This window comes from Nicotiana tabacum, chromosome 24 (assembly GCF_000715075.1).
Source record: "Nicotiana tabacum cultivar K326 chromosome 24, ASM71507v2, whole genome shotgun sequence".
Classification (NCBI taxonomy): Eukaryota; Viridiplantae; Streptophyta; class Magnoliopsida; order Solanales; family Solanaceae; genus Nicotiana; species Nicotiana tabacum.
In genome coordinates this window covers 32840168-32912256 of record NC_134103.1, presented here as the reverse complement: position 1 = coordinate 32912256, position 72089 = coordinate 32840168, and the positions used below count along the sequence as shown (strand labels likewise).

Sequence of the window (72089 nt, the reverse complement as noted above, 5' to 3'; positions counted from 1 at the left end):
TATTACGTATCTCAAACGATAACTCGATTCTAAAATAAAACGGGCAGCATTTCTCCTGATTTTACTGCTCCCTCAAGCCTACTATAGGCGAGATACAAACATAATACAATCATCAACTCAAAACCAACCCAATTACAATTCGAGACCTTCAATACAACAAAAATCCCAAATATACCATAATACACCCAAACAACAAGTTATCAATTAGCCTGTAACTACAACGACGAGCGACCAACCTACTACCGTACCACATGTGGTATTTCTCCACACCCTTTTGATCCTTCCAAACTCTATAAATCAGAATCATAATAGATAGCCCAAAAGCAACACGAAACATCCAACAAAATAGTCCACTACAAGTCAAATAACTCGAACTCACGGCTTCCGATCACCGTCTCGTGAGGTCTAACTATTAGAAAATGAATTTATCAACTTTTCTTGATATTTTAAAGCTTAAATACAGAAATTAGGAATTTTTATTAACTATTAAATACATTCCTAAACTCAAACTACAAAGAAAAAGAGAGGCGATATAGCGCTACTTACGTTGTAGGGATCGTTCTGATGTTATCGCTTCTCGATTTCGTACCCGGGATGTTAGTATTATTTGAAGCACTATTAGAGAGCTCAAGGACTATTTTTATGGAGTTCTCTGGTCAGATTCTGTGTAAAACTGAAGAGAGAGAGACGAGTTATAACATATATAACAACTTTTGAAAAATCAAAAGGTGCTAGCTTGGCACCCTCTCATTCGCCCATTTTCCAACACTTATATATTTTTAATTGGATGTCGTATGAATAAACGGTTAAGAGTGTTGGAAACTACATCCCAAGACCTTCAATTTGGTATATAAAATGTCCAACAAAGACCTCATATAGCATCCGAAATTTATTTCTCAAAAAGCTTTGTTACATGGCAAATTCTTAGTTGGTATTTCCGCAACTTTAATTCGATTTTTTCCAAACTTTATATGTTTTATCCAAACATCATATATAGTCATATTATGACTTTAAACTCATTTAAATCATGATTAACAAGTCTCATATTCATTATACGTCACCTTGGGACGTACAGGGTGTAACAATTTTCCCCTCTTAGAAATATTCGTCCTCGAATGTTAAACTCCCAGATATTTATAGAAATTTTGGCAGAGTCTCCTCTGTAATGGTACCATTATCAACCTGTCAGATAGAAAACCCAACAATACAAAGCCACACAGAGCCATAATTATCAATAACACCAATGGTCTCACATGACCAATGACAATAACTAACATAAGAATCAATACCATATACGTACCTAAGGTTGTAATGTCTCAGTCCGATCCTCCTTCGGAAGTGAAAACAAGTGAGGATACCTAGACTTCATGTCTTCTTCAGCTTCCCAAGTCATCTCCTCCACAGTATTATTTCTCCAAAGTACTTTAACCAAAGATACATCTTTAGTTCTCAATCTCCGAACCTGTTTATCTAGTATAGCAATGGGAGCTCCCTCATATGATAGTTGCTCTGTGACCTGAACATCGTCAATTGGAACGACTCTAGAAGGATCTCCAATACACTTGCGGAGCATAGACATGTGAAAACCTGGATGTACTGACTCCAAGTTGGAAGGCAAGTCAAACTCATATGCTACCTGGCCTACTCTACGTATGTTCTTATAAGGTCCAATGTACCGAGGGCTAAGTTTTCCTTTCTTACCGAATCTCATAATGCCTTTCATCGGTGATACCATTAGGAATACCAAGTCATCTACCTGAAACTCCAAGTCTCATCGTCGATTATCTGCATATGACTTCTGACGACTCTGAGCTGCTAATAGCCTTTCCCGTATAAGCTTAATCTTCTCAACTGCCTGTTGTACCAACTCTGGTTCTACTAACTTAGTTTCCCCAACCTCGAACCATCCGATAGGTGACCTACACTTCCTTCTGTAAAGAGCTTCGTTTGGAGCCATCTGAATGCTGGAATGATAACTATTATTATATGCGAACTTAATAAGTGGAATATGATCATCCCAGCTACCCCTGAAGTCCATCACATAAGCGCGTAGCATATCTTCTAGTGTCTGAATAGTACGCTCAGCCTGACCGTCTGTCTGGAGATGAAATGATGTACTAAGACTCAACTGAGTCCCCAATCCTTTTTGGAAGGACCTCCAAAAATTAGCTGTAAACTGAGCACCTCTATCTGAGATAATAGATATAGGGACACCATGAAGTCGTACTATCTCCTTAATGTAAATCCTAGAATAATCCTCTGCTGAATACATAGTCCTGACTGGTAGAAAATGGGCTGATTTTGTAAGTCTATCAATAATAACCCATATAGAATCGAACTTACGCTGGGTACGAGGTAAGCCTATGATGAAATCCATGTTAATCACTTCCCATTTCCAAGTCGGAATCTCTATAGCCTGCAATAATCCACCGGGTTTCTGATGCTCAATCTTAACCTGCTGACAATTAGGGCACTGAGCAACAAACTCTGCTATATCCTTCTTCATTCCATCCCACCAGTATATTCCCCTGATATCATGATACATTTTCGTCACTCCTGGATGAATGGAATAACGAGAATAGTGAGCTTCTCCTATAACCTGCTGGCGCAACCCTGCTATATTAGGAACACATAATCGACCTCGATATCTGAGGACTCCATCTCCTGTAATCTCCAATGGTGTCTTCTCCTTTTGAGGGGTTGAATCTCTGTAGTGAGCTAGCACAGGATCTTCATACTGGCGTTCCTTTACTTCAGTTAATAGAGAGGATGTTGCTGTGTCCTGAATAGTAACTCTGGTACCACCTGAATCTAATAATCGAACTCCAAGATTAGCTAGCTGATGAATCTCACGAGCTATCTCACTCTTCTCTGGCTGTAAATATGATAAGCTACACATAGATCTACGGCTGAGGGTGTAGGCTACTACATTCGCCTTTCTTGGATGGTGTAAAATATCAACATCATAGTCTTTTAGTAGCTCCAACCATCGCCTCTGACGTAAATTCAATTCCTTTTGCTTGAATATATACTGAAGGCTCTTATGGTCCGTATAGATATCAACATGAATGCCATACAAATAGTGCCTCCATATCTTTAGTGCATGAATCACCGCAGCTAACTCTAAATCATGGCTCGGGTAATTCTTCTTGTGGTTTCTTAGTTGTCTAGAAGCATAAGCTACAACCTTACCATGTTGCATCAGTACACAACCCAATCCAACGCCTGAAGCATCACAATAGATAGCATAACCATCGGTCCCTTGTGGAAGTGTCAGAACCGGTGCTGACGTCAGTCTGTCTTTCAATGCCTGGAAACTCAGCTCACAAGCATCAGTCCACTGAAACTTGGTTGCCTTCTGAGTCAACTTTGTCAATGGTGCTGAAAGGGAAGAAAACCCTTCTACAAATCTCCTATAATAACCTGCCAAACCCAGGAAGCTAATTACCTCTATCGGTGTCGTAGGTCTAGGTCAAGTCTTAACTGCCTCAATCTTCTGCATATCGACCCGGATACCCTCACCCGAAATAATATGACCAAGGAAGGCTACAGAATTCAACCAGAATTCACATTTAGAGAATTTTGCATACAACTTCTTTTCTTGTAGATCTCTGAGTACAGTATGCAAATGATCTGCATGCTCAACCTCTGAACGAGAATAAACCAAAATATCATCTATAAATATAATCACGAACAGATCTAGAAAGGGTCTGAACACACGGTTCATCAATTCCATGAATACTGCTGGGCATTGGTCAAACCGAACGACATAACATGAAACTCAAAGTGCCCGTATCTGGTCCTGAATGTTGTCTTCAGAATATCCTTCTCTCTAGCCTTTACCTGATGGTACCCCGACCTCAAGTCTATCTTTGAGAAATACCTGGCACCCTTTAACTGATCAAATAAATCATCAATCCTCGGGAGCGGGTACTTATTCTTGATCGTCGCCTTATTCAATTGTCTGTAATCAATACACATCCGCAAGAAACCATCTTTCTTTCTCACAAATAACACAGGTGCTCCCCACGGTGATGTACTGGGTCTGATAAAGCCTTTTTCAAGTAAATCCCTCAGTTGTTCTTTCAATTCTCTCAGCTCTGCAGGTGCCATTCTATAAGGAGGAATGGCCTTCGGCTGAGTATCTGGCGGAAGGCCTGGAAGCTCATCGGAAAAAGTATCAAGAAACTCATTAACCACCGGGATAGATTGAAGGGTCGGTGACTCTGCTTTCACATCCTTTACCCGAACTAAGTGATAAATATAGCCCTTTCTGATCATCTTCCTTGCCTTGAGATAGGAAATAAACCTACCTCTCGGCGAATTACCTTTCCACTCTAGAACTGGCTCCCCTGGAAACTGGAACTGAACCATCTTTGATCTACAATCAACGTTAGCATAACAAGAAGCCAACCAATCCATACCCATTATAACATCAAATTCCACCATATCTAACTCAATCAGGTCTGCTACTGTATAACGACTATGAACTACTACTATACGGTCTTTATATACCCGTCTAGCTATCACTGGATCCCCAATAGGTGTAGACACCTCAAAAGGTTCAATCAACTCAGGTTCTATCCCAAACTTACTAGCAACCAACGGAGTGACGTACGATAAGGTGGAACCTGGATCAATCAATGCATATACATCATATGAGGAGACTGATAAGATACCTGTAACAACATCAGGTGATGACTCATGATCCTGTCGACCCGCTAAGGCATAGATACGGTTCTGAGGACAGCTCGAGCTAGATGCTCCACTTCTGCCTTTACCATGACCAGCTAGTGCATGTGAACCTTGCCAGGGGGGCGTACTGATGATGACGAACTGGCTACAGATCTCGCTGGCTAAACTATACCTGCACCACCTCTCGTCGGACAATCTCTCATAACGTGGCCTGGATAACCACAAGTATAACAAACACCCAACCCTACAAGGCATTGTCCGACATGCTGCTTACCACACTGAGCACATCGTGGCAAGAGTGGCCTCATCTGACTTGACTCACCCCTATATTGAGAACTAGAGGCCCTGAAACTCTGACTGGGCCCTGAATATGTGGAACGATCAAATCTCCTACCGGCAAACTGAGGGGGTGCACTAGCCGATGGCTGGGCTAAATACCTCGGGTACTGCTATTTCTGACCACCTCAAAACTCACCAGAAGGAACTGAAGATGTCTCTCTCTTACTCTGGACCCTATCATGCTCACGATCGGCCCTCTACTTCTGCTTACGCTCATCTACACCCTGAGCGTATGCCTTAATACGAGAAATATCAATGCCTGGATAAAGTGAGACCGATATACAATCATTGAGCAGGTGCGGCTCCAACCCCATCACGAACCCGTGAAACCGATCCTCCATCTTAGCTACAATAGTGGGAGCAGACCTAGCCAAAGAATCAAACTGAAGGTTGTACTCCCGAACACTCATATTACCCTGTCGAAGGGTCAAGAACCTACCAACTCTAGCTCATCTAAGCTCTGGTGGCAAATAATTACTAAGAAAAACCTCTGTAAACTCCTGCCATACTGCTGGAAGAGCATCCTTACCTCTGGACAACTCCCAAGACTCGTACCAATTAATTGCAACATCCCGAAGTCTATAGGAAGCTAGCTCAACTGACTTAGTCGCAGTGGCCTTCATTACCCTCAAAGTCCTCTACATCCTATCGATAAATACCTGAGGGTCCTCATTTGGATCTGCTCCAGTGAATATCGGAGGGTCCAAATTAATGAAATCACGAACCCTCGCACTAATGGTCCTATCTACATGACCAATACCAACCTCCTGGCGTCGAGCTTGTGCGGCCACTAATCGAGTCAATAGCTGAATAACATCTCTCATCTCCTGACCCGGTGAATCTGGATGAGGAGTTGGGGGTACTGGAGCTGGTGCCCCTCGGATCTCCTCTAGAGAGGGCAGGGTATGTGAAGTCTGAGATGGAGTCACACTATGCGACTCACCCCGAGACCTGGTAACTCGTGGCGCTCTACTTGTAGTCTCATCATCCATGGACTTGCCCTTCTGGGCGACTGTAGCCTTCTTAGGCATCGCTGAAAACATAACATGTCGTTAGGAAAATGAATTCTTATATCGCACGATCTAAGATAAGAAAGAAAAGTAACTATCCTAAATATCTTGTAGCCTCCTGTCTATAAGAGTGGTACACAACACACCCATAAACAAGAATCTACTAGACACGGTCTGTAGACAACCCTAGGACAGAACTACTCTGATACCACTTTTGTCACGACCCAAACCGATGGGCCGTGACGAGTGCCCGAGTTCTATCTATCGAACACCCCTAAGCATTCATCTAAGATATAAACATGAAATAAGTGTAGGTCATGCATAACATCTGAAAATAAACTACTAATTCATATGAACAACCTACGTGAGAAAACATGCCCAAAAGACATATATATATATATGGCTAGATATATATATACGGAATACGGTAGGACGAGCCGACAAGGCCACATACTATACAACTATAGATGACTGTCTACAGACCTCTAATAGAGTGTACAACTGTATAAAGGATGGGACTGGGCCCCGTCATACCCATATATGTATGCAAACACATCGTACCAAAACTCAAAGCAGCTCCGGATCAAATGGAGCACACCAACTCTCGCTGATCATGGATCTTAAGAAGGGGGATCGTCAACCTGTCTAACTGCACCTACGGCATAAAACGCAGTGTCCCCATGCAAAAGGGACGTCAGTACGAATAATATACTGTGTATGTAAGGCATGAAAATCAGTACATAAAAGACATAGATGAAACATGGAGTAAAGAATTCCACATGTGAGGCTAAATAACTTTGTGAATCCTGAAACATTTATAATGTCATGCACGTGCGTGTAAATGTCGTATCATGCATAGGTATAGGTGTACATAACATCATCAAGCCTCTGAGGGCATTCCATCATATCATTTCGGCCATTGTGGGCAACTCATCAACGTATACCAGTTGATCAGGTGGTGGTACGTATATAACATCGTAACCTTTTCCCATATCCTATATACATATAATATACGCGTATATAATGCCTTCTGGTCATGGGTCAATGTACATGTATAAATGCATGAAGTGCATAAGAAATACGTTAATAAGATTTCTCGAATATCATAAAATTAATATGCCTTCCGGACAAACTTTATCAAATACGTATTTTTCTGAGACCCATGAACAGAGGATATAATAATAATTCACATGAGGAATCAAGAATATAGACACCCCTAGTATTTCTATGAATAGAGTCATTTATGAAAGTTGCGTATTTTTGCTCGTTTCGTTTGTATCATTTGGATCATGCCAAAAAGAAAGAAGGGATAGCCTTAACATACCTCAAGTCGTCAATGCAACTCAACAACCAGCTTATGACAACTGGCGCGCCAACCCTATAACAAATAAATATGTGTACAACTTAGATGGCGGTAGTAAATTACGTATCTCAAACGATAACTCGATTCTAAAATAAAACGGACAGCATTTTTCCTGATTTTACTACTCCTCAAGCCTACTATAGGTGAGATACAAACATAATACAATCATCAACTCAAAACCAACCTAATTACAATTCGGGACCTTCAATACAACAAAAACCCCAAATATACCATAATACACCCAATCAACAAGTTATCAATTAGCCTGTAACTATAACGACGAGCAACCAACCTACTACCCTACCATATGTGGAATTTCTCCATGCCATTTTTATCCTTCTAAACTCCATAAATCAGCAGCATAATAGATAGCCCAAAAGCAACACGAAACAACCCACAAAACAGTCCACTACAAGTCAAATAACTCGAACTCACGGCTTCCAATCACCATCCCGTGAGGTCTAACTATTAGGAAACAAATTTATCAACTTTTCTTGATATTTTAAAGCTTAAATACAGAACTTAGGAATTTTTATTAACTATTAAATACATTCCAAAACTTAAACTACAAAGAAAAAGAGAGGAGATATAGCGATACTTACGTCGTAGGGATCGTTCTGATGTTATCGCTTCTCGATTTCGTACCCAGGATGTTAGTATTATTTGAAGCACTATTAGAGAGCTCAAGGACTATTTTTATGGAGTTCTCTGGTCAGATTCTGTGTAAAACTGAAGAGAGAGAGATGAGTTAAAACATATATAACAACTTTTGAAAAGTCAAAAGGTGCTAGCTTGGCACCCTCTCATTCGCCCATCTTCCAATACTTATATCTTTTTATCCGAATGTCGTATGAACGAATGATTAAGAGTGTTGGTTTCAATTTGGTATATAATATGTCCCAAAAAGACCTCATATAACATCCAAAATGTATTTCCCAAAAAGCTCTCTTACAGACAAATCCTTAGTTGGTTTTTCCGCAACTTTAATCCGATTTTTTTCAAACTTTATATGTTTTATCCAAACATCATATATAGTCATATAATGACTTTAAACTAATTTAAATCATGATTAACAAGTCTCATATTTATTATACGTCACCTTGGGACGCACAGGGTGTAACATGTGATGCCTTTCGGGCTAAAGAACGCCGGAGCCACTTATCAGCGGCTCGTAAACAAAGTTTTTGAGAAACAAATAGGGAAAACCATGTACGTATACATAGATAATATGCTAGTTAAGTCTTTGAATGCATGTGATCATCTTAAACACCTATAAGAAACCTTTGACATCCTAAGAAAGCGTAACATGAAGCTCAACTGCGAGAAATGTGCATTTGAAGTCAGCTCCGGTAAGTTCTTGGGATTTATGGTGTCGCAAAGGGGGATCGAGGTTAATCTCGATAAAATTAAAGCCATCGAAGACATCCCGGGCCAGCTATCAAGCGTGAAAAAGGTTCAAAGGTTGACAGGAAGATTGGTCGCTCTGAGTAGATTTATTTCCCGGTCTTCAAACAAATTCCATAATTTCTTTTCACTCTTCAAAAATAAGAACAACATTGAATGGACTCTGAAATGTCAATAGGATTTGAAGGATTTGAAAAGTTATTTGTCAAGCCCTCTATTACTGTCAAAATCGGAGGAAGGCAAATAACTACTGATCTACTTAGCGGTCTCGGAGGTGGCGGTAAGTGTCATTGTAGTTCGTGAGGATGAAGGTACACAATCTCCTATCTATTATGTTAGTAAAATTTTAACGGGAGCAGAAACTCGTTACCCACATTTGGAAAAATAGGCCTTAGCTCTCGTAGTCGCCGCACGAAAGCTTAGGCCTTATTTCCAATGCCATCTGATAGTCGTGGTGACCTATTTTCTCCTACATAATATTCTTCATAAACGTGAACTTTCAGCTAGGCTAACCAAGTGGGTCGTCGAAATGAGTGAATTCGATATAGAGTATAAATCTAGGACTGCAATTAATTCACAAATTTTGGCCGACTTTGTGGCCGATTTCTATCTGGGGCTATTACCTTTGGCTACCAAAGAAGTGGTGTCAGAATCGACATCGGTAGTTTGGACTTTGTTCACGAACGCAGCTTCCAATGTGAGAAGGTCTGGGCTCAGCGTAGTACTAATCACGCCCTCGGGGGAAACTCTAAGACAGACCATAAAAATCATTCCTCTGACTAACAATGAAGCAGGGTATGAAGCTTTGATTGCAGGACTCGAGCTGGCTCGGTGACTGGACTCTGAGGTCATAGAAATCAAATACGACTCCCAATTGGTAGTAAATTAGGTCTACTGGATCTTCGAAGCCAAAGAGGAACGCATGCAACAGTATGTTGTGAAAGTTCAGGCTCTGCTCGCACGGTTCAGGGAATGGTCAATTACCCACATCCCGAGAGAAGAAAGCTAGTCTTTCGTTGTAGTACTTAGGGAAGACCCTCTGACTCTTGTAAGGCTACGAGATTATTACATCGTTTACCCGGCAGAATTTTTGATGTTCTTCCTCGCCTATAATTATCCTTATTTACTTACCTCTACGCTCTTGTGCTCGTAGGGTTGCTTCTGAACTTAAATTTTGACTATCTCCCCAGTAACACTCTCTATTATTTCTGTAACACTTATACGGTACATTTAACTACCCCAACTCCTATCTGAATATTTCTCAAGGATCACGATGTCATATATGCGAGACTGAATTCCCTATGTTGGGGTTCAATACGTTTATCTTGCATGGTCTGTTGATTTATCTGTATCCTCTTATCTAGCCATAACTAGACTCTTCCTGAATCAATTACTAATTACTCGTTGGTCCATTCTCATCTCTATATTCCGCATAATCTTTCTTGGGATATATCCTTTGTCTTAACTTACCTCTTGCACAGGCTCCTGATTATCAAGTATCAATTCGCACTTATTAATCAATAACATCCTGGCCGGGAACTCTTACCACCTCTCCTCGGCGTCGTGCTTGCATAATGTTCTAGAGTCGCCACATATATGTAGGATCTGAATAAATGAAACATCATCCCTTTCGCCTTTTACCACATTCTTCCTTTACCATTCCATAGTTACCTGAACCACTTAACTCTGACTTAATACCACATCACACTATCTTCCCACTCTTTTCATCTTTGGCATCTTTTCACATCTTCACTGACTCATACTCGCCTTGCGGTAACCCTTTTGTAGTAAGGATAAAGAAATTTCTTACTCACAAGGGTGACACCTACTGTAACTGACATACTTAGTCCCTTAAGCTTAACTCTGCTCACAGTGCTTGCTTTAGGGAAGCGTCTTCCTGAATGAACTTTAAAGGTTATTCTTTTGTTGTCCATTCTATTATTGCCGGAACGCTATCTCTGAAATTCTCATGATGCCGACTATTATAAAATCCTTCGGTCTCTAATTCATGTTCAGTTTATGTTGTTCACTAGCCCATACTGATTTCTATTACTCCGGGGGTCTAACGTCTTGAAATTCAACAAAGTTACAAAACCCGAAATCCCATTCAACCACGAGTCAAACCACACAAATTTTAGCAAATTCCGACATCATCTCGACCCTGAAATCTTCAAATTAAACCAAGAGGGTTTTCTAAATTTTCTAACTCAATTCACCAATTAAATGTTAAAAACAACTATGGATTCGGGTAATTTGACCAATATTAAGTTAAGAACACTTACATCGTAGCTTTCCTTGAAAATCTCCCAAAATCGCCTCTTCACGAGCTCCAACTTATCAAAAATGGAAAATGGGAGGAAGTCCCATTTTCAGAACTTAAACATTCTCTCTAGGTTTTTCCTCTTTGCGAATGTGACAGGACCCTCGCGTTCGCGAAGCACATTTTTGTGATGCCCCAGATTTCTTCTTCAAAAACGCGAGGGCAGAGTCGCGAACATGATGTTTTGCCAAGCTTGTCCTTCGCGAATGCGGTCTCCCCTTCGCGAACGCGAAGCCTTATCGCCTGGTTCCCGGCCAGGCCTCACCCTTCTACACGAAGGTGAACACTCCCACGCGTTCGCGATGAACACTGTCCATTACTCTTCGCGAACACGGTCCCCTCTTCACGAACGCAAAGAGTAAATTTTTCCTGCCTCCAGTTCCTCTTTGCGAACGCGAGACCCCTCTTGCGAACGCAATGAAGGAAACCAGATACTGCACCAGAAAATTTCCAGCAAGGTTCCAAATCCAAAATTCATTCCGTTAACCATCCAAAACTCACCCGAGGCCCCCGGTACCGCAACCAAATACACCAACAAGTCCTAAACATCACTCGAACTTAGTCTAAACCTCAAATCACATAAAAGAATGCTAAAACCATGAATCATACCCCAATTCAAACTTAAGAAACTTAAGAATTTTCAACTTCTACATTCGATGCCGAAACCTATCAAATCAAGTCCGATTGACTTCAAATTTTGCACACAAGTCATAAATGATATAACATACCTATTTAAATTTTCAGAATTGGATTCCGACCCCGATATCAAAAGTCAACTCCCCGGTCAAACTTCCAAACTTAAATTTCTATTTTAGCCATTTCAAGCCTAATTTAACTAAATACTTCCAAATAATTTTTCGGATACGCTCCTAAGTCCAAAATTATCATACAGAGCTATTGGAATCATCAGAACACTAATCCGGATCCGTTTGCTCAAAATATTGACCGAAGTCAACTTAATTGAGTTTTAAAGCCCTATTTCACTTACATAAAACCTTTTCGAAAAAATATACGGTCTGCACACACAAGTCGAGGAAATACTGAAAGGTGCTATTCAAGGTCTCAGAATAAAGAAATAAATATTAAATTTAAAAATGACATATTGGGTCATCACATGAACACCATTCCCTTCGGGAACAAACGAGATCGTTGCCTTCGGACCTGGTTGCCTTCTGTCTTCGGCTCCACGTGTTGCTTTATCATGCGAGCATTTAATATGAACTTAATTTTACCCAATACAAATAGTCCCCCTGCTTTATGGTGGCATAAGTCATAACCTTGTGTCACCGGGAAGTTCGTAAGACACCTTTATTAGCGGAAAATTCTCTGACCCCTTCTGAAAAGTTTCTGACGGTTGATTAGATGCACGTCTCTCCGCATTTAATGCCCCGAACACGCATCATCCCACGATTCAGAAACACTTTTCCTGGTTATCGAGGTAATTATAGCCACGATCTTAGCCGCCTATTCCTTTACTTATACGCATCAACCTTCTCCTTTTACACTTTATAACTTTCCAAACTCTCTCAAAACCTCTTTACTCAATTCATACTTGTTTTTTACTTCCTTTAATATTCTTCTTCAGAGAAAAAAAAACCCTTATTCTCTTCTGATAACAATGGCCTCCTCTTCCAGAAATTTCAGTGCTTCGAAAAATAAAGAAAGTGCTTATGATGTTGCTCCTCCCACGGTGAGCACCATCATTCCCAGAAAGCTTATTACAACTAAGGATTTCGAAGAAAAGTACCCTTCTTCTAACTCTCGAATATGGGCTGTTGGTGTGTATCCTTCTTCCATCCATCCTTCTAGAATCCCTGTTGTGAAAGAAGATCGTGGTTGTCAAGATTTGTACATCATTGCTCCTGACCTGGTGGAGCGAGTAACCTTCTACAAGAAGGGTTTTACGTATGTTTATACATATCCCTTTACTCTGGGCCTGTTCTCATTGAGCAGGGGCTTGACTCCGTTATCTTGGAGTTTTGCCTTCATTACCAAGTCTGCTTGGCAAAGGTGAGACCTTCTGTGTAGCGGACTGTTGCTTGTCTTCGACGTCTATGCCAGGAGATGCGAGAAGAGTTATTCCTAACTCGACTGATGAACCTTTATTCCCCCAAAACCTTTCGTGGGGGAATGATAAACTTTAGCAAACATGGTCACCATGCTTTGCTAACTAGCATGGATGATGACAACGACCGTGGATAGATGGAGCGGTTCGTTGTGGTCGCCACCAGGGACATCATCCTGGCCATGACTCCATCCTTTTCTGAATTATGGAACCGCACTCGTAAGTACATCATCTGTCTTTCTTAGTAAAGATTGTCCCAAGCTATTTCTGTTCCTTCTTCTTTCATTATTTCAGCAACTCGATGGACACCACCTAGGGTTGAAGGCTTGGACCAGTGGGTCCAGAGAATTCTGGATGTTACTATGCCTGAGACCCGTAAGTGAAAGGAACTGGACCTTAAATATGGGTAGAAGGACAAAAGTCATGGTATGTTGAACTTATGTTGTCTTCACTTCTCGTATAAGAAAAATTGGTTAACCTTTCTTTCCTGCTGAATTCAGGTCTTCCGCAGGCCTCTGTTATCGTCCATGAGGAGGACATTTTGGCTGATCCGGTTAATGCGGTGAGGTTGCTGCAAGAGGCTTTTACCCGAACGGGTATCACCGGGCCTGCTTCCGGTGCAAGTGCTTCTTCTCGGAGTCCCCGGCCGAAGAACAAACAACAAAAATGGGGACACTCTTGTGCGCTCGAGGGTAAAAATAAAAAGGGCAAAGAACTTCGTGATCGAGCCATCTGCGGACGTTGTGGTGATGAGCGCCGCGCACGAGCCACCCATAGACGTTATGGTGATCGAAGATGATGGAGGAGCAAGTGATGAAGGTACTTTTCTATATAGAAGACGACGACCTTCATTAGCTCAACAGAATGCTCAATTTGTTGAGCTAGTTACGCCAACTGAGGATGATGCCCCAATGCTTTTGAGGGAGTATGACATGGTGAAAGATGCTAATTCTCGCTTCCGAGTCCCAGTCGTTGTGCCTGGTAATGTGAGGCTAAGTACCGGGTCTCTTTCGTCTTCGGTTGATCAGCGACCAATAACTAGCACTGCATTTGTCGCTGCAGCTTCTTAACCTACAACACCATCAGCTCCATCTCCTTCTTCTCCGACCTTGCCTTCACCACCAGTAACTGCTACATCATCTCCACCAGCCGCAGTCATCCGAGAGAAAGATGTCCCTTTTCCCCAGTCCCCAGTTCATGGGAATTCTGGTCATAATTATTCTACCCTCTCCGAAGATCCACGGAGGAGGAGGAGTACCTCCATCTCGGTTTCTACCGGATGCCATCTGCTGTCGCGGCCGATGGAACTTGCTAATTATCTGAAGCCTCTGGCTTCAGAAAAAGATAGGAATAAAATACAATCTCTCTCGGGAGAGTGTTTGTAGAACAATACCATGCACAACGCAGCGGCGATACAATCTTTGTTTCCTCTATTGTGTCTTCTATCGTTGTTATGGCAATGTTTTTAGTTTGTACTTCTACTTTGCAGGCTAACTTCCTTACTTTTGAGGGCCTTCAGAGGTTAATTCCTGATAAGGAGGAATTTACCTCTGAGCGAGATCAATTGTTGGCCGAGTGAGATAAAATTGCTGCTTGTCTCCTGAAACTGGAAGCATGAGCTACTGAGGCCGTTGAGTTAGAGGCTCGGTTGCAGAAAAGCGAGCAATAGGTAGTGACCCTCTGCTAAGAAGCCGCCCTGTTAAGGGTACAATTTGAAGAAGCTAGGGCAAAGTGAGTTGAGGTCCACAATGTCGTTCTTGCTGCATACGATTGCGAGGCTGCCTCTATTGAAAGACTGAATAATTTGGAGGCAGCCTTGAACTCTAAAGCTGAAGAAATTACTGCGGCTGAGGAGAAATATGCTCGGTTGGAAGAGAGGCATAAGAGAGTCATAAAGCATAATAAAGTTTTCAACTTAACTGTTCGTGACCTCGATGTCAGCTTTCGGGCCACTAGATCTGAGTGGGATAAACTTTTGACCGAGCTTGACCATCTTAAAGAAGAACTTCAGCACCAAGCGACTTCCCTCATTATTGAAAAAACATATTCTATGTATATCATGAGGAGAAAAACCTTGGAAGAGGCCAAAGCGAGCATCATTGATTTTGATGCCGAAATCGCTAAGTCCTGCGAGTTGGAGTTAACTGCTCGAATGGGTCTCCCGGTCCAGCCTGATGCTACCGACTCTTCTGGTTCCGATTTTGAGTTCTCGGGAACTGAAGAAGAATCGAAAGGTGATGATGCTGAAGGCTAAGATAGTGAAGGCCAAGAGTGCAGCACATACTTTCAGTATAGGCGAGGCTCATCAGCAATAATATCTTTTGAGGTATGCCACATTCTAGTTTCTCGACAACTTTACTCCGTCTTGATTTTCCAATTAGTATGACCCTTTCCCGGTGACAGCTGAAACCCAGTAAGGGCCTTCCCACGTCTGACCCAGCTTCCCTACATTGAGCTCCCGGGTGTTCTGAGTTACTTTCCTTTAAACTAAGTCTGCTACTTTGAAATAACGGAGGTTGGCTCTTCGATTGTAATATCTTTCCATTCTATGTTTTTGGGTTGCCATCCTTATATACGCCAAGTCCCTGTGTTCATCGAACAGCTCTAATTTGACCAACATTACTTCGTTATTTGTTTCTTTGTCCGCTTGGAAATATCTCAAGGTAGGTTCCCCTACTTCCACCAGGATCAGGGCTTCCGTCTCCCCTATGCTTGAATTGGCCGTTGTTCGATACGCCCATAGTACTCCTGATAGCTCTTCGGGCCATTTACCTTTGGCTGCTTCCAATCTCTTTTTGAGATTTTGAATACTCACCTTGTTTGTCGATTTTGCTTGACCGTTTGCGCTCGGGGTGATATGGTGATGATATGATCCTTTTGATTTTTAAGCCTTCAAGGAATTTTGTGACCTTTGTGCCTATAAATTGTGGCCCGTTGTCATATGCTATCTCTTTTGGTATCCTAAATCTGCAAATTATATTTTCCTATAAGAAATCTACCACTTCGCATTCGCCGATTTTCTGGTAAGGACATGCTTCAACCCACTTAGAAAAATAGTCAGTTAAAATCAAAAGAAATCTTACCTTACTAGGGGGCGGTGACAGCAAACCAACTATATCCATCCCCCACTTCATGAACGGCCACGACGACAGAACCGAGTGTAATAACTTTGCAGGTTGATGTACCAATGGTGCGTGGCGTTGACATTTATCACATTTCTGAACATAAGCCTTGGCGTCTTGTTCCATCCGGGGCCAGTAGTATCGTGCCCTAATTAACTTTAGCACCAAGGAATCTGCGCCTGAGTGAAATCCATAGATCCCTTCAAGGACTTCCCGCATGACATAGTTGGCTTCGAAAGCTCCCAAACATCGGGCTAACGAGCCTTGGAAGGATTTTCTATACAATTGACCTCCCTTGTAGCTGTATCGAGCTGCTTTAGTGCGTAGTGCCCGAGATGCCTTAGGATCTTCGGGCAGTTTTCCATGCTCGAGATAGTCAATGATCTCATTTTGCCAGTCCCAGACCAAATTGGTCGCGTTTACTTTGTAATAGCTGTCTGCGTCCAATACCGAATGCATAAGCTGCATGGCCGTACTGGAGTCTGATCCCTTCATTTCCGTTGACGATCCCAAATTGGATATGAAATTAATTCCTATAATTTGTATTGACTGAATCGAATTAATTGTGACTAGATTCGAGGCGTTCAGACACTAATTCGCGAGACAAAGGTTTATTGGAATCTTGAATTTGGTTGCGAAGCGAGGTAAGTGTCGTGGTTAACCTTGACTTGAGGGAATAGAAACCTTGGATTATTTGTTAAGTGAAATTTCATGTGTAATGTCGTATAGGCGAGGTGACGAGTGCTTATACGTCATCAAATTGATTGTTTGCATATTTATCTAATAATCATAAATTATTTTAAATCATGAATAAATTATTATATTAATTATTTCTCTCATATTCCTTTTCCAATATTATGTCTTGAATTCATGCTATAATTGCTACATGTTTATTTGAATTATGTGTCTTAATTGCTACTTGACATTTAGCACATTAAATATTAAATTGCCTATTCTCCCTCATTTCCACAATTAATTGCTACTTATCATTACTTGTTTCTCAAATAAATCATAATCATTGTATGCCTTGTTGCCTAATAGTTTCTTATTTAATGTGATATTTATTGGAATATGTTTACATTTAAGAATTGTTAAATTATATTGTTGGAGCGGGTTGCATGCTGCAACGGATTTATTTTAGAGTTTATATTGTATGAGCGGGTTGCACGCTGCAACAGATTTATTGAAAGTTTATATTGTTGGAACGGGTTGCACGCTGCAACGAGATTAAAATAAAAATTATATTATTGGATCGGGTTGCACGCCGTAACGGAATTATTCTAAGTTTATATTGTTGGATCGGGTTGCACGCTGAAACGAAAATTAATTGAAGGCTAATGACTGTTGGATTAACTTCAATTATTGATATGATTTACCGATCTTACTTTTATACTTGTTATTATTATTATTATTATTATTGCGTACAAGTTAAAGTAAGCAACCTGCCTTAGCCTTGTCACTACTTCATCGAGTTTAGGCTCGGCACTTACAGAGTACATGGGGTCGGTTGTACTCATACTACACTCTGCACTTCTTGTGCAGATACCGGAGTTGGTCCCAGCGGCGTACTGTAGATTTTGCTCGGATTCAGCTATCAAAGGAGACTTGAGGTATAGCTACACATCGTTCGCAGCTCTGAAGTCCCCTTCTATTTTATCTTGGTTGTGTGCTTTCTTTCAGACAACTTTATTTTATTCAGACCATTGTTTGTATTATTCTAGAAGCTCGTGCACTTATAACTCAAGTTCTGGGATAGTATTTAGACATCGTATTATTTTTGGTTTGCACATTTAAATTCAGATATTATTTCGTTTGTTGGTTCTTTATTATTTAATTAAAATGAATTGTTAAAAATGGTTTAAATTATTCTAACATTGGCTTGCCTAGTAAGTGAAATGTCAGGCACCATCACGATCCTGAAGGTGGGAATTTCGGGTCGTGACAAGTTGGTATCAGAGCACTAGGTTACTTAGGTCTCATGAGTCACGAGCAAGATTAGTAGAGTCTGAAGGATTGGTATGGAGACGTCTGTACTTATCTCTCAGAGGCTATGGAGTTTAGGAACAATATCACTTCTTTCTTATTCTGTCGTGCGATTTTATTCTATCATCAATGATTGAACCATTCTATTCTTATTCTTTCGCAGATGGCGAGAACACGTAATACATCTACCGACGGACAGGGACCAGAGCCCCCCGGTAGCAACTAAGAGGCCGAGGCCGAGGTCGTGCCAGAGGCCGAGGTCGTGCCAGAGGCCGAGGCAGAGGCAGAGCCCGGCCTCGAGCTCGAGCAGTAGCACCTGTTGTGGAGCCTCGGGTGGATTTCAAAGCGGAGGTTCCAGCTCAGACAGTACCTGTTGGACCAGTCTAGGTCCCGGAAGGATTCATAGCCACTCCAATACTTCAGGACTCTCTAGTCCGTTTGGTGAGCCTAATGGAGGGTATGGCCCAGAATGGTACATTTCCAGTGGCACCAGCCATCTCACAGGATGGGGGAGGAGCACAGACTCCCACTACTCCTGCTCCAGAGCAGATGGCTCCCCAGTATCAAGCTTTCACTCCCGCCAATTGGGATAGTTCAGCCAGTTGTTACGGCACGGGCCGGTGATAGGCCCGCCATGTCTTCTAAGGCCTTATTGAGATTGGACAAGTTTACTAAGATCTTTCCAGTTCACTTTAGTGGTATACCTACTGAGGACCCACAGGATTATCTCGACTGCTGCCATGAGGTGCGGCGGAACATGGGAATAGTTGAAAGCAACAGAGTCGATTTTACTATATTTCAGATGACTGGTTCTGCCAAGAGGTGGTGGAGAGATTATGTATTTACTAGACCAGCTGATTCGCCTGCACTTACCTGGGAGTAGTTCTCACAACTCATTCTCCCATGCCATTTTATTGAGCACTTCAGGCAACTCACGATGCTTCAGGGAGTCACAGTCCTATTATGCCTTACTCTGGGCAGCCAGCATTTAGTGCACATTCAGCTCCTATCAGTACACCACCGCTCCAGAGTCACTATAGAGGTTATCCTGCCCGTTCGGGTCAGCTTCAGCTTCAGCAGCCACAACATCAGGATGGGTGTTATGAGTGTGGGAACACTGGTCACATCAGGCGGTATTTCCCTAGGTTGTCGAGCAACAGATCTCAGCAGGATTCTCGTGCCATCATACCGTCACTAGTTGCTCCACTGCCTGCCCGGCCATCTAGGGGAAGGGATCAGACAGCAAGAGGTGGAGGTCAGGTTGTTAGAGGTGGAGGCCAGCCAGTTAGGGGCCGTCCTAGAGATACAACTCCGAGTGGTGGGGCCCAACCCTGATTTTATGCTTTTCCAGCTAGGCCTAAGGTCGAGTCATCAAATGCCGTAATCACAGGTATTGTTCCAGTTTTCCATAGAGATGCTTCAGTTCTATTTGATCTAGGATCTACTTATTCCTATGTGTCCTCCTATTTTGCTTCATATTTGGTTGTGCCTCATGATTCTTGGAGTGCTTCTGTGTGTGTGTCCACGCCAGTGGAAGATTCTATCATCGTAGATCATGTCTATCATTCATGTGTGGTTACTATTGGGAGTCTTGAGACTAGCGTGGATCTTCTACTTCTTGATATGGTAGATTTTAATGTTATCTTGGAAATGGATTGGCTGTCACCATATCATGTTATACTGGACTGTCAAGCCAAAATGGTGACCTTAGCCATGCCGGGGTTACCTCGAATAGAGTGGAAAGGGACTCCTGGCCATTCCACCAGCAAGGTTATCTCTTACGTGAAAGCTCGTCGTATGGTCGAGAAGGGGTGTCTAGCTTATTTGGCTTATATTCGCGATCCTAGTGCAGATGTTCCTTCTATGGATTCAGTCTCAGTTGTCCGTGAGTTTCCAGATGTATTTTCTGCAGATTTGCCGGGGATGCCACCCGACAGAGATATTGACTTCTGTATTGATTTGGCTCCGGGCACCCAGCCTATTTCTATTCCACCATACCGTATGGCCCTGCCGGAACTAAAGGAACTAAAGGAACAGTTACAAGACTTTCTTGACCAGGGATTCATTAGACCTAGAGTCTTGCCCTGGGGTGCATCAGTGTTATTTGTAAAGAAGAAAGATGGTTCAATGCGGATGTGTATAGATTATCAGCAGTTGAACAATGCTACTATCAAGAACAAGTATCTATTGCCAAGAATTGATGACTTATTCGATCAGCTTCAGGGAGCCAAGGTGTTTTCAAAGATCGAAGTCTGGTTACTATTAGTTGAACATTAAGGCATCCGATGTCCCTAAGACAGCTTTTTGGACTCGATATGGGCATTACGAATTCCTAGTGATGTCATTTAGGATAACAAACGCCACAGCAACATTTATGGATTTGATGAACCAGGTATTCAAGATGTATTTGGATTCTTTTGTGGTTGTATTCATTGATGATATCTTGATTTACTCCAACAGTCGAGAGGAGCAAGAGCAACATCTTCGGATTGTGCTTCAGACTTTGAAGAATAATCAGTTATATGCCAAATTTTTAAAATATGAATTTTGGTTAGACGTAGTTGCCTTTTTAGGGCATGTTGTATTGGCAGAAGGCATAAAAGTGGATCCTAAGAAGATTGAGGCAGTTCAGAATTGGCCTAGACCTACTTCAGCTATAGAGATCCGGAGTTTCCTGGGTTTGGCAGGTTATTATCGCCGGTTTGTGGAGGGGTTTTTATCTATTGCATCCCCACTGACCAGATTGACCCAGAAGGGCGCCCTATTCAGATGGTCAGATGAGTGTGAGTTGAGCTTTCATAAGCTCAAGACTGTTTTGACTGCGACACCAGTGTTGGTATTACCCACAGGTTCAGGATCTTATACGGTATATTGTGATACATCTCGCATTGGGCTTGGTGCAGTATTAATGCAAGATAGCAGAGTGATTGCATGTGCATTACAGCAGTTGAAAGTTTATGAGAGGAACTACCCTGTTCATGACTTAGAATTGGCAGCCATTGTTCATGCGCTGAAGATTTGGAGGCATTACCTTTACGGTGTCTCGTGTGGGGTATTCACTGATCAACAAAGTCTACAATATCTATTCAAACAAAAAGATCTCAATTTGAGGCAGAGAAGATGGTTGGGGCTGTTGAAAGACTATGATATCACCATTTTGTATCACCTCAGAAAGGTCAATGTGGTGGCCGATTCTTTGAGTAGAAAGGCTGTGAGTATGGCCAGCCTTGCATATATTCTGGTTGGTTAGAGGCCATTAGCTGCAGATGTTCAGACGTTGACCAATCAGTTTGTGAGGTTAGATGTTTCAGAGTCTAGTCGGATTCTAGCTTGCACAGTCGCTCGGTCTTCCTTGTATGAGCGTATCAGAGAGCGACAGTATGACAATCCGCATTTGCTTATCCTTAAGGACACGGTGCGGTGCGGTGGTGCCAAACAGGTTGCTGTGGGAGATGATGGAGTTTTGCGGATATAGGGTCGTATATGTGTTCCTAATGTGGATGGGCTTTCTAAATTAATTCTTGAAGAGGCCCACAGTTTTCGGTATTCTATTCATCCGGGTGCCGCCAAAATATATCAAGATTTGCGGCAACATTATTGGTGGAGGAGAATGAAGAAGGATATAGTTGCATATGTAGCTCAGTGTTTAAATTGTCATAAAGTCAAGTACGAGCATCAGAGACCTGGTGGTTTGCTTCAGAAGTTAGAAATTCCTGAGTGGAAGTAGAAGCGTATCACTATGGATTTTGTTGTTGGGCTTCCATGGACTCAGAGGAAGTTTGATGCAGTATCGGTCATTATAGACAGGTTGATCAAGTCAGCACATTTCATTCCAATGGCAGTTACCTATTTTTCAGAGCGTTTAGTGGAGATTTACATCCGCGAGATTGTTCGCCTTCATGGTGTACCCGTGTCTCAAGCTCAAGACACACCAACCATAATTACCGCAATCATCCGCTAATCTCGCATTCATTCTCTTAACACTCAAGTCAACTTTCTCAACCAGATTCAAATTCAAGTCTCAACACATACACCCCGCTGGTAGAAAAGAAACTCTCTATTCACATCATAAGGAACACACCTACATAGATTACTCCACAGGAGATAACCCACCTACTTAGTCTCAAATTGGCATCTTGTTATACCTTTTCACAGCCACAATTACTATGAAATCACTTAATCTTTCTGAGTCCAAACTCATTAACTAGACACGAGAATTTAATTTGCCCCAAAAATTTAACAACGTGAAGAATCTTTCAAAACATTCACACTCGAGATTGTACGTCACATCAAATGAAAATAAAGCACCCAATGACCTTCCTTTACATTTCAAGGAAACACTTCTCGTCAGATTCAAATTGTCTTAACACATCCCGCGGTCACATCATACTCATCACAAAGCCATTCCACCACTCATCGAGCCACAAATTCCACTCGTAAGGACATTACCGGACATATGAGCCCAAATGCACAGATTACAACTGAAGCTACCGAGGCTAAGCTGCTGTCTAAACCTGGCCTCAAGTCCTCCAGACTGGCCCATCACCAAAACACAGAATACACATCTTGAACCTCGTTCATAGAATCACAAGCCGGCGATGCACAACTTATACCGAGCGCTCATGTGCGCATACGAATGCGTGGAAGGAATTCAAAGAGTTATATTTCAAGCTGAATCAATTTCGCATGATAGAATATTAGAAAGTGAAATTTTCCTAAGGGTTCGGTAGCCTCTCAAAAATAAGTACAGATGTCTCCGTACCGATCCGCAAGACTCTACTAAACCTGCTCATGACTCGTGAGACCTATGTCACCTAAAGTTCTGATACCAACTTGTCACGACCCAAAATCTCACCTGTCGTGATGGCGCCTATCTCAATACTAGGCAAGCCGAATATCTCAATAAACCACCATATCTTTTAAATTTGAAAACAAAATAATTAAATTCAGAGGAAGAAATCTCACAATTTCAAATCTAACACTCCCAAAACCCGGTGTCACTGAGTACATGAGCATCTAATATGAATACAATGTCTAATTTGATAAAAACCACTGTCTGAAAGTATAGAACAGTACAATAACTGAAGGAAAGAGAGACAAGGTCAGCAGGCGCCAAACAACTACCTTGATAGTCTCCAACTGATAGTTCTCTGAAATCTAACAATCTCCGTATCCGAAAGCACATAAATCTGCACACGAGGTGCAGAGTGTAGTATGAATACAAGTAACTCAATAAGTAACAAGACTAACTTCTGGGCTGAAAGCAATGATGAGCTCTGCAGGTACAATCTAGTATAAATAATGGTGCAAAATGTAGATATGCTTTCAGATTTAACAGTTAAACTCAGTACAAGTGAAATAGATCAACACTGGAAGATATTCTTCGTGCTTGTGTTATAGACTTTGGAGGTTCTTGGGATTAGTTCTTTCAACTTGCGGAGTTTGCTTATAATAACAGTTACCAGTCGAGCATTCAGATGGCTCCGTATAAAGCATTATATGGGAGGCGATGCCGTTCGCCAGTTGGCTGGTTTGAACCGGGAGAGGCTCGGTTGTTGGGTACCGATTTGGTACATGATGCCTAAGGTCAAGGTTATTCAGGATCGACTTCGCACAACTCAGTCTAGGCAAAAGAGTTATGCCGACCGTAAGGTTTGTGACATTGCATTCATGGCAGGAGAAAGAGTATTGCTCCGGGTTTTACCTATGAAAGGTGTAATGAGATTCGGAAAGAAGGGCAAGTTGAGCCCTAGGTATATCGGACCCTTTGAAATTCTTGAAAGGGTGGGTGAAGTAGCCTACAGGCTTGCACTACCACCTAGTTTATCAGCAGTTTATCCGATGTTCCATGTGTCTATGCTCCGAAAATATCATGGTGATCCGTCCCATATGTTAGATTTTAGCTCAGTCCAATTGGACAAAGATTTGACTTACGAGGAGGAGTCGGTAGCTATTCTAGCCCGGCATGTCCGACAATTGAGGTCTAAGAGTTATCCTTCAGTTCGGGTGCAATGGAGAGGTCAGTCGATTGAGGTAGCTACCTTGGGAGTCCGAGTCAGACATGTGGAGTAGATATCCACACATTTTCACTAGATTAGGTAATTTTCTAATTCTATTCGAAGACGAACGTTTATTTTAGAGGTGGAGAATGTGATGACCCAATATGTCATCTTTAAATTTAATATTCATTTCTTTGTTCTAAGACCTCGAATAGCACCTTTCATCATTTCCTCGACTTGCGTGTGCAGTCCGTTTATTTTTTCAGAAAGTTTTTATGTGAAAAATTCATAAAAATGTGAAATAGGGCTTTAAAACTCAGTTATATTGACTTCGGTCAATATTTTGAGCAAACGGACCCGAATCAGTGTTTTAATGATTCCAATAGCTCCATATAGTGATTTTAAACTTAGAAGTGTGTCCAAAAAATTACTTGAAAGTCTGTAGTTAAATTAGGCTTGAAATGGCTAAAATAGAAATTTAAGTTTGGAAGTTTGATCGGGGAGTTGACTTTTGATATCGGGGTCGGAATCCGATTCTGGATTTTTGAATAGGTCCGTTATATCATTTATGACTTGTGTGTAAAATTTGAGGTCAATCGGACTTGATTTGATAGGTTTCAGCATCGAATGTAGAAGTTGAAAATTCTTAAGTTTCTTAAGCTTGAATTGGGGTATAATTCGTGGTTTTAGCGTTGTTTTATGTGATTTGAGATTTCGACTAAATTCGTGTGATATTTTAGGACTTGTTGGTGTATTTGGTTGAGGTTCCGGGGGCCTCGGGTGAGTTTCGGATGGTTAATGGAATGAATTTTGGATTTGGAACCTTGCTGGAAATTTTCTGGTGCAGTATCTGGTTTCCTTCATCGCGTTCGCGAGAGGGGTCTCGCGTTCGTGAAGAGGAACTGGAGGCAGGCGAAATTTACTCTCCGCGTTCATGAAGAGGGGAACGCATTCATGAAGAGGGGACCGCGTTCGATAAGGGTAATGGACAGTGTTGATCGCGAACGCGTGAGAGTGTTCGCGTTCGCGTAGAAGGGCGACGCCTGGCCGGGTACCAGGCGATAAGGTTTCGCGTTCGCGAAGGACAAGCTTGGCAAAGCATCACGTTCGTGAGACTGCCCTCTCGTTCGTGAGACTTCCCTCACATTCGCAAAGAAGAAATATGGGGCAGCACAAAAATGTGCTTCGCGAACGCGAGGGTCCTGTCGCGTTCGCGAAGAGGAAAAACCTCGACAAAATGTTTAGGTTTTAAAAATGGGACTTCGTCCCATTTTCCATTTTTGACAAGTTGGAGCTCGGGAAGAGGCGATTTTTGGGAGATTTTCAAGGAAAGCAACGGGGTAAGTGTTCTTAACTTAATATTGGTCAAATTATCCGAATCCGTAGTTATTTTTAACATTTAATTGGTGAATTGAGTTGGAAAATTTAGAGAACCCTCTTTGTTTAATTTGAAGATTTAAGGGTCGAGATGATGTCGGAATTTGGTAAAATTTATGTTGTTAGACTCGTGGTTGAATGGTCTTTCAGGTTTTATAACTTTTGTCGGGTTCCGAGACGTGGGCCCCACGAACGATTTTTTAGTGTAATTTCGAATTTTGTTAAAAAATTAATATTTTCATATGGAATTAATTCCTATAATTTGTATTGACTGAATCAAATTAATTGTGACTAGATTCGAGGCGTTCAGACACTAATTCGCGAGACAAAGGTTTATTGGAGTCTTGAATTTGGTTGCGAAGCGAGGTAAGTGTCGTGGTTAAACTTGACTTGAGGGAATAGAACCCTTGGATTATTTGTTAAGTGAAACTTAATGTGTAATGACGTATAGGCAAGGTGACGAGTGCCTATATATCGTCAAATTGACTGTTTGCATATTTATCTAATAATCATAAATTATTTTAAATCATGAATTAATTATTATATTAATTATTTCTCTCATATTCCTTGTCCAATATTATGTCTTGAATTCATGCTATAATTGTTACATGTTTATTTGAATTATGTGTCTTAATTTCTACTTGACATTTAGCACATTAAATATTAAATTGCCTATTTTTTCCCTGATTTCTACAATTAATTGTTACTTGTCATTACTTGTTTCCCAAATAAATCATAATCATTGTATGCCTTGTTGCCTAATAATTTTTTATTTAATGTGATATTTATTGGAATATGTTTACATTTAAGAATTGTTAAATTATATTGTTGGAGCGGGTTGCTCGCCGCAACGGATTTATTTTAAAGTTTATATTGTTGGAGCGGGTTGCACGCCGCAACGAATTTATTGAAAGTTTATATTATTGAAATGGGTTGCACGCCGCAACGGGATTAAATTGAAAGATTATATTGTTGGATCGGCTTGCACGCCGCAACGGAATTATTCTAAGTTTATATTGTTAGAGCGGGTTGCACGCTGCAACGAAAATTAATTGGAGGTTTATGACTGTTGGATTGACTTCAATTATTGATATGATTTACCAGTCTTAATTCTATACCTGTTATTATTATTATTATTATTACTATTATTGCATACAGGTTAATGTAAGCAACATGCCTTAGCCTCGTCACTACTTCGTCGAGGTTAGGCTCAGCACCTACAGAGTACATGGGGTCGGTTGTACTCATACTACACTCTGCACTTCTTGTGTAGATACCGGAGTTGGTCCCAGCAGCGTACTGTAGATTTTGCTCGGATTCAGCTATCAGAGGAGACTTGAGGTATAGCTGCACAGCGTTCGCAGCTATGAAGTCCCCTTCTATTTTATCTTGGCTGTGTGCTTTCTTTGAGACAGCTTTATTTTATTCAGACCCTTGTTTGTATTATTCTAGAAGTCCATGCACTTGTGACTCCAGTTCTGGGATGGTATTTAGATATCGTATTATTTTTGGTTTGCACATTTAAATTCAAATATTATTCCATTTGTTGGTTCATTATTATTTAATTAAAATAAATTATTAAAAATGATTTAAATTATTTTAACGTTGGCTTTCCTAGCAAGTGAAATGTTAGACGCCATCACGGTCCCGAAGGTGGGAATTTTGGGTCGTGACAGTTCATGAAGGCGAAATAAATGCCTGCCACCCGGAAGCATTTAATGGAGAATATTCTATAGCATTACGTATATAGTCCGTTACAGAGAATATGGCATTCACTGCCTACCGTTACATATTCTTTAATGACCCTCATAATTGTTATTTAAGAAGAGCTTGATCCTAGGACCTTGTTCCCTAGGTGTAGTTATAAATAGAGGCTCAACAACCATGGTAAAGGACACGAATTTTCTGACAAGCCGATACTATACTTTGTTCAAAAGCTCAATAATATTTCATCTTCTTGCTTATTAATATTGTTACTACTGCCTCCGGAAGTTTTGCTCCCTGAATCAAACTTTTTACTGTATTATCTCGATTTCAACGTTAAGTCTTACATTCTTGTTTAATTTACTTATCATTTTGGGATCAAATTAATTTACTTGTCAACGATGTACAAATTCAAATGTACCTTTTACGGGTAAACATTAATGGTGATATCCGGATCTAACTTGTATAATATCACACAAGTTTTAATTTTTATTTTCGGTTAATTATGTGAAAGAAAATTACATTCTAATCAAGAATTTGCTCAACTTTGTGCGCCTCTTTATTCTACTCTATCTCTCTCTCTCTTTCTCTCTTTTGCAATTAATATCTTTTTTGTACTCGTAACATGTGTATAAAGAAGAAAATTCATCTTTGACTAGTCTAGCTTTTATGGGGAAAAAATGAAATGATTTTTTTTTTATTCTTACAACGAATGTAAGGGGCATGGGTATAGGACATTTCACTCCATAATTGATATTTTTATTTTAAAAGATTTATGCTCAGGGGACGAAAACCGTTACAAATGGTTTAGAAAAAATTAATAAGATTTTTTCAACGTCATGAGAAAATTAAAACTTTTGAGTGCATGAATGTAATGATCCCACTAGTTATCTGAAACCAAATTTTGACTCGGTTCATATCTTACTTAATGAGACGTGGAACACCGAACAAAATTATTTTAAAATGTTTTAAAGTTGGACAAAAATGAAAGAATGTGACACTATACACGTATAATTTTATCTATAATAACATTTCAAAGTATAATTTTCTTTTATCGATAATAACATTTCAAAGTATAATTTTCTATGACAAGTAGAATCACTGCTGGGAATAATTTTAGTGCCAAATATATAGTCCAAATCAATAAGGGTTGTGATGAGATGAATACTATTGAGGTCCAAGTTCGAGCCCTAAAATAAAAAATGTCATAGGAGCGATTCCTTTTTAACGAGTTATGCAATACAAATCCAGATTAATCCGAACCCGATGCAAATAATGAAAATCAGGTTGGAAACATAAAAAAAAATTGTCCAAGAATAAAAAGGTCAATTGTTTGGGAATGTAACCAAAGGAGTTTAGGTAGTCCAAAGGAAATAGGGGTAAGTAGTAGTAGAAGCTAGATGGGGCGACAATAGAATCTCAGATACACGCCTTGATTTGTTTTTCTCAATTATTTTTCATTGATATCTAGGCATTGACCCATAAATATCATTATTATTCATGTTACTATCTATTTATTTATTTGTTTTTAATTTTTGGTTGATGATGGAAAATTTGTCCCTTCTTAAAAGAAATTCAAATCTTGACCCCGTCGACACCGCCGAGCATGGCCGTCCAAGATCCCGGCCCCTCGCCGTTGAACCACGTGGCAACCTTACCTGTATTCTAGGACTCTGCCGGCAGCTACTGTTGATGACGTCAATTTGATTCGTTTTCTTAATCTTACCATTGGAGTATTATTTATTTTTTCCTTTGAGGTTTAATATAATGTAATTTGAGTTTCTATAATTCATAAAAAGATTACCTAGCAAAAGTTTCACATGGATTACGAGGATTTCGAAGAGGTATAAAATACCCGTGCTTAAAATTAATGTGACACGTAAATAAAAGAAAGTATAGTAATTATATTTGGCACAGATAATGTAAAGAAACGATTGAGTTACTTAAAAATTAACTCTGCTCATATGAATATAAAGCAGAAATGATTATGAAACTCATAAAGGAGGATGGTTATGTAGGTTGACCACCAATGTAAAAATAATCTGATGAATCTTCAAAATACAAAGAGGAATAATATAACTAGTCCTAACTCGTTTAAAATTAAGGCACAATTAATTGATAAATGAAGGTTACTTTTTTCTTTTTAGTTTAACAATTCAGTTTCTAAAACCTACTGTCCCAACTAATCAGATTCGCCTTCCGTATGGCTAATTAAATAGGAGGTCTCTATTTTCATGACTCGAACCCGAAATCTCTAGCGGGAAGGAATCACGTACGTCTCAAACACTTGTTAGTGGTAATTAAGATCACTTAAAAGCAATAACAATTAATAGCTTATAGCAATCATGATTTAGTAACATGAAAAAGACCATTTGCTTCGTCACTATCCATGCATATAACTTAAAACTTTTTAAAATTATCTTTTTAGATGGCATATTGTGAGTTCGAGTCATCCCAAAATCAAGGTGGAAAGTTCTTGGAGGGAGGGAGCCGAGGGTCTATCGGAAACAGCATCTCTACTCATGGTAGGGGTAAGGTCTGCATACATACTACTCTTCCTAGACCCCACTAGTGGAATATATTGGGTTGTTGTTGTTGTTTGATGTATATATAACTATATAAATTAGTTAGGAATAGATGGAGAGAGGAGGGGACTGCTGTGCTAGCTTGAGTGAGACCTATTTTACCATACACAAAGAGGGGGTTGGGTACTAGAGTACTACTGCTTGGAAAGAGGCTCTTGTCTATTTCATGTCCTTCTTTCCTTCCTCCTTCCCTTCTTATCCCTTCTTCTTTTCTCTCATCTTCTTCTTCTTCTTCTTCTGTGGAGGAGGAGTCAAAGAAAGATCATTGTATTAGAAAAAAAAAGAAAACAAAAATGGGGAATTGTCAGGCTGTAGATGCAGCTGCACTAGTAATACAACATCCTAATGGAAAAATAGATAGGATGTATTGGCCTATGACTGCTAGTGAGGTTATGAAAATGAACCCTGGTCATTATGTTTCTCTCATTATTCCTCTTCCTATCTCCTCCTCTGATGACAATTCCGACGATAAAACTGTTCGTTTCACCCGTGTTAAGCTTCTCCGGCCAACGGATACTTTAGTTCTTGGTAGAGCTTATAGACTTGTCACAACTCAAGGTATGTATGTATCTACTTCTTTATTCAAGTTCACAACTTTTACTCTTTTGTTAATTAGATCTTTTCTTGATGTTAATAAAAGCTTGTGGCGTTTCATGGTTTTACAGAGGTGATGAAGGTATTGAGAGCAAAGAAACATGCAAAGATGAAGAAGAACCAACCAGAGTTGCAAGAAAATCAGAGGTCAAGTTGTGAACTTGAAGCTGGGAAATCTGAATCAGATAAGAACAAGGTAGGAGTAATTATTTTGAACCAATCACATGTAGATTTTATTTTTGTCTTGTTCTTTCTTAAAATTTACTACTATCCACCTAGAAACAGAACAAGTCACAGAAAGGAAAAGGGTACTACAACAACTATGCCTTTATCCCTAATAACATGGTTGAAACCGACTATATGAATCCTCTATATCTGTTGTGTTCTATTTAAGCTAGTCTCATCAACTAGTTAGAAAAAGGTAGACAGGAAAAGAGGAAGTTCTTAAATGCATGGCCAATTAAACACCTATACAAACTTTATATGCCTTTTGCTCAAGATAATGCTCTATAAGGATGGGATCAAAAACTAAACGAAAAAGAAATATTCCAAGAATCAATAACCAATAGCAGAGTTGCAAACATGAAAGAGACTAATATATAATGATATTCAGGTTAACTAATTACATAAAATTGATCATTTGCAGGCTATGAGACATGAAGGACAAAGGCAAAGGCCTGGAATGACAAACTTAGCTGCTGCTGCAAGGTCCAAATCATGGCGTCCGACTTTACAAAGTATTTCTGAGTCCAGTAGCAATCCGATCACCGGCAATGGGACTTGTAAAAGATAGGCAATAAGGAACTCACAGAAGTTGTCATTGTCATTCACAACTCTAGTTCATGAGGGATGTTGAGCAATAATGTTTTTGTATAGAATAGAATGGAAACTAACTCCACTTGATAGAAAGAACATCCTATAATGGAAATACCTATTCTCCAGAATTCTAGCATTGTTCTTTTCTTTGAGCAGAAGCTAGATTCAAGATTAGCCATGACTATTTTCCCTCTTCTTTTTTTCTTTTTTTTAATTTTATATCGATGGTGTTCGGTTCAACTTTCGTACACCTCGACTATTCCACCAGATACTAGATACCTACTACTCCAATCTTTTACTAGCACAGCAACTCTAAAGATTAGCCATGATTATTGACCGACGTATGCAGGAAAAATGACCGTTTTCATTGTCTTAGTTGTTTTGAGTTCCAAGGTCTTCCAATCCTGATCAACATAATTTTGAGCCCACAATAATGATGCTCGCGCAGCCAATGCCGCTCCTGGAAGTTTCCTCTCCTTGAGAGCTACCATCATATCAGTAAAAGGCTCCACCAGTAGTGTCCCGGGTCCTCCATATTCTTTGTGCAAGAATTCATTAAAAATCTGATTAATACAAAAGAAGGTACTTTAAAGCTAAAGAATAGCAAACCAACTGTATAATCTTTTAATACTCATGAAAGTAAAAAGCATCATATAATAAATGTTTATTCTAGAAAATGCCAGTGTTGGTGGCACAAAAGGTCAAGTACAGCTTGATATAAACTGTCCAGCCAGGGCTGCTGTATTACTATAGTAACAAGTACCAGATATTTCTTTCAAATATCAATCATTGTACTATTTCCAGGTCAGAAACAAGTCAGATTGTCAGTAGAAATGAACATGATTTTAAATTGAACATACTCCAATCTGTAGTACACTAAATGACCTTTGGATCAACAATTGTGTGCTAGCTAAGTATGTCAGTTAGTACAATTATTTCACTAGAAAAGACCATAATGGGTGTGGTAGTGTTTTGTGTGGTTATTCATTCCAGGTTGTTAAACTGAAGTTGGAAGATAATAACAACCCAGTATAATCTTCCTAGTGGGGTCTGAGGAGGGTAGTGTGTACGCAGACCTTACCCTTACCCTGGGGTAGAGAGGCTGTTTCCAATAGACCCTCGGCATCCTTCCCTCCAAGAACTCTCCACCTTGATCTTGGGGTGACTCGAACTCACAACCTCTTGGTTGGAAGTGGAGGGTGTTTACCATCAGAGCAACCCACCTTGAAGTTGGAAGATAAAAGAAAATAAAAGGGTAGCCCGATGAACTAAACTCCCCCTATGCGGGGTCCGGAGAAGGGTCGGACCACAAGGGTCTATTGTACACAACCTTACCCTATATTTCTACAAGAGGCTGTTTCCACGGCTAGAACCCGTGACCTCATAGTCACACGGCAGCAACTTTACAAGTTACGCCAAGGCTCCCTTTTTTAAGTTGGAAGATGACAAGCAAATATTTATGATAGTCTGAAATTTTCTGGAAATTTCAGACAAAGGAATGGATTCACTCAATCTAACTAAAAGCCGTTAACACCCCCAAATATTATTTGCTCAAGAGGACTATAGCTTCAACTATAGAAAGTAAAATCAACCAGCTTTCAAATTTACACAATTTTCACAGATCAAGGGCAGAATATTAAAATGAAAAAGGGCAGGCTATTTCAAGAAACTCTTCTCCAGATCCAATCAAAGTCAGCACATTTAAGTAGAACATTCAATACTGAGACAGATTCTCAGCATGTCAATTTATTGCTACCAAAGACAAACTATTAGAAAAAAAAGCTCAAATTATGTTGAGAATATTGAATTTTCTTTCCTTCTAATGTCAATTACCCAATTGGCACTATTTCTTTTATAAGTCTCATCTTCATTAATTGAAACATCTTAATCTTGAAATTCTATGGGTTCAAACTTCAAACAAAGAAAAGTAAGAGGCAAAAGAAAATCCAAACTAAGTCAGTTACACCTAATCATATCTGGTGGAGTAAAGTCATCTCATCCTTAAAAACTAACAAGTGAAAACCAGATAAAAGTAAGTATTCTTAACGTAGTTAGAGGCAGCAAAAGAGTTTACAAATTCCTGAGATTAATATTTGGGAAAGGAAAATGCTACAACTGCTTACTCCGTATGTTCTTGTAACGTATCCTCGAGGTTTTTAAGTTAGATGGAATGATTTATACTGCCAGAGAATTGTTTCAATGTTGATTAAAATCTATCCTTATGGACCACTAGAGAAGTTTTCAGAATCAGCCAGCTAATACTATGTCTGTGGTAATTACTCTTAAGCTCTCCACATAGGCCATAGCATCAATGGAACCCAAACTTTTATGAAACGAGGACTATATGCTGGACTGGAGGTACACAAATTCTGGTTTTTAATCTTCAAAAGATCCACGAAAACCGCTATGAACCTCACTGTTGCAGGATCAATTGGAAGAGAGCTTCATGATCCTCTAAAGACTATAACTGCAAAAGACGAACTCTCAACGCTAAATCCCATTCAATTCCGAGCAGAACTTTTTAAACTACAGTTATTTTCTAATATGTGAACCAAAACTAATAAAATTGTTCCTTCCTATGCTATAAGCTCCGATATCTGTCAACAATTATAGTAAAACTACGGATAGATCTTCCAAGCAATCACTTCCAGTTTATTGCATTTTATTTTAATGACTTTTAAGTTTAGGCAATTTTTAATGCAATTAGACGATTTCATGTTCCTTGTTCATCAGTTTCTTATGCTCTTTTCTTCATCCTGTACTAAGGGAAGAAACATGAAACTATGAACAACTAGAGGAACGAAGCAGATATCTTGGAACATAAGCAACCATGATTCAGTAGAAAGCCTAAAACCAGAATTAAATGAAAATCCACTAGAGCAACACTATGAAATTCAGTTGTGACATTTAATAAACTAAGAATTTACACATTAGTGAATAGAACAGTTCTATGCTGCAACATTGCGATCTCTTCATCAATTAGTATGGTAATCCAAATGTTGGAACATAAAGCAAGGACAGGAATCCATCTTTACATATTCAAGAAAGGTTCAGCATACATGCCTTCTCATTTACCAAGCACAAGAATATAATCTTTTACCATTATACGCGCATTAAAAAGCGAACCAGAAAACATTTTCATAAAAAAAAAATTACAGAAATGAGGAGATCAATCAAAAAGAGATGTTAATTAATCAAACGTCCGACCGAACACTACACATGTATTATAAGTATTCAATTAGAAATAGTCCAGCCAAAGTAACATGAATTAGACCTAACATACGAGAAGTATCAAAAATAAACCAAGCTACATATCACGAGATGTCCAATTCCTAAACTTTAACCAAATCTCATTCTATTACCACCATATAGAAAAAGAAATTCTTCCTAACACTGAGAAGTGCCACTAGAAAGCCTTACCTCAGCACAAACACTAACAACATCATCAAGCTCGTCCCCAAATGTCTCCTTTTCTTTGGACAGTTTCTTCAATAGCTCAGCCTTGAACTTCTGTGTCTCCTACATTTCGCAGCTAAATAAATCAATCAACATTAAATAGTGACAAATTAAAACTCAATTCCAAACTAGTTAGGTGCGTTAATGAATATGCTATTGTTTAAAGGCACATAGGGGATCCCAATTAAAGATGTCAATCAATATTAACAAATAAAAACTATATATAATTAAGTTCTGTGCACGTAAAAATTTATTCCATCAAGTCATTTAGTAAAAGGTAACTGGAAGTAATTCTCTATACAATATTGGTAACCTTAAGAAAATGGAAAGCAATCTTCTGTAATAGGTGAAACTATACTGATGCATAACTTAAACCCATCAAAAAAACTACTAAGTATTAAATTTCAAACTAATTACTACTCTATTGGGGCTCATATCTTTCAAACAAATTTTCCTTCAATAAACTATCCCACAAACAAACCACGAATTGTATTACAGTAATGAGTAGTATTATTTTTCTAGTTAAAGGGTTAAATTTTAAGTTACATAAATAGTGAATGATGCAAGAATAAGTTAATTACAGCAACAGCAAATTCAGGGATTGGGTCAGGATAGACATATTTCTGAGGCTGTGTTGAACTGACAAGTGCATGCCTCGTTGAGAAGTGAAACTGGAGAGGGATTTTGGGTTGGATTGAATGATTAAATATTTTGGAGGGAAATGGAACTGCTGCGGCGGTGAATGTTAGAATGTGAAGCGCCATTGTTAGAGATTTTTGGAGGGAGGAGAGTGGTAGTAAATTTGTAACAACAACAGTGCCGGTGAAACAAGTAATTAAGGCACTTGCTTTTATTGAGTATTTTTAGTAGAAAAGTAATGTTATTCACACAAAAGAAAAGATAGTTTTGTATGAATTGTTGTAAATTTTTACACTCTCTTCATTATTTATTCAAGTCACAATCTTTCTCTCATAAGATTATATACTTATCTCTTTCTTACTTTCTTTCTCCAACAATTTAAAAGTTCAACTGTTCAAAAGTTTAGTGGTAAAAATTTGATATCAAAAATTACTGCATTAACTTTGAATATTCCTTAAGATATAATAGTAACTTCAATATTGATGGTTTAGACTTATTTTTTAAATTAAAAAATATTAGGAAAAATAGTACAAGTAAAAAATAATACTTTAATCGACATATTCAATCAAATAAAAAGATTTAATTTTTTTTCAAATGCTTATATTTTTTATAAAATAATATTACCAGTTTCTATAATATTACCTCAACAAAAAGAAGTTTTTTAATTGACATATTAAAACAAATAAAAAGACTTGATTTTTTTTCAAATGCTTATATTACTACTATATATAAATGAACAAGGGTGTACGAATTGAACATTGCATTATATAGTTGTACAAATAGTAATGTGGATTGTACCATTAACGTGGGCCTCTCTCTTTGGTCATTAAACCACGTGTATTGCTTCTGAGAACACGTGTTCTTCAAAAGTTAATGGCAGAATACATCGGCAGACCATTAAACTTGTCCTGTGTCACTTAGATACAAAAAACACACGGGCCACATTGCGTGGGAATCACAGATGTTTAGCGCGTGAGGGCTATAAAAAAAGCTGACATGGACTATTCAAACGGTAATAAATCAAACCTCACGTTATTTTCCTTATTTTAACCCCTTTCTCCATTGTTATCTTCTCTCAAGCCCTAATTTCTCTCCATTTCAACTGAGCTAAATTCTTCATCAAGAAGTGAAAATCGGAGCTTTTGTTTTTCAATTTGAAAGAGCTCCATCCTCCTTAGTCGAATTTTTGACGTAACCTTTCCTGCTACTTCTCTTAATTTCTATTCGAATAATGTCCCAAAATACTGAAAGTGTTGATTGGTGTCGATGTTGTCGTCCGTGTGAACTGAAAATTTCATGGAGTGCTACTAACCCAGGAAGAAGGTACTTTGTACGCAAAATTGGCAAAGTAAGTGTATTCCACAAAAAATTCTTTATACGATTTTATTTGTCATTAATTTATATCAGTTGATTTTTTTATTTTTTGAAGGACAATAGGGGATGTAAATATTTTAGATGGTTTGAGGACGAGTTTCCTGAGCAAGCGAATAGAGTTATAGGGGGTTTGTTGAATAGAGTGAAGGCATTTGATCAAGAAAGAGATCGAGCAAAAAAATGGAGGAACATAGTAATGGACTGAGCCAAGTTTCTGGGAAAATCATTTGTAATTTAGGCTAGTTAATGTAGTTAGTGTTGGGAACTATTGCTTTACTTTTGTTCATTGCTGACTTGCTGCTGTACTTGGGATGGTAGGGATCCTAATTTGTGTAATTGATATTGCGTTATAGTAGAGCCAAGTTTCCTCATGTTTGCAACTTCATTGTTGTACTTAAACAGATAGATGGCTTTTGCAACCCTCCAGAATTGTTTCCTCATTTCTTCTCCCTTCCATTTCTTAGACCAGTTAACCATATGTGCCTTGCACACATTCTTTGTTATGCCATAGGTAATAACTCCTTAACTGATACCAAAAGCCCCTGCAAAATAATATATACAACATTAGAAATTAAACTAGAATATAGAATACTAACAACTAACAAAGAGAAATAAATTATTTACTTTTTGCATATCTGACATTACTGTTAAGCCATGACCTTCACCTAGTTGCAAATATTCTATCAAGTGACCGAGGAACCAACTCCATGACTGTTTAGTTTCATGGTGTACAATAACCCAAGCAATAGGAAACATCTGTTGGTTCCTATTTCTTCCCACAACCACCAGTAATTCACCCTTGCAACTTCCCTTTAGGAAACAACCATCTAAACCAATGATGTTTACATCCTTCTAACCAACCTTTCTTCAGTGCATCAAAACAGACATAGAAGTACTGAAATAGGTTCTTACCAGGCTCAGATTCTCTGTCAATTTTCACAAAACAGGAGCTGGCAGGATTGGTTTCCTTAATATTATCAGCATAATCACACAATCTGTCATACTCCAACTTCCAATCCCCCATAAACTTTTCCAAAACAATCTGTTTGGATCTATATGCTATTGTTTTGCCAATATACAATTCCAACATCTCTCTAACTAGTTCTTGAATTTTCTAGATTCTCATAAGAGCAGCAGTAAGTTCTTGCTTGAATTTATTGGCAATGTATTTTGAATTACACATCTTGTTGGTGTTCATTGGTTGACATTTATGAACAAGATGATATTTTTTTATCATAAAGTCACCAGAATCTCTATCAATTGAAGCAGACAACTCCCACTTGCATTTTTTTGATTTACACTTCACCCTTACCCTATCCTTCTCATTTGGGTTAAGCTTTAACTGAACTTTATACTCTATTGCATAATCAACCACTGCCTTCCTAAATTCTCCAATATTTTTAAATATCACGCCGAACTCAAAAATTGCCACTTTACAGTTAGTGTCATATCTAACCTTTATGCTCTTTTTTCTATTGGGAAGGTCAAGACCAGGCTGAAAATCCACCTCTACCTCTTCATTAGTATCATCACTGCCAGCATCAGAACTGTCAATGAACTCCTCATCACCTCCTAATCTGCCAACATATTTTCCTTTTTTGTTAAATTCGGTATCTTCAAAACCTCTATCAATTCCAACTTCTCCTACAGGCACACTAGCAGTTTCAGGTTGTTTCTTCCTTCTGGTAGCATTCTTTTTGGTTCTCCTCTCATTTCTTAAGGTCCTAGCCTTTTTATCAACTTCACTATCATCCTCGTCAGGAATTTCATCAAGATATGACTCATTACTAGCTACCTCTGAAATAATTTCTTCTTCATCAGCTCCTTCTCCATCATTCAGATTCTCTACACTAGCAACTTCCTCTTCTACATTACCAGAAAAATCTTTCTCACCAGCAGTAACCCCTTCCCCACCAATAACAGTCTCAAATTCTTCAAGTGGAGGCTCTTCAACAGGTTGTGGTCTATTTATACTGTCTGGACCATCTTCTACTGTTGCCCTAAATGAATTATTTATTGTATTGCTACTTTCTTCAACAATCTCTGGCCCACATAAATATCCAATTGGGACCACACTATCAGGAATTATCTCAACAACATGTGAAATGTACAAGTCTAAAATACCCTCCTTACAGTAACAAGCAATATTATATAGTTGTTCATCATTTTCCACCAAGATAAATTCTTTTGAATTAGGGTTAAAGACATAAAAAAAAACCAACAGTTACATAACCCAACCCCCTTGTGTAATATTGAAGTTCAAACAGGGAGAAATGGTCTTTGTCAATAGAAAATTGATTTATCTCTATATTAGTGACATATTTGGCACCTGAAGATTCGGTAAATATTTTACTATGGTGAAAGCGGACAACAATGTATTCGTCCACTGACATGATTTTAACCTAAAGTGAACAAAGAAAATCAACACCTGAGTGTAGTCAGCGAGATTCGAAGAAAAGAAATGAAAAAACCTATTTTTATATCTACAATTCCAAAACACCTATTTTTATATCTACAATGCTGAAGGCCACCCAAAATAATCGACTTCACAATTTCTTCAGATAAAAAATTGCAGATGATAAACGAAGACGAGAGTGAAATTTGGACGAATTTCAGGTTGTTAGCTTCAATCTTTTATGACAATTAGTAGATGATTCCATAATCTCTCTAATGGAGCAATCGATTTTGGAAGGGGAAGAGGATAGACGGAGACGGGCGTGAGGTTAGTTTTTTTTTACTGAGGGCTGTAAAGATTAAAAGTAATTATATGGGTTGTGCAGTTTAATCTTGAACCTGATATGTTTGACTTGGATTTACCCGGTACACATGAATCTTACGTGGACAATTATTTCACATGGAAGAAACTAATTAGTCGGCTATTACACGTTAGCAGCGCTCATATACACGCGCTTGACTTATAAAAGCCCGTTTGTTTTTTGTGTCTAAGTGACATCTTGTCACAGGGTTCAAATGGAAACTCAAGTTCATCTCTGGGTCTACGCCTGCTTCCTCATTCAACTCCTACGCTTTTTTCCCATCTCCAAGACCGTTTTTTTTGTTCTCAGATCTTGACAATGATATTCATCTCGACGGTATTACACTGATATTGTGGATTTAAGATGAATCAGTCCGGGTAATTTTTTCTTCAGTTTCCTTTTTTTAATCGCTGAGTTATTGCTAATTGGCTACTTCTCTGTTCATTGGAAAGTTATTGTTGCATTTTTAACATGCATATAATAATTTTATTGATTTACACATACACTAGTCTCTAAGTTTTTGTATGTTTTCGTACATACCTCTTTCAAAATCCTCTTGTAAGATTAGTGATGCCCATAAAGTGCTCGATAAAATCTCCATTGGGAAAACCTTGCCTATATTTTTGAATTTGCATTATTCTCATGATATCTTTGTTGATGAGTTTGTAACTTTAACAGTTAGTAGTTCGTATGGATTTTTGCTTTCATATACTGGAATTAAGTTTTTTAGTTTAGATTTTGAAACTCACGTTTTTTGGAATTTAGGTTCAAGCTTATGGCTATATTTTTCTTTATGCGCAATATATTGAAATGCCAAAAAACAAAAATATCTATCTCTGAAACAAACAGGTTACAGGTTATTGATTGATATATTCGCTGCAAGAGTGCAACACTCTATTGTCATCAATTGGTAACCTAATGGCATAGAACTGCAAAGTTGGAATACATCTCTTCTTTTTTACATGTTCCGTTCTATTCTTGGTTGATTCTGTACATGATGCGACTCTTTGTTCAAATAGTTTTACATAAATTTTCTGCATACATTCACATACAACTACAACACTGGTCATGCTAAGGTACTATCCTGAATAAATAGAACAAAGAACTTTAATGCAGACAAGATGTTTGAAGAATTTACTGGACAACAACATATATATTATGTGATATATAATTCTGAAGGATGTTTCATGTCATCTTTTGTTGATCTTTTGGTGCATATTGCAAGACTACAATCATTGTTCATCAAATTAAATTTAGAGAAGTAAAGGCTAAACTTTTTGTTTAATTGCAAGAAAAACACAACTTAAATGGTATCGTTGCGTTTTCAAATGGGAAGGTTAAACAAACCAACATATGGAATACTTTCCACAACTTACCTTTGTCTTTCTATTCATGAAACAATAGCAGTTTGTAAAGCTAACTAGAATCACCAATTCATTACCTACCTTTGTCTTTCTATTCATGGAAAAAGGTTGTATAATGGATTCTAATGAACTTCATGATAGCAAAAAGAGTTTCTGTCATCATAGTCCTTGCACGCTGTCCCTGAAGTTGTATTCATCTTTATATCTTGTGTTTTCATTTTTCCTTTATCTTTTTTTTTGCCGAACTTTTGTTCCCATTTTAAGTTTTTCTTTTCTCATAGAAGGGTTGATTAAGATTGTTACCGTTCAAATCCTCCACATGGAATGAAGAAAACATATGTTTTGATCACAGTCTTTGTCTTGCTCTTGTAGGTCGCAGCTAGGTCCATACGGCTTTGGCCCCGCAGTCGGTTATTTACAGGTAAATTACATTTAATGTCAACAACTCAATATCTTTGAATGAGTCTTAGAATTTTACTCATTTTAGGGGAAATTACTCACCACAACAAAGTCTCAACATTCTAATTCTTTTTAATTATATGGTGATTCATCAGCTCTATTCTTTTGTTTTGTTGATATGATCTCAGTGCGTTGAGTATGTGGATATTAGTTAGGAAATCTTAGATTCCATTTGATGGCAGCTGATTATATGTATGTGATAAAAAGTTCTGAAGGAGGAGACTTTCACAATGCTAGCTTAATTGTCTTGGGAATATCCTGTTGAGCCCCTCTGTTCGTGTCTTGAACTATGTAAAGGTAATTTCTTTTTTAAAATTGCACCAAAATCTAACACATACCCAAATAATGCAAAAAATTTCGTTCAAGCAGAGTTTGTGCTGAAAGGATGTGCATGTGAAGGAGAAAGGACTATCACATTCACTGTATCTGATTCAGTAAATAAAGAAATATATGAAAAATGTCTCTGATATGATATATTCCTTATCAAGGGAAGTGTACATTCAACTCCTATAGCCAGAGGAACCATTACTAGCAATCCATGCTTAACAATCTTTGAAGTGGTAGAAGATTCATTGAATGCGATTCTTTACTTATAAGAGTATAAGATATTTCATATCTGATGTTTACATGCAGAGATGGTGATTGTTTGTAACTTTTTGTTGACAGCTTTAATTTTCTTTCAATTTGATGTAGCAAGTGTTATAATTTATAATGCTTCAGTGAATAGAATAAATACATGAGATCATATTATTTTACGTTAGTGCTTATGCAGGCAAAGTCTAAGAAGAGAAATAACACTGAGAAAAGAAAAAAAAAAGTTGTTGTTGTCTCTTATGTTGGGCCCGTGCTTCTAGTTGGTAAGATACAATTCTCAAGAAAGATTAAATGAGTACGCTATATACCATTCAAAAAAGAATTATTAGAAAAAAATTGATAATAACAAAATTATTTACTTTGCATCTCAAAAAATTAAAAGAATAGATTTTTTGAAAAAAAAAAGATTTTTTTATTTTTTAAATTTAAGGCCTCCAAATAAAATTTGACTTTAGGCCTCTTAGGTGTTTGAACCGCCCTGAACAAGAAGTTGAAGCAAATATAGGCCCACCCCATATACTGGAGTAAATTTTATTGGTAGTCATTCAACTTTGTGTTCATTATGTAAAAGTCATTTTTCTTCTTTTTGTTACGTAAAAATCATTCAACTTTGTGTTCATTACCCAAAAGTCACCGTTCTTTCTTTTGTTAAGCAAACATTATTATACTTTGCTCTATTTATCACAAAAGTCACCTTGGCCAGATTTTATAATACTTTTACTTGAAAAGTCTATTATGTCCCTGACATTATAAATCCTCTCATTTATATAATACCATCTATATTATATACTATATAATATATTTTTACCTAGGTAATTTACTTATAACTAAAATAACTTTAAAATATTTTATTTATTATTTTTATAATATATCCATATATTTAATTTTTTCATGGCACTCAATTTGTTTAATCAAATTCAAACATGAACACATTTTAAATATAAAAATAAAAAAATATTTTATTTTTAAATATTTATTTAAAATAATAAAAACAAATTTGTTTAACAAATGATAGTTTTTTATAGTCAATACAAATTTTAAAAAAAGTTTCAAAGATATTTGTGTTTAATATTTAGTTTTTTAAAGCTTTATCTGTTAATAATATGTATTTAAAAGTATTAATATGATGTGTCATTTTGCTAAATGTGGGTATTTTATTTATTAATTTAATGGGTATGGCTTGGCTGATAAATCAATGAGCTTTGATTTTTTAGTTTTCATTAAACATATTTCATTAAGCATGATTAAGAACGTGGACTTGAGATGTGTTAACGGCAATGTTACTGGCAAATTTAATAATGCTACTTATATATCTTGAAAATATTAAGAAAAAATTAAATGTACTAATACAACAACAGCCCAGTGAAATCCCACAAGTGGAAAAAAATTAAATGTACGAATATATAATAAAAATAATATTAAGTTATTTCATTTATAAGTAAAATACTTGGGTAAAAGTATATTATATAGCATATAATATATAAAGTATTATATAAATGGGATGATTTATAATGTCAAGGGCATAATAGACTTTTCAGATGAAAGGTTTGTAAAATCTGGTCAAAGTATAATTTATGATAACTAGAGCATAGTAAAATAACTTTTGTGTAACAAAAGAAAGAAAGAAAGGTGACTTTTGAGTAATAAACACAAAATTGAATAACCTTTACGTAACAAAAGAAAGAAAAATGACTTTTGTGTAACGAACACAAAGTTGAATGATCACCATGAAATTTACTGCATATACTAAGATGAGCTTATCATTTGTGCTGCATCTCTTACTATGGACTTAAAAATGTTATCTGGTCCAATGACTTAAACTTGGCACTTGCTCACTTGGGATTTTTTTTTTAGAAGTAGAAATGACACCACATAGCCGCTTTGAGTGCCTTTTTTAAAAACTATTTAATGTTTAACCAATTTTGGCAAACTTCACCACCCTTCATGATGTTGCTGCCGCTTCTTTAAATCTTTAGATTTCTAGTTAGGCTCTGGCGGGGGAGATTGAATTCTTTTTTCTTGTTTTTCAACCTTTGCTCTTGCCTCGGCTGAGCCTAAAGTTTGAATTTGAACTACATTCAAACTCAGAGCTTCGAGTCTATAGTTAGACTCTAAAATCAAGCTTTAACAGCGCCTATTTGAAGTTGATTCTGAAACGGTTTAACTTTAAGATTTTGTAAATTTTGGCTAATCTTTAAATATGGATCCTAAAAACAGCTATTTGTGCACTTTCCCCGTTATAAAAGTATTTATATAGGAGTCTACTCAAAAGGTTGTAATTTCACCTACAGTATTATGGACTTGAAGCACAATGACTATGAAGTATTAACAAGAAATTACACCCTATGACCTTGAAAATGGATGGTCTTAATTTTTTGACCCCTGCTTGCCCCATGAGCAAATCTTTAAAGTAAAAAGTCAAAAGTATTATCCATGGCCAAGTGAGGGCCAACAATTGTTAATCTTGAAGTTTGTCCATATGGCAAGCAGGGTCAAAAAATCAATAATGGCACCGAAGTGTCTTATTTTTGTAAATCACCCAAGTATAAACTGCCAGTTGGGCTTTGGCCCAATTACTTTAGCTCTGTTCTAGCCTAATTGCTCACTTGGCAAGTAAAAGTATCATGTCTTTAGCCCTGAGCTACAGTCCAATGCTCGAGACTCAAGAGGTCACAATTTGAAGTGTAATATGCTACAACAACAACAACCCATTAAAATCTCACAAGTGGGGTATGGAGAGGATAGAGTGTACGCAGACCTTACCTCTACCTCAGAGGGATAGAAATATTATTTCCAAAAGATCCTCGGCTCAAGAAGAAGAAAATAAACTATAGACAATTGAAGTGTACTATGACGAGTACAAATATGTATAGTGACTACGAAGTATGAGCAACTCTGTTGAAATTTCCGTACTCTACTGATGTTGTGAACGATTTACGTTGCTGATACAATAGAACAGTCAAATCCAACCATCTATTACTAATAACTTAGGGAGTAGTTAGTGTAATTCAGATTGTTAAAACTTTTCATTTCAATGACCGAAACTCCATGAGATTTTCTTGTTAAGCTTACATGTACATAATGGTACCAAAAGAAAGGGAAATTTAACTTTCTTCCCGTAACTTTCGGAATAAATTGGTTGCTAGAAGAACTTAACGGACAAGAGTTATATCTTTTCAAGATAAAGAAAGTGCACAAATATGCAACCTCGCTAGAGATGCTTATGCTTCAATTATAAGCAGCTACACTACCAAACAATCAAAGAAAAAAAAACTGTGTGGACCAATCCAAACAAGCAAACACACATCAGTCCTTGGGTCATCCCATATATTAGAAGGGTTTCTTGTTATAAGTTTCCAGTGAACAACTTAACTGTATATCAAACTAATTTAGTTCATCTGAGGATTCCAAAAGGTGTTATCTGCTATCCAGATAAACTATTGTGTAGCTTGTTTATAGTTTTCTACCTTCCATGACCACCATCAACAATAAAATGTTCGTCGCCTATACAAATAAAACTGTTATGACGAACAATGTACATGATGATCCTTGATCAGCCTGGAACTTATGAGGTAACTTTTGATGGCAATGAGCCCTTGAGAAAACATAAAAGGTAAAGTCAACCAACTAATCTTTAGTCTTCAAGTGCTGCAATCTCATACCTAACTTCTTCCAAATGTTCATTTATTGTTGTTACTGCATCTTGAACACCTTGAATAGCCTCCTTGAGAGCATTATCAAATTCTGCATCAGCTTCTGCTTCTTCAGTGCCTGAAGCTTCCGTTATCTTCTGGATGTGCACACATTCATGTACGGTTGGCTTACTGTATCTACAATTTTCATGACTCACCAGACGCTCTGAGGGGCGGCCAGCTTTTTTCAGGACTTGTATTGTGGCGGTCTGCCAGACAAATTGTGAGAAAACATCAAGCAAAATCATATGAAAGCAATGGAATTTTGTCCGGAATCTCAAATACTCGGACAAAATCCATGTCAGCAATCCGACGAAAATTGAAAATTTGGAATAATTATAGAAACTAGGATAAATAGGAAAATAAAAGTTAATCATGGGAAGATATTTTGAGCAAGGATACTGGAAGAGGTTAAATTATTACTCACTTTGTTCCATTTTATACAGCATTAATCCCTTTTTGGTTCGTTCCTAAGAGATTGACACCTTTCTACATTTAGAAGACACTTATTTTTACATTTCCATCTTTCTCCCTAATGGCATGGTCTTACCAGAAGGGACAAGTCTAAGACCATTAGATAGTAATGCTACTTTCTGTATGTCTTGTACATTTAGTTTACAAGTCGGTATTTCTTTCTTAAGTCATATCCCGTCAAACACCGCATATAAATGAAACAAAGTAGTTCATAGTTACCATCATTAAATCCTTCATAACACATCAAATTATCATCGTTATTATGTGTATTAGTTGAAGCTACCGTTAGTTTTGGCTACATATTTCCAACTTCCTTTTCTGGAAAACTTGGTGAAATATTTTTCGGTTTGGTCAGAGCTAGGCTACTATAAACTGATAAACAAATCTGATCCCTGCAACTGCTACATCAGCATAGTGCGTATCATCTAGCATTTTAAATTTTGGGTATTAAGGCCACCATGTTCTCAAAATGCAATCTTAAGTATTAAGTAATTTCTTTCCTTTATTGGTGATTTGGAAGTCATACCTAATGCATAACCTCAATGGTCAAACAAAACTAGAAGCGTAAATTATGAAGACGTTGCCAACAAAATACCAGTGAAATCCTGAATATATTTTATGGAAATTTGTTGATGCAGAGCACCTATAAGAAGATAAAGCTCTCATTCAAGTTTGTGGCATAATTCCACAGCTATGATTACAGATATAGCACTTTTTGTTTGATTCATTATTTGATTACAATTACAGCACTTAAACAGTGTGAAATTATTTCGAAGATCAAAGAAACTAGCACATCTAATGTTTTATGTTATTTTCCAAACTCCAACTTATATGGAGAATGTAACTTAAGATATACACAGCTAAGCAACTAAATCACAGTTACTTTCTCTCAAGCTCATCTTTAGTAGATAATCCACAAAGATTCACTTCCAAACTTTCTCGTTGAGGGCAAAATTCTGATGTGAGTTTAAGTATGAAGAACATTAGAAATGTCCATACAAGTTTTGGGATAGAGGGAATTGTAGAGTAATGTCTCAGGATCATGATAGGCAGCTACGTAAGAAAGGTAAACGATATAAGGCCAATAAATGAAGTTGATAAAATTAAGTCGAAGTTGCAGCATAGAAGCTTCGCCTGGACAACATTTACAGATTGGGAGTCATGTCACGAATGAGATTTGAATGGAATGGGGTACTCTGATATTTTTTATAAAAATATAAATGAAGTCATCAAGCAAAATCATACAAGAAAAGGATCTTAAAAGAAATCCTTCACACTATTATGGAACCTTTTCAGATGACCTAAATACTGAAGTGCACACATTACACAAAGGATAAAAACAGAACAATGAAGTTTCACCTTTACTCTTTTGTCAGCATGAGTTTATTGAAACCTGTATGCATAACGAGTGTAGAAAACCCCAAGAATATTCAAATATTCTGTCCATTAACGAGAAGAGCCAGAACCTGTTCAATAAATAACCCCTTATTGTAATATTTATTCCATTTATCACTATCTCCCTGCCAACTTTAGTCTATTTTAATCATTAAGGCCTTTGCCTTACCAGCATCCAATTGCAAAGGTAAGCTCTCTTACTGCAATTTGTTTCACACAGATCCTCGAACAACAATTTAAAAATGTACTCAACAGCTGCTCTCAATAATCAAATTCCAATGTTTGTAGGTGCTCATAAGCTCCTGATATTCATTACCTTTTTACATGAATAGATTATTAACAAGTCCAATAATGTTATGACTAACAAAACTCAGATGGGCAAGTCTTTCTCATAAGACCTAAACAAGCTAGTCTATCCAAATAGAGGCAACAAATTGAACAACAAAAACATAAAGAAAATTGAGGGTTAAGCCAAGCACGGTCGGAACAATTCAAGATTAGGACATGTAACCCCTTTGAGCATTAAGCAGGTAAAACAGAAAAGTTGTATGTTTCGACTACATTAAGAAGAGCCACTGATGCACAGAAACAAAAAATCCACAGAACACAAACTAATGCACAGCTAATATATACATATATATATAAAAGTAACTAACTGCAAATTTAGGGACAGAATTACCAGTTGCAGCTTGATCTTTTCTTGATTTTGAATAGATCTCAGAAGGTGAGCCAGATCCTCCCGGAAGCAATGGGGAGTTAGAAACTGAGACTCCATTTCAAGGACCTGGAGTGGTGAAGATACTTAGAAATTGCAATTGTTTAGAGCTACAAGCCAAACCACAGTTGCGAACAGCAGAATGTAGGATTAAAACGCCACTGGTAGAGTTGGGGTATAGTGAGTGATGATAGTGAAGGGATCATAATAGTGTATTAAGGGGCTTGTGGATGGGATGGATAAACTTTATCTCATGTTTGGCTATGCATCATGTGTAGGATGGTAGCTGAGATTGCTTACTTCTGAACACTTGTAATTTCACTGTGTAATTATTATACTCCCTCCGTTCACTTTTACTTGTCCACTTTGAACTTTTCACGCCCCTTAAGAAATAATAATTGTAGTATGCATTTTACCATATAACCCCCAATAATGATAGCATTTCAAAAGTCATGGGAAATAATTTTGAAAATGAGTATTTAATGATCGGGGTAAAACAGAAAAAAAAGATTGTCTTTCTCTTGATTTAGTATAGTGGACAAGTAAAAGTGACAAATATATTTTTAGTATAGTGGACAAGTAAAAGTGAACGGAGGGCTTGGTGCGGGTCAATGGGAGGGAAAGGGTCAAAGATGGACTCTTCATCCCTATCTGGAAGGAGATAAGCAGGTAAAAATTAAGGAGGGTTTTCTCATAGGCAGGATTACGGTGCGAGTGAATTGCTATTCCATAGATAAAGTTGGGATAACAATTCTATCTCTTAATCCTCTCTCCCGCTCCCTCAAAACAAACCAGAAGCTAGACTAATATCTGCATGATGCATCAGCATACTAACCTGTTTTGAACAATCATTAAATTCAACAGTGATCTCACTGCATAGCTGTTGGTAAGTTGATTCTACTCCCGAAACCATAAAATCTTCGAAACCTCTGTATGTTGAAGGGCATGAATAGACCATTTAGAACTGCAACTCATCCATATTAAAAGATAAAAGAAAGATGATACCTCTTTATGCTCTAAAAGCAAAACACCAACCTCAAGCCACGGCAATCAAATTTGACATGAAAAAAGCTATTGCTACGATAATCAGATCAGATTGGTTTTCTGCCCATAGATGGGGCAAAATAGGAATGAGAAACAGACATACTTATATATAGCTAAAACATCAAAATTCAGTAATGAATATCATAAAGCTTGAATGCCAAACAACTACCCATCTCCCTCATCTTCCATGCTACTTCTCTTATCTCCTCTTTTTCTTTTTAGTTTTTTCAGGGTGAGGATGCATAAAAATTATTCATATATTTTTATAGCTAATAATATATTTTTTCATAAAATAAATAAATATTATTTATTTATTTTAGGACGAACAAGATGCCCGATGAGTGGAGGCGGAGTATGATGATCCCGTTATACAAGAACAAGGGGATGTCAAAAACTGCAACAACTATAGGGGTATCAAGTTGTTAAGCCATACGATGAAAGTGTGGGAGAGGGTGATTGAAGGGAAGTTGAGGAGGTGTGTGTCCATTTCCGAGAACCAGTTTGGTTTCATGCCGTGACGGTCGACTAAGGCTGGCAAGTGGGCCGGTCCAGGCCCGGGACCGCGGACCAAACGGGCGAAACGGGCCAGGACCGTTAGGCCCAGGTTTAGTAGGCCTGGGCCTGTCTCGTGGGCCGGTCCTATGCTTTGGGCCCGCCAGGGACCGGGACCGGTCCCTTAGCGGACCAAACGGTCCCAACAGCTATATTTAAAAATAATATATATATATATATATATATATATATATATATATATATATATATAAAATAACCATTTAACCCCCCAAACCCCAAACTTTTTATAATTATATTTTTTCCCTATTTTCAACTATAAATACCCCTTCATTCTTTCATTTTTCTTACAAAATCATCAATCTATCACAATCTCTCTCTAATTTTTTTCTATAATTGCTACTATTGCTTACTTTATTATTACTAAGTGTATAATATATAAGCTATATTCGATATATATATAGCTTATATATTTAGTATATATACTATACTATATATGCATCTTATATAGCTTATATACTATACACTTAGTGTATATATACTTTTTAGTAGTAACATGAAATGACCAAAGTATGGTACTTTTTAGCTAGTATAAATATGGAATGATAGAAGATCAAGTTTTAGCTCAACTCAGTTTTAGTTGAAACTGTAATCTGAGTTGAGCTAAAACTTGATCTTCTATCATTCCATATTTATCTCAACTCAGATTACAGTTTCAACTAAAACTGAGTTGAGCTAAAACTTGATATTCTATCATTCCATATTTATACTAGCTAAAAAGTACCATACTTTGGTCATTTCATGTTACTACTAAAAAGTATATATATACTAAGTGTATAGTATATAAGCTATATAAGATGTACATATAGTATATATATATATATACATCTTATATCGATATACTATATATACATCTTATATACTATATATATTCGATATTAAATATTGAATATTAAAATTTAGGATGTTAAATAAAATTTAGGTCACAATTCTATAATAAAATTTACAAAGCATTGCCTTAGATATTTTTTTTAACATCCTTTTGTCTCTAATATCTATTTAATTTTTTTTTTTTTAAAAACATCCGTTGGGCCCATTTAGCCCGCGGGCTGGGACCGTTCCCGGGCCGGTCCCTACAAAAGGACTGTTTAGCCCCGGACCGTTTGGCCCGTTTAATTTGGGACCGGCCCGTGACCGGGACCGTTTGGACCGGCCCACTTGCCACCCTTACGGTCGACTACTGAGGCCATTCACATTGGGAGGAGATTGATAGAGCAGTATAGGGCGGTGAAGAAGGATTTGCATATGGTGTTCATTGACTTGGAAAAAGCCTACGACAAAGTATGGAGATGTTTCGAGGCTAGAGGAGTGCTTGTAGTGTAAATTAGAGTGATTCAGGACATGTATGATGGGGCTAAGACACGGGTTAGGACAGCAGGAGGAGGCTCTGACTACTTTCCGGTTGAGATGGGGTTGCATCAGGGATCAGCACTTAGCCCATTTTTGTTTTCCCTGGCGATGAATTCTTTGACGCGTCACATTCAAGGGGAGGTGTCTTGGTGCTTGTTATTTGCGGATGACATAGTCCTGATTGATGAGACGCGAGGTGGCGTTAACGAGAGGCTGGAGGTCTGGAGACATACTCTAGAGTCTAAGGGTTTCAAGTTGAGCGGGACCAAGACAGAATACTTGGAGTGCAAGTTCAGCGGTATTACCCAGGAGGCGGACAGGGATGTGAGACTCGATACGCAAGTCATTCCAAGGAGAAAGAGTTTCAAGTATTTGGGATCCATAATTCAGAAGAATGGGAAAATAGATGATGATGTCACACACCGTATCGGAACAGGGTGGATGAAGTGGAGGCTCGCTTCCGGTGTCTTGTGTGATAAAAATGTGCCGTTGAGACTTAAGGGTAAGTTCTACAAGGTAGTGGTTAGACCGACTATGTTGTATGGGACAGAGTGTTGGCCAGTCAAAAAGTCCCATGTCCAGCAGATGAAAGTAGCGGAAATGAGGATGTTGAGATGGATGTGTGGGCATACTAGGTTGGATAGAATTAGGAATGAAGTTATTCGGGACAAGGTAGGAGTGGCCCCTGTAGAGGCAAAGATGCGTGAGACAAGGTTGAGATGGTTCGGGCATGTTAAGAGGAGAAGCACAGATGCCCCAGTCAGGCGATGTGAGAGGTTGGCCTTGGGAGGTGAGAGGAGGGGTAGAGGTAGGCCAAAGAAGTCTTGGGGAGAGGTGATCAGGCGGGACATGGAGCAGCTTGAGCTGACCGAGGACATGACCCTAGATAGAAGGGTGTGGAGGTTGAAGATTAGGGTAGAAGGTTAGTAGGTAGTCGTGCACTTCCCTTTGTCTTCTCTAGTTCAATAGTATTAGTGCTAGTATGGTACCCTGTTTTTCCTTAGTTTGCTATATTCGCATGTTTTGTTCCGTTACTACTTGCCATCGGTAATTCCGTAGTTTGTTAGCAGTACTTCGTTCATATTCTCGTGTGCTGCCTTGGATTTATTTCTCTAATTATACTGTCTTGCTATTAATTGTTATCGGTACCCCTTTCATATTCTCTGTTGCTATCTTCGATTTAGTTTTCTAATTATTGGTCTTGCTATTACTTGATATCAGGGCTTCTTTTACCGTCTTTAGCTGAGGGTCTATCGGAAACAGTCTCCCTGTCCTTCCAGGGTAGGGGTAAGGCTGCGTACATCCTACCCTCCCCATACCCCACTTGTGGGATTATACTGGGTGGTTGTTGTTGTTGCTGCTTAAAACTCATATTTACTAACAAGTATTGCAGGAAGAAGAATTACCATAGACGAAGACAAAATATGGAACTCTAGAGAAAAAAATAATGGAAGGAAGAAAAGGCCCGATGAATCTGTGGGACATGACAAAGAATCAAAAAAGAGAAGAAATGAAGCCATGGATTCATCTAGGCCTTAACTCAAGATCCATCTACACTTACAATCTTATATATAGGCTAGCATGGCTTAAGAGAAAACATCAAGTATTAAGGAGTAGGCATTGTTATCTTGGTCTTTCACTCTCTTTCACTTAAGTTTTCTTCTAGTCTTTTATTTTGCAAGTAAAAATAATACTCTTTCAAGAGTTCTTCTTTCTTGTCTTTGTTAAAATTAAATACTTCTTTACGGAGTAATTTCTTTTTGTTGGGATAATTGATGAAACTTGATATATTATTATAATTTCAATTTCAATTTCATACGTGCTTGTCATGAAAATTTCTATTTCATATCTATTATGTACTAGAATGATAGATTCTAGTTATTATTGTCACATTCATCTATTTTATTTCTTAATTATTCTTGTATAAATTTTGAAACTCTCACAAAGCAAAATTGATACATTATATAGTTATTTAATAAAATAGAGTGATAGTAATTTGTAACTATTTATTATTCCGAATCTTCAATCTTGCTTCTTTCAAATCTAATCCTCAAGGAGGAATTGACTCGAGCAAGGCGACTGATTCAAAAATCTTTATCTTATTTCTTTCAATTCTAATTCTCAAGAAAGGATTGACTCAATTAAGATTAATGATTCGGTGAAAATAATCTCAAGAGATTTTCACTAATTTTAGTACAATTCAGGCAAGAACATTATTTCAGTTTTTACCGTCACTAGATAACAATTAATTAATATATATATCCTAGTGTGTTGTTCTAGTGGTGAGCACCCTCCTCTTCCAACCAAAAGGTTGTGAGTTCGAGTCATCCCAAGAACAAGGTGGGGAGTTCTTGGAGGGAGGGAGCCGAGGGTCTATCGGAAACAGTCTCTCTACCCCAGGGTAGGGGTAAGGTCTGCGTACACACTACCCTCCCCAGACCCACTAGTGGGATTATACTGGATTGTTGTTGATGTTATATATCCTCACGAAGTGATATTAATTGATTATTTTAGAGTGAGTAAATATAATTGTATCCGCAATAAGCAATTATTCTTCGGCAAAATATATGACTAAAATAGTTTTATAATAACATTATCAAGTGAATTCAATGATTCCCAACTCTTTTTAAATATAAATCTTTCGGAAGTTGTTTGATATTGTTTAAGTAAATTTATAATTCTAAGATCCTACTCTCCTTCCATCAATTTGATTCTCTAAGATAGTAGTTAAAATACCATAAATTTGTAGCATAGATCTTCCAATCTCTGTGGAACGATATCATAAACTATATTATAATTTGACAGAGTACGAGCCTTAATTTTCTATACGCCAGAAGCTCGTCAAATTTTTGGCGCCGTTGTCAGGGATTGGCATACATCTACTTCAGATTAGATATTTTGTTACTAATTTGAGCACTTATTATTACTATTTATATCTTTTTTTAATTACCGTTATCAGTATCAACTAAATACTATAACTATTATTGTTACAAGTATTGACGTTCAATAGAAGTATTATACAAGTTTTTATCATTGTCAGTACTTTCATCACTATATCGTACTATTGTCAACTATATTCATAAGAGTTTTTATTATTGTTAGTTCTTGGTGAAATGAAAGATACAAGTGTTTCTCTTCAGTTTGCAGATCAAAGTACTAAGAAAGCTAAGGGAATAATCAAAAATGTACTTGTAAGAGTAGATAAATTTGTTTTCCATGTAGATTTCATAGTGTTTGAAATGAAAGAATGTCCTGATGAACCAATAATTTTGGGTAAACCATTTCTTGATACAGTAGAGCAATCATCTATCAAACAACTAATCTTGAGAGTTGATGAAGAAAAAGTCATTTTTGATATGCAAAAGATACTAAGGTTTTCATGAGATGAGACATCATCCTCCTGCTTTTTAATTTGACATGCTTAGTTATCTTGTAGATGAATTCAAAGATGGTCAATTAATTTTAGACTCAATGGAAAGATGCTTGGCCAAATCAGGCACCACAAAAAGATGATGATCCCATAATCAGGAGTGAAGCTGAAATATTGGAAATAGATTCCAAGGACATGGACATCCAACCATATGAAGTTCAACCAAAAATTGAACTCAAAGTTCTCTCTTCCTATTTAAAATATGTTTATCTTGAGCAAGAATTATTTCCAATGATTATTTCATCTTCTTTGACGGCAGAACAAGAAGAAAAATTAATTGAAGTATTGAAAGCTCACAAAGGAGCTTTAGTTTTGGACTGTAGCAGATAGCAAAGGAATTAATCTAGCTATTTGTATGCACAGAATTCTCATGGAGGATAGCTACAAGCCAATAGTCCAGCCCCAAAGAAGGCTGAATCCAACAATGCAAGAAGTCGTAGAAAAGGAGATTGTGAAGCTGCTGGCAGCAGGTATCATTTGTCCCATTTCAGACAACCCATGGGTAAGTCCCGTCCAGGTAGTGCCAAGAAAGGAAGGTATGGCAATTATAAAAAATGAAAATAATGAGCTCATACCCTACTAGGACAGTCACAGGATGGAGAGTCGGCATTGATTACAGACGTCTCAATGATGCTACTAGAAAAGATCATTTTCATTTACCATTTATTGATCAAATGTTGGAAAGAATTGCAGGCTATGGTTTTTACTATGTTTTTTATGGCTATTCAGGATATAACCAGATACCAATTGCACCCGAAGATAGGATAAGACAACTTTCACATGTCCTCATGGAACATATGCCTACTGAAAAGTTTCTGGAGATCTTTATGGATGATTTCACACTTTTTGGCATAAGATTTGAGCATTGTCTTCATCATTTGACTTTAGTTATTAAGAGATATGAAGAGACAAACTTAATTCTTAATTGGGAAAAATGTCATTTTATGGTTACTGAGGGAATTATTTTAGGACATAAAATTACTGCTAAAGGGATAGAAGTTGATAAGGCGAAAATTGATCTAATACAAGGGTTACCCCTCCTACAACTGTTAAAGGCATTAGAAGCTTTTTTGGTTATGCAGGTTTTTACAGACGGTTCATAAAAGACTTTTCAAAGATTTCGAAACCGCTTACTAACCTTTTGATGAAAGATATTAAGTTTGATTTCTCAAGTGATTGCATAAAAGCTTTTGACACTCTTAAGACAAAATTATCAATTGCACCTGTAGTTGTGTCCCCTGATTGAAAAACCTTTTGAGGTCATGTGTGATGCTAGTGATACAACAGTTGGAGTTGTTTTAGGCCAGAGAAAGGACAAGATCTTTCGTCCCATTTACTATGCCAATAGGACATTGAATAAGGCTCAGCTGAATTATGCCACTACAGAAAAAGAGTTACTGACAATAGTATTTGCATTTGATAAATTTATTTTTACTGATCATGAAGATTTAAAATACATTTTAGCAAAGAAGGATGCTAGACCTAGATTGTTAAGATGGATTTTACTTCTTTAAGAATTTGACTTTGAGATAAAAGATAAAAAAGGAACAGAAAACCAGGTAGCTGACCATTTGTCTAGATTAGAAAATCCTCCCCTTGAATTTTGTGATATAAAGGAAGAGTTTTCTGATGAACACATTTTTTCAGTCAACTCATTTGTGACTCAACCACCCTAGTTTGCAGATATTGCGAATTACTTGGTTGGAAAATGGATACCCCAAAATCTCTCTTACTACCAAAGGAAAAAGCTTATATCTGATGCTAAATATTATCTGTGGAATGAGCCTTGTTTAAAATTCATCAGAAGATGCGTATCTGAAGAAGAAATGAACAACATTCTACATCATTGCCATGACAGAGCAGTAGCAGGTCATTACGCAGCAAATAGAACCGCCTTTAAAGTTTTAGAGGCGGGATTCCTTTGGCCTACACTTTTCAAAGATGCTAGAACGTATGTTGCAACTTGTGACAAATGCCAAAGAACAAGTAACATCACGAGGAGAGATGAGATGCCTTTGCAGTTAATACAGGTTTGTTAAATATTCGACGTTTGGGGAATAGACTTCATGGGTCCTTTTCCTTCGTCTTATTCTTATGAATACATTCTTGTGGTGGTAGATTAATTTTACCAGATTCGGCACACCTCGAGTCATTATTAGTGATCAAGGAACCACTTCATGAACACGCAAATTTCCTCGTTACTAGCAAAATATGGTGTAACTCATAAAACAGGTACACCATATCACGCTCAGACACAAGGACAAGTTGAAGTTTCTAAACGAGAATTAAAAAGAATACTTGAAAAGACGGTTGGAATTTCTCGTAAAGACTGGACTTTAAAATTAGATGATGCATTATGGCATATCGAACGACGTTCAAAATGCCAATTGGTACATACCATATAGATTAGTCTTTGGAAAAACTTGTCATTTACCAGTTGAGCTTGAACATAAGGCCTTTTGGGCAGTAAAAGCATTAAATTGTGGACTAACTTCTATCGCAAAGAACAGGTTTATGCAGGTAAATGAGCTAGATGAGTTGAGAATGGAGGTGTATGAGAATGCAAGGATTTTCAAAGGAAAAACTAAAAAATGGCATGACAATCTGATTAAGAGAAAAAAATTCAACGTTGGAGACTTGGACTGGTCCAGGAAAGTTTAAATCTTGTTGGACTGGTCCTTTCCTGGTTACAAATGTCACACCCTATGGAGCAGTTGAGATCCAACAGGAGGACGGTGACAAGGTAAACGGAGAAAATAAATTTAAAGTTAATGGGCACAGAGTAAAGTTATATGTCAATGGAGGATTTGATAGAACTGTGTTTGCAATCATCATCAGGTAAGTTAACAGAAAAAGAATAAGTCGAGATGACGACAATAAACTTAGAACTCTTCTTCTTCATTTTCAATTTTTTTTTTTTTTGCAATTATATCTCATATATCTATTTATTTATTTTTTTTGTGTGCGTGTATATATATTAAAAAAAAGGAAAAGACCCTTAAATAAATATTTTATATATGTATTGGTATTTTAAGAAAATTGATGTGTATAGGAAGTACATATATTAAACGAATATAGTAATAGACTACATTGTAAATACAAGTATTTTAAAACTTTTAAAAATACATGTGCTAATACTAGTTGTCTTCTCGTAGTAAACTTGAAAAATACATATTACAACTATTGAAGGCATCATATGTGTGAGGTCATTATCTTTCTCATTCATAGAAAATAAATATATTAGAAACAATAATAAGCTTTGGAAATTACAAAGAGTCTGATGCACCTGTGCTACTCAATTCTCGTGATTTGACTTAACCAAAGAATGTCACAAAAGTGGTTCAAGTTACATTTTTGGAAGGTATCAGACACAATATACTACAACTAATAATTTCTTTAAAAGAAAAGAACAAAAAATAAATAAAGGAAAATTCAGGATGCATTTAGCAAAAGGCTCGATCTATACTTCTCAAGATCTTTAGTGATTGTCTTTTTCCTATAAATAAAAGTAGGGGTCCACTCTTTAAGGCAAGGAACAAAAGTAACCCATCTTCATAGTTTAAGCCACCCAAAAATTTCATTTCCAGTTGATTTTCTTCCTCAGCTCACTTCTTCTTTTCATACCACCAAAATGCCTCCCAGAAGAGATGACGAGAACTGGTTCCAAAGGAACTCAAACCGAAGACCAATTCCTGAAAAATGGATTCATTTTAATGAAGATGGAATTTGGGATCAGTTCATAGCTCAACTCATCCAAGATTACCAGTGGGAAGAATTATTCACACCCATCTGGTGATTTTTGCCTTGAGCTAGTCTTAGAGTTTTACCATAACATCAACTCAGCACAAATATTTCTATGGTGAGAGGAAGACCTATTAATTTTTATGTTGAAGCTATTAATGGTCTTCATTTTCTTGAAGAAGTTGATGACAGAGAAACAATGATCTTTCTAGAGAACCCAAATTGCGATTTGGTGGAGTCAGATTTATGTCCAAGAGGAGCTAATTGGACATATAATTCTGAAAAGCGAAAAAGTAAACTTATTCGCAAGAAAATTGGCTATTGTGCTAGGCCAATCTTAAGCTTTATTGGCAGTAGGTTACTCCTAAACTCACATCAATATAACATATACACACCAAGAGTAGCATTGCTCTATGCTATTTGCATGAAAAAACTTTGAATGTGGGTAGATTCATAAACACCCACATGATTAATTGTAGAAACGACCTTAACGTAAGAAGTTTATGGTACCCATCTACCATAACTTTACTTCGTAAAATAAATGGTGTCCATCCTAGCCCAAGAATGGTTGTCTACAGGTATTCCAAATGCAATAATACATCATTCTGGAATAGAATGGAGAGAGTAGAAGGACCAAGAGGGCAAGAATCACTGCCAGAGGCTAGAAGCCAACATGAAGGAGGTGACAGGCACCAAATTGCGCAATTAACCGAACAATTTTTTTTTTTGATGAACTAAGTGGAATATATCATTAAAGGCATCAAGAAGATGCAAAAGTTACAAAAGAAGTGAATTTGACAGCTCATTTACAATTAAGCGCTACAAAACTAGAGAGCTGATAAAGTCCAAGAAAACATCAGAGCTTTTTATAGTAGTAAGGTTAGCCCATTGAAACAAATTAACCAAACATCTAGCCTTTAAGCAACCTATTGAAGTTGATAATCCATCAAAACATCTATTATTCCTTTCGACCCAAATACACCAAAAAATGCTTGCAGGTACCATATTCCAGACTTTTTTGATGGTTCTGTCAACTTCCCTTGAGGTCCAGCTCACATATGCATCTCTGGCAAAGAATGGCATAGTCCAGTGTAGACCAAAAATACTGAGAAACATGTTCCATATGTCTGTGGCTATTGAACAGTGGAGGAGAAGATGGTTAACAGATTCTGAGCTAACTTGGCACATGTAACACTTGTTGGCCAGTTGAAAGTTTCTTCTGGTAAGGTTGTCTTGGGTGAGGCATGCATTCTTTAAGGCCAACCAGCTGAAGCAACAGACTTTGGGTGGCAGTTTTGTCTTTCATACTAGTTTCCAAGGCCATAGATCAATTATCATATTGTTGGAGCACAATTTAGCATACCCTGCCTTGACATAGTAAGTTCCATCCTTTGCGTTTCCCCATTTCAGTGTGTCCTTCAGCTGAGTGTTTATAGTGCAGCTCTCCAATAACTTTAGCAAGTCTATGTAATCCTCCACCTCCCAATCTTGCAGGTTCCTTCTGAGGATCGGGCTCCATGTGTTGCCTTCTCTATTATGAGCAACAAAGGATTCTGGATTTCCTGCAATAAGGAAGAGATTTGGAAAAGCTTCCTTTAGTGTTGAGTCCCCTATCCATTTTTTAGTCCAGAATTTTGTAGTGGTCTCGTCACCAATCTGAAAGTGTACGTTATTAGAGAAAGCACCCCATAAATTATGTATGCTCTTCCATAATCCTGTGCCATAAGGGGTTCTAATTCTATTGGTACACCAATGGTTGAGTCTACCATATTTTGCTATGATAACCTCCTTCCATAAGCCAGCATCATCCTGATTAAACCTCCAGTGCCATTTCATCAACATACTTTTGTTATGTAAGGCGAGGTCCTTAACTCCAAGTCCGTCAAGTGCTTTCGAAAGTGTGACTTTGTGCCACTTCACCAGGTGAATCTTGTGACTGATGCTATTCCTTTCCCATAGAAAATTCATTCTTATTTTGTCCAATTGCTTTTGAACCTTTGCTGGGATAGGAAAGAGTGCCATGAAATAGGTGGGTATGTTATCTAATACACTATTGATAAGGGTAAGCCTACCACCAAGAGATATGTATTGCCTCTGCCATGTAGCCAACTTCTTCTCAAATTTTTCAACTACTGCATTCCATATCTCAGTGGACTTGTATTTGGCACCTAAAGGAAGACCCAAATATGTGGTAGGGAAGGAGCATGTATTGCAACCCATAATGTCTGCTAGTTCTAGCAGATTTGGGACCGAGTTTACTGGGTAGATAACACTCTTGAGCATATTAATGTGCAGGCCAGACATAGCTTCAAATATCATAAGAGTAATGTTTAGGTAGAGGACTTGAGACTTATCTGCTCCGCAGAAGTGTATCATCTGCAAACAGAAGGTGTGACACAGAAATAGGAGAGCTCCTGTTGTTACCCACTGAGAACCCTTCAAACCATTGTAGTTGTTTAGCTTTTTCAAGCATTTTACTGAGTCCCTCCATAGCCAATATAAAAAGGAAGGGTGAAAGAGGGCCCCCCTGTCTAATCCCTCTCTTTAGAGAGAAGAATTCCACTGGGCTTCTATTAACAAGAATGGAGTACTTGACTGTGGTGATGCAGTATCTAATCCACTTGATCCATTTCTCTCCGAATCCCATTTGTCTAAGAATTGAGAATAGATAAGACCAGCAATTAACCGAACAATTTGCAAGGATGAATTTGAGCTTTGATAATATGGAGTAGAGATTTGGGAATTTGGAAGGAAGAATTGATCGGGGATTTCAGAGAGTGGAGCATATACAAATGCAAGACATCATCTATAACTCATCCATAATATGTACTCTCTCAAATACGCAATGCCAGATGGTTGAAATATGGGGCTTCATAGGAATGCCAAATTATCCGCCTATTTACTGGGCAGATCCAGCCACCACTCCAATCCCGAGATTCTATATCCCTGATGACATTCAGACATCGGGCCAGCAACAACCTCATAACCCACCACCACAACCATTGACACCTATTCCATCGGATCCAATATCAAATCATAGCAGTAATTTTTCAGTAATTTATCGTATTTGAGCAATATTGATGTTGTTGATTACTTGATTTTGCTGAAATCTATCAATCCTCCACAAGTGCACTAACAATACGAAAGGGAAATCCTCCAAAAAAGAGAGCAAAGTCCATTGTAGAGGGAACGGAAAAGGAAAGGCTGTGATGGTGGATGAAGATACTAGTTCTGAATCCGATTCTGATGAAAATTGGGTCCCAAGTGATAAATTAAAAGGAGAAGGAGAAGGTGCCGAAGGAAAAAAAATAAAAAAATAAAAAAATAAAATATGTTTCTCCCTCACGAGTCGTCTTCATCCGGGAGGATAAAGCGTTTTAAGTGTGGGGGAATTAGTAGTCTATTAAGTTATTTCTATTTCTGCTTATGAAGTTCCTTTTGTTATGCAGCTTGGTGTTTTTGGAATATATAGGTAGTATAAGATGCTTGGTTACCTTGGTATTGGAAGAATGTAAATAGGAGGAACTTAGGTAAATGCAGATTGGCTCAAAATTGTGCAAGTTTTTGTTGAGCCAACTGTTGAACATTGAAAATGGAAAAAATCTGCATTTTAATATAGCTATCTTTTGTTTATTTTCATTGTATTTTCACTATCCTTATATTTTACAGCCCTGACTACTTCTGATCTTTCTAGGGGCATATTTGGTAGGACTTCTTTTATCACAGCAACAATAATGTCACCAATATGAGCATATCGACGATTGCTAGCTCCTATGATTCGAATACACATCAATTCTCGAGCTCCGCTGTTATCCGCTACATTTAACATTAAACTAACAAGTGCATAAAGCACTAACTATTTATTGTCTTTGTTGTTGAAGGGGATTGATAAGAAAAGAGGAAAAAATAGAATGGAGCAAAATAAAGCCAAATACATCTGAACGTTTGGTAGAGAAATGTGTTTTAATATATATGATTTTATATATGTATGTTAGTATTTCTTTTTATATATGTTAGTGGTTCGATTCAACAATGTGTTTCGTTTTATGTATTCTAGCATTTTATTTATATATATATTACTTGCTTTAAATTCATAACATAACTTTCTTTACGTATCTCCATGGATTTCTTGTTCGGTTCTTTGCCATGGTTGTAATATTTTGAATCGAACACTTCTTAGATTTTTTAATCAGTAAATAAGTTGGCTAAACACTTGATTTTCTCTATAAAAAGATTGAGACTTAGGAAAGACGAATTTAATTGAGCACCATTCATGGGTTGTATAACTACCTTTCTTAAACTCATACTTGTTTATTGTTTATTAATATCATAGTGTTTGTTGATCCCAAGTGCATTGTGTGATCAGTTTATATTGTCAAGTTCTCATGCTTATTTTAAAATCTAAAACTTGCCTTGAGTGTGGTTTGAGGCGAAATCATAGGAAGATTTTTGAGTTGGGAAATGAAAGTAGGTCGTCCTTGTTAAACCATGGCCAAAATTTACCTTCCTTGATTAGTTATATCCTTAGTTAACCCCGTTGAGCCTAAATAAATTATCTTTGTTTTATCGTTAGCCAAACTATAACCCTTAGCCTATTTGTTATGATATTTTTCAATTCATTCCCTTTCTGGCACTTAAAAGGTTGAATTAGATGAAAAACGTAAGTGGGAAGAGTAATTGTGGAGGAAAGAGGCGATAAGGGTGATTGTTGAGCTTACTGATTTAAGCTAAAATATTTTCATATGAAACAAAAGAAATGTGTTGCTCTTGAAATTCGGTTTCAAGGGAAAAAAATATGTGTGAAAGGGAAATAAAAGGAGAAACATTGAAAGAAAAAAGAAAGGAGGGAGGTTGATTATTTTAAACGGAAGGTTGTTGTGCTTAAGTGCTAATATAAATATAGTGCCTATAAGGAACATTAGTCACTCTTATCCATATACATCTTACCCGTCCCTAAGCCTACATTATAACCTTGCAAAGTCCTACATGATCTCGACTCAAAGTCTTCTATATTAGTGGAGAATCACATTATAGTCAAGCTTATGGCAATTTATGGTAACATGAGGTACTTCTTTGCTGAGAGTGAAGAGTTTTATTTCTACGCCCTTCTTTGTCCTATAATGATATATACTGTGGGCATCTTCTTCATTAGCGAGAGACGCTAGGGATTAGAAAATATTGTGATTTCAATTTGCAATAGGTGAACATGAGTGTGGTTAAAGGTTGTTCAAATTTGTGGATTGGTCTTAGTTGACTTTTGTCTACCCAAAGTTTTTATTATCTTCCTTAAAAGTGTTTTAACTATGTTATTTCTCTTTGTGTATTCGAGGACGAACAAATATTTAAGTACGGGGGAATTTGATGCATAAAAATTATTAATATATTTTTCATAGCTAATAATATCTTTTTTTTCATAAAATAAATAAATATTATGCTCAAAACTCATATTTTCTAACAAGTATTGCAGGAAGAAAAATTACCATAGACGAAGATAAAGTATGAAAATCTAGAGAAAAAAATAATGGAATGAAGAAAAAGGGAAGAAAAGGCTCGATGCATCTGTGGGACACGACAAAGAATCAAAAAAGAGAAGAAATGAAGCCATGGATTCATCTAGGCCTTAACTCAGGATTCATCTAGGCCTTAACTCAAGATCCATCTACACTTACAATCCTATAAATATGCTAGCATGGCTTAAGAGAAAACATCAAGTATTAAGGAGTAGACATTGTTATCTTGGTCTCTCACTCTCTTTCACTTAAGTTTTCTTCTAGCTTTTTATTTTGCAAGTAAAAATAATACTATTTCAAGAGTTCTTCTTTCTTGTCTTTGTTAAAATTAAATACTTCTTTACGAAGTAATTTCTTTTTGTTGGGATAATTGATGAAGCTTGATATATTATTATAATTTCAACTTCAGTTTCATACGTTCAGGGTGGGCCAAAGAACTCTTCAGTTTCATACGTTCAGGGTGGGCCAAAGAACTCACTCAGATTGTCTGATGGACCTTCTCGACAAAGGTGTTTTTTTTTGGGGGGGGGGGGGGGGGGAGGGGGAACATACCTTGGCATAGTCTCGCACTTACAGACCGGTGCATCAGTAGATCGATGCAAAACATGACTAAATCATCTCAAGCGACCTTCTCTTATTTTAAACTCAATGCATGTTACTTGCATCTTCTGGCGGATGTGATTGTTTATAATCCTATCTAAGATAACTGTGGTGTCTGGGCGAGCTTGCGGGCACCTCGACTAATTCCAGGGATATTTACCACCTCCCACCAGCAATAGGTATCAGGTAACCCTATCCACCAAACCTTGTACAGATAGAAAGAAATCACCTATCTAATATTGTATAATCGCATATCTATCTTAGCATTCGCAGCTAGCAACACTCATGTTGTGGATATGTTGGACTTTAGCGGCCCGACATTCACTACCATATAACATGTTGGTCTTATAGTTGTTCTACTGAACTTACCTTTCACTTTGGTAGTCACCCTTCTATCACATAACACCCTGGTGCTGGTAGCACCATTTCAATCAACTCATTTTAATTCTATGAGTAACATCTTCATTTATCATTTTATTCTCTTGAAAAAATGATCCTTGATATCTAAATTATTAGCATTTGGCACCGCAAACCTCGTCTAGTCTCACCTCAACTTCGGCCTTCTCATGTTGACTTAATTGTGCATGTACTCAGTCTTACTTCTACTTATCCTAAAACCCTTACCCTCTAGGTGCTTCTCCATAGTTCAAATTTTTGGTTGACACCATTGCTGGTTTTGTCAACTAATGCAACATCATCAGCAAATATCAATACACCATGGGGCCTCATCTTGTATTGTTTTAGTTAGCTTATCCATAACTAGGATAAACAAGTCAGGGCTCAATACCGATCCCTAGTGTAGACTCACTGTTATATAAAACTTCTTTGTATCTTCTCACGCTAGTAACTACTCCTTCATACATGTCGTTTATGGCATTTATATATTTAATATGAATTTTTGTCTTCTCCATCAGCACTAAAGGACCTTTTGTGGTACTGTATCATATGTTTTCTCTAGGTCAATGAACTGGGTACAAATGAAAAAATAAATAGAATAAAACTTTCCTCTTTTAGGAATAATAACAAGGAACGACAGGTGTATCTTGAATCTTTATACGTAATTGATAACTAGAGCTAGTGCTACTCCCAAATGAAGGAAGTGGGTTAAGAGAGATAACAACCCAGCTAATATCTAGGTAGGTAATCATCTTAGTACCTTGAAGATCATAAGATGGAACTAAGTTGAATATGTATTCACAACACACTTGCAGGCCCTTTCCCTGTGCCCTTGCCCTTAATTAAGCTTAATTAATTTATCCTTTTTGGAGGAAACGATTTCATCATTCTTATATAAGATTGGCATACCAGAAGGAAAGGCGTGTTTTGCAGATTTATTCTGCTTTGGGGTACTTTGTAGTGCTTTCGATTCCTTCTTGTATTACTATGGTTTTGAAAACCCAAAAAAATTTAAAAAAAAATAAAGAACTATGCAAGCCATGTAGCTCAAGGTCTTTGCTGCACGCAGCGGGTATTACAAATCATAAATAGTAACCACTCTCCACGAACCAGGCATATCTTGATACAATAATACTTCTAAAACCAACAGAAAAATAGTTAGGGGTATAATTTTGTAGCAGAAACAAACAGATATTATAGAACTAGCTGAAAGAATCAATGTATTAGGTATTTCTTAATTACCTTTTGAGCCTGGCATAAGCTTGGGCTCTGCGTTGCTGCACAGCCAGAAATCTTCGAAGCAATTCGACGATTTTGAAAGAATCGATCTCTGGACAATTGCCTGCTCCCTCCTCCATGCTCATCCTCTCCGAAATAACTACCTTCTTCTCAAATTCTTCCACCGTGCTCGAGTTCATTGCACACTGATCTGCTAAACAAGGTTGAAGCAAATATAGGCCCAACTATTCAGATGGGCTGTTAATTTTTGGACGAATTAACTTAAATAGCCGCGTACCCAAGTGTTTAAACTTAAAATAATTGGTGGGTATATATATGTATAATATATGTAAAATCATATAATTACTGTATAATTTTTGTATACTAGCTAGAAAAAATAAATAATAAATTTGACTGGCTATTTATGTAAAGATTCCTAATTTTTATCCCATTAAATTAGGGGGAAGTGCACTGTTAGCCACTAATTAGAGATGTCTTTACTCTTTAGCCACCGTTTAAAATGTGTTTACTTTTTAACCAGTATTTAATAATTTTTACCCGCCCGGACGAAAATATCCCTGTACTAATATTAAGGACATAGTGTCCTTAACTTCATGAATCCAGTGTAAATATTAAGGACAAAGTGTCAAGTATTTGTACTTTCCGTTTTTAAACTTTAGGACATGGCGTCCTTAACTTCATGTGTACAGCGTAAATGTTAAGGACATAATGTCCTTAACTTGTATTTGCACCTTCTATTATTAAACTTTAAGACCTCATGTCCTTAACTTCATATGTGTAGTGTAAATATTAAGGACATGGTGTCCTTAACTTCATGTGTGCAGTGTAAATGTTAAGGATATAGTGTCCTTAACTTTATGAGTGTTGTGTAAATATTAAGGACATGATGTCCTTAACTTCATGAATGTTGTGTAAATATTAAGGACAAAGTGTCATGTATTTGCATCTTCCGTTGTTAAACTTTAGGACATCATGTCCTTAACTTCATATGTTCAGTGTAAATGCTAGAGACATGGTGTCCTTAACTTCATGCGTGCAGTGTAAATGTTAAGGACACCATGTCCTTAATATTTACACAACACTCATGAAGAAAGGGTAAAAATGTCTTTTCGTATTAATTTTAACAGAGTAGTGGCTATTTTTGCTCAGTATTAAAAATATTGGGTGAAAACTAAATACCATATTAAAAAGTGGCTATCCCACGCCATTTCTACATTAAATTATCCTCAAAGATTTTGAAAATTGATGGTGTTTATTTTGACCTCCGCTTGCTCTGGGTAAACCTTTAAAGTCAAGTGTTGTCCATGGGCATATAGGGTTTAAAAAAAAATCAATAGTAACACTGAAGTGTCATATTTGTGCAAATCAGCCTCTTTGCTGCATCTCTCTTACTATGGGCCTGCGAAATGTTATCTGGCCCAAACACTTTAGCTCTGGCCCAAGATCACTCTACCCCCAAATGCTCCACTTGGGATTTTGATTGAAAGTATTCATATAGGAGTCTAGTCTAGAGAATAACGTGAGTTAGATATGATATCTTATAGCACCTGATCAATATTAGGTTATAATTGCAATTGCAGTATTGTGAATTCGAACCACAATGGTTAGGGTGATTTGCACAAACAGGATCATTTGGCATCACCATTTAAATTTTAATCCCCCTAAAAAAAGTATTTGGATAATAACCCCGGGCCAAATTTTGTGAAGCAAGCTCTTTCGGTCATCAGGATTTTCCTTAACAGCAATTATAATGATCGCCAAAATTTCTAGCCAAATTTATATGGTAGTCCAAAAAGGGTCCATCCAACATAAAAACTTGCAATGGTTATGGGGGCAAGTGCACATATAGCCATTCCTGAGAATGTTATTTAGAGATTAGCCAGTATTTATTTTGTCCTAAAATTTTAAACTAAAAATCTTAATTTCAGTATATTTTTTTCTAAAAAATTAAACTGAAAATTATGACACACTAGTTAATTCCTAAATAACATCCCTTTAGAGTGGTTAACTGATGTCATTTCTACATGGTTATAAACCGTGGGCTTTAGACTTAGCTTTGGCCTAGCTTAATTGCTCACATGGAATTTTGGAAAAAAAATTAAAAAAACAAGATCATCCATTTTCAAATTTGCAAGGCTACTAACTGATTTACATTGCTGACACAATTAAACAGTTCAATCCAACCATGCATCTGATTCAGATTGTTAAAAAAAAAAAAAAAAAACAAATCTCCCAAGTTATGAGAATCTATAGTGTTTCCATACTTTCCATCTAGCGTGACTCAAACCCATGACCTTTACCAACCGAGCAAGCCTCACTTGTCAAGTTTTCGTTTCAATCATTGAAACTTCATGTAATTTTTCTTGTTAAGCTTACGTGTAAACAATTAATGGTCCCAAAGAAACGGAAAGTTAACTTTGTTTGAGTATATAATTTGGGTGTAAATTAAAAGAACTTAATGGAATAGAGAGTCTATTATTCTTTCTTTCTTGCTCTTTTTTTTTTATCAAATAAATATAAAGGAAGTGCACAAATATGCTACCTCAGGAGAGTTGTTTATGCTCTTAATTATAGCCGCCACACTACCAAACAACAAAGAAAAAAGTTGTATATATGAACCATTTCAATATGCAAAGATGCTGATATCCTTATTGTGTGTCTGTGTCATCCCAAAAAGTAGTAATAGAAAGGTTTCTTCCTAGAAGTTTCCAAGAAGCAACTATATAAAATTTGCTCATTTGAGGATTACTTATACTAATTCCAAATATGTAGTCTGCTAATCAGATAAACTTGTTGCTATTTTTCTACTTCCAAAAGAACATGTAATATAATAAAAAAGACACGTTCATAATTAATTAAACTTTTGTTTTTTTATTATATTACATGTTCTTTGTTTTTTGTTTGCATGCATATGATCTGAGGATTCAAGGAAAAATATCTTAACTTCTTCAAGGTGGAATCTTGATGTGGCTAGCATATAGACTAATTGTTTAATTTATGGCTCTTATTATCCACTTCGGCTATTCTATAATTTATTAATAATATAATTTTTATTCAATTTTTTTGCTTATATTAACCATTTAATTACAATCTTAAAGAAACAAAATTGGATGAAGAAAGAGTAAATTGAAGTCTTAGGTACATGGTAGCAAGTCATATACATATATAAACGTTTTATTGTAGCTATGGAAATTTAATTTTATGGGTTCCATTGTAATTTTAAAAACCCCATGGGCTCTTAAGTCAAACTGCTATTCTTTTCTAAATTTTTCAATTTGTGCTTGTAATTAATTCTTGCGCAAAGACTATGCCAATCTTCTTTATATCGTTCCGATTGTACGAGATGTATCCAGTTATGAATGTTAAAATGCACTAGGGATGAATATAATGTATAATTATTTAATGCCTCTGTGGTTTATAGAGTCAAAATTTATTCAAAAAGAGAAAGCTAGCAATGAAGATAAAACAGCTAATCAATATCTACTTCGATAGGCAACCGCAATTAGTCAACATTTTGATAATCTTCATACATTTTTATTCTCTTTAATTTAATAATACATCGAATGAAGTAAATTTCCTAGCTAATCAGTAGTTTTCTTTTGGCCCTCAAGAGAACATGCTTTCGGCTAAACATCAGCCAGCTTTATTCAACTATTGACTTTAAACTTTAGCCTCTCATATCAAAATTATACTTGTAAAAGCTTTACCAAAGATTTCTCTTTAATTCTTTCTTTCACAATTTTATGTAAACTTCATCCACCATAATGAGCGGATGTGGTACAAGTGGTGTAGGTGATACAGTCGCACCCACCGTCTTCGACTTAAATATATATATATATATATATATATATATATATATATATATATATATATATATATATATATATATATAGAGAGAGAGAGAGAGAGAGAGAGAGAGAGAGGGTACGGATAATACACATTTGGATTTTTGGGGGTTTTCTTTGTGCTATTTTTGTTCATTGCATGCGTCTCTTGATGTGTCATTTTCTAAGCTATGAGATATTTTCTTGTTGTTAACTAGAGTGGGGTTTATAAAATGATTCAACAAAAAGAATAAATGGTGGAAATTAAATGTAGAATTTTTTATATGATTGAAGAGCGGACTGCTTTTGTCTCCACTCTTTAGAAAAAACAGGAGAAATGGAGGTCCAGTAAAGCACTATCTCTATGACCAAAGTGCAAAGAAGATGCATATATATATATGTTATGCGCAAGACGCTCCCTCCTTATTGTCATGTACTATATATATAATCTTCACTTTTCTTCTTTGCATGACATTTTGGTATCCAAAGATCAAATTCCTGAGTTGGAAAGCCAACTTTTGAGGGTCATATCTCCTTTGGTTAAAGAAGTAAGCACAACTTTTTGTTGGATAGGAATTAGGAACTACACCATCTTTTTTTTAAAAATAAAAATTCTGATTGTTGAGTTAAGGATATTGTTTAGCTACATAGTTAGGATGGTGTCTTACTAATAAGATTTGAAGAATTTATGGAGTTTAACGTAAACAAGACTTGATAAGGAAAGGTGCATTTTTGTCTTTTGATCTCACAAATCAGCATTTTGCCATATAATGGTTCAATAGATCATAGAGCCTAGAAATGAATATTAGTCTCGCAAACTCAATTTTTATGCAAAATCTGGCCTATAAGATGTAGGTACTTTAAGTGTATGATCATCGATCTCATCTAAATGAGCTTATAATGAGTCTTTTTTTAGTCACAAAAAAGAATTATACACGTACGATAAAATATAGGAATGTTTTAGCGTGTGACCATGGCCAAGAGGTGTACTAAAAATTCTTTTTGATAATAGTGATAGTAAAACTCTAACACAACATCTCTACATGTTTTGATATCATGTTGAAGTACGTCATCTCATCTAAAAAATTTAGTTGTTAGCAAGAGCACACTTTTATTTACTTAATTAAAAATTTCATATATCCTCATATATAAATCCTATATATTGTGATAGATGATACTGTGGTTAAGTGATATTATTGCAAAAAGATAAAGCTATTCTCCTTTTATTTCTTCACTTTATTGGTTATATGTACTAGAAAAAATGTACATTAACAATCCTATAAAATGGCTTATGTTCGTAGAAAGACAAACTAAATATACTTCAGGGGTTAGTTGGTAGTACAAAAAAGCTGGAATTGCTTTTCTTTAGTCTTTTTTTGCAGAATATTGACGTGAAATGGGGACATTGATCCAATATATACCAGTTGAGAGAGTAGTGAGTGTTGTCTTGTGTTCAGCATAAGATCTCATCGTTAGCTATATATCCGCACAAAATGCAAAAATCATTACAACTTTTGAAATCTTTTATTCCCAATGCCCTAAATATAGTCTCTTTGTCATAAATCCCACGAGCATTTTCTCTACTCTCCAAAACAAAGGCGGAGTCAGGATTTGAAACTTGTGGGTTCGAGATTCTAGTTGTTTATGTTACTGGATTCTAAATTAATAATTTATATATATTTAGTGAATTTCTTAAGACAAATACAATGTTTAGACTAAAGTTACTGGATTAGACCGAACCCGCAAATTCTATGCTAACTTCGCTCCTGATCCAAAATCCAAAGGTTCAAAAAAGAAAAAGAGAAGGAATGAGATATATTTGATACCTTTAAGGGTCCTGAGGTCCTCTATCTTTGTCATGACCACAAAAAGTTGAAACTTTTCTCTTGAAAAAGGGTTATATATGAAGGAGTTTAATTTGCTCCCTACAAACCCTCAATCTAACTTTCTTATTGGGAGAGAAAAAGAAAGGCTTTACTTAGGATTCTCAGCTTTAGTTTGGGATAAAAAGAGAACATGGTAGGTTATGTGTGTGATTATCATCTCTGAGTATTAGGCTAAAGTACATAATTACTATAAATGTATAATTGT

General features: G+C 37.1%; 3 protein-coding genes and 1 long non-coding RNA gene across 5 annotated transcripts; 2 read left to right on the top strand and 2 right to left on the bottom strand.

Annotated features, from left to right (window-relative positions):
- Positions 1 to 30027: 30027 nt before the first annotated feature.
- LOC107780942 (uncharacterized) lies at positions 30028 to 31504 on the top strand. Its single transcript, XM_016601565.2, has 3 exons — positions 30028 to 30524; positions 30632 to 30756; positions 31207 to 31504. Exons 1-3 carry the CDS (start codon positions 30260 to 30262, stop codon positions 31351 to 31353), a joined length of 537 nt encoding a protein of 178 aa, XP_016457051.2. The 5' UTR covers positions 30028 to 30259; the 3' UTR covers positions 31354 to 31504.
- On the bottom strand, positions 31089 to 35707 carry LOC107780943 (protein PLASTID REDOX INSENSITIVE 2, chloroplastic-like). 2 transcript variants are annotated; one of them, XM_016601566.2, is made up of 3 exons: positions 35414 to 35690; positions 34797 to 34895; positions 31089 to 31939 (listed from the first exon to the last, which is right to left on the bottom strand). In XM_016601566.2, the coding sequence occupies exons 1-3, from the start codon at positions 35594 to 35596 to the stop codon at positions 31706 to 31708; spliced, it is 516 nt and encodes a 171-aa protein (XP_016457052.1). In that variant the 5' UTR covers positions 35597 to 35690; the 3' UTR covers positions 31089 to 31705. The 2 variants fall into 2 exon arrangements, with proteins under 2 accessions (XP_016457052.1, XP_016457053.1); XM_016601567.2 differs by having other exon boundaries at positions 31571 to 31939; positions 34797 to 34886; positions 35414 to 35707.
- Positions 35708 to 39786: 4079 nt separating this feature from the next.
- LOC107780941 (uncharacterized) lies at positions 39787 to 42235 on the top strand. Its single transcript, XR_001646922.2, has 3 exons — positions 39787 to 39978; positions 41338 to 41721; positions 41794 to 42235. It is a non-coding gene; the product is annotated as an uncharacterized LOC107780941 (long non-coding RNA).
- A 3073-nt stretch (positions 42236 to 45308) lies between these two features.
- On the bottom strand, positions 45309 to 66409 carry LOC107780940 (uncharacterized). Its single transcript, XM_016601564.2, has 4 exons — positions 66178 to 66409; positions 49130 to 49223; positions 48259 to 48363; positions 45309 to 45919 (listed from the first exon to the last, which is right to left on the bottom strand). The coding sequence occupies exons 1-4, from the start codon at positions 66351 to 66353 to the stop codon at positions 45653 to 45655; spliced, it is 642 nt and encodes a 213-aa protein (XP_016457050.1). The 5' UTR covers positions 66354 to 66409; the 3' UTR covers positions 45309 to 45652.
- Between the last annotated feature and the right edge of the window lie 5680 nt (positions 66410 to 72089).

What these genes read in the sequence shown, in the direction of transcription:
- LOC107780942 (XM_016601565.2), top strand. Translation starts at nt 30,260, where the DNA reads ATGGGGAATTGTCAGGCTGTAGATGCAGCTGCACTAGTAATACAACAT. An exon ending in TAGACTTGTCACAACTCAAG is followed by an intron (nt 30,525 to 30,631) that starts GTATGTATGTAT and finishes ATGGTTTTACAG; the next exon opens with AGGTGATGAAGGTATTGAGA. An exon ending in CTGAATCAGATAAGAACAAG is followed by an intron (nt 30,757 to 31,206) that starts GTAGGAGTAATT and finishes GATCATTTGCAG; the next exon opens with GCTATGAGACATGAAGGACA.
- LOC107780943 (XM_016601566.2), bottom strand. Translation starts at nt 35,596, where the DNA reads ATGGCGCTTCACATTCTAACATTCACCGCCGCAGCAGTTCCATTTCCC. An exon ending in TCCCTGAATTTGCTGTTGCT is followed by an intron (nt 34,896 to 35,413) that starts GTAATTAACTTA and finishes TGCGAAATGTAG; the next exon opens with GAGACACAGAAGTTCAAGGC. An exon ending in TTGTTAGTGTTTGTGCTGAG is followed by an intron (nt 31,940 to 34,796) that starts GTAAGGCTTTCT and finishes TGTATTAATCAG; the next exon opens with ATTTTTAATGAATTCTTGCA.
- LOC107780940 (XM_016601564.2), bottom strand. Translation starts at nt 66,353, where the DNA reads ATGAACTCGAGCACGGTGGAAGAATTTGAGAAGAAGGTAGTTATTTCG. An exon ending in GCTTATGCCAGGCTCAAAAG is followed by an intron (nt 49,224 to 66,177) that starts GTAATTAAGAAA and finishes TTCAACATACAG; the next exon opens with AGGTTTCGAAGATTTTATGG. An exon ending in TTAATGATTGTTCAAAACAG is followed by an intron (nt 48,364 to 49,129) that starts GTTAGTATGCTG and finishes TCACCACTCCAG; the next exon opens with GTCCTTGAAATGGAGTCTCA.